Source organism: Heterodontus francisci, chromosome 29 (genome assembly GCF_036365525.1).
Source record: "Heterodontus francisci isolate sHetFra1 chromosome 29, sHetFra1.hap1, whole genome shotgun sequence".
NCBI classification, from domain to species: Eukaryota; Metazoa; Chordata; class Chondrichthyes; order Heterodontiformes; family Heterodontidae; genus Heterodontus; species Heterodontus francisci.
This window is the reverse complement of record NC_090399.1, coordinates 58163950-58236038: the sequence shown is the minus strand read 5'-3', so window position 1 is coordinate 58236038 and position 72089 is coordinate 58163950. Positions and strand designations below refer to the sequence as shown.

At 46.0% G+C, this 72089-nt stretch overlaps 1 protein-coding gene across 11 annotated transcripts; it reads right to left on the bottom strand.

Moving 5' to 3' along the window:
• Nucleotides 1-25269: 25269 nt before the first annotated feature.
• On the bottom strand, nt 25270-71529 carry LOC137346340 (class I histocompatibility antigen, F10 alpha chain-like). Of its 11 annotated transcripts, none has more exons than XR_010968709.1 (9): nt 71121-71513; nt 56960-57220; nt 49657-49929; nt 48842-49117; nt 40786-40911; nt 39834-39869; nt 39440-39487; nt 33948-34055; nt 25270-25458 (listed from the first exon to the last, which is right to left on the bottom strand). XR_010968709.1 is itself a non-coding variant. In XM_068009846.1 (8 exons), exons 1-7 carry the CDS (start codon nt 71374-71376, stop codon nt 39441-39443), a joined length of 1275 nt encoding a protein of 424 aa, XP_067865947.1. In that variant the 5' UTR covers nt 71377-71497; the 3' UTR covers nt 36218-37566; nt 39440. The 11 variants fall into 11 exon arrangements, 6 of the variants coding, with proteins under 6 accessions (XP_067865952.1, XP_067865947.1, XP_067865949.1 ...); XR_010968708.1 differs by having other exon boundaries at nt 33993-34055; XR_010968711.1 differs by lacking the exons at nt 39834-39869; nt 40786-40911 and adding an exon at nt 45108-45209 and having other exon boundaries at nt 33993-34055; nt 71121-71529.
• Nucleotides 71530-72089: the final 560 nt, after the last annotated feature.

Sequence of the window (72089 nt, the reverse complement as noted above, 5' to 3'; positions counted from 1 at the left end):
CGGACTGGCGTTTCTGTGGCCATAGATGTGAATCCAGAATGGTATGTTTCCTCCCTGGTGTCAGGGTCAAAGAGGTCACTGTGCGGCTGCAGGACATTCCAATGGGGGAGGGTGAACAGCCCGATGTCATGGTCCACATCAGTACCAATACACAGTGGCGCAGTGGTTAGCACCGCAGCCTCACAGCTCCAGCGACCCGGGTTCAATTCTGGGTACTGCCTGTGTGGAGTTTGCAAGTTCTCCCTGTGTCTGCGTGGGTTTCCTCCGGGTGCTCCGGTTTCCTCCCACAGCCAAAAGACTTGCAGGTTGATAGGTGAATTGGCCATTATAAATTGCCCCTAGTAGAGGTAGGTGGTAGGGAAATATAGGAACAGGTGGGGATGTGGTAGGAATATGGGATTAGTGTAGGATTAATATAAATGGGTGGTTGATCGTCGGCACAGACTCGGTGGGCCGAAGGGCCTGTTTCAGTGCTGTATCTCTAAACATAGGTAGAAAGAGGGATGAGGTCCTGAAAGCAGATATCAGAGAGCTAGGAAAGAGATCAAAAACTAGGACTTAAAAGGTAGTAGTTTCAAGATTACTCCTGGTGCCATGTGCTAGTGATTAAAGCATAGCTACCTGACCTGAAGCCGACCAGACCCGATGACATGTGTTGGGATCAGGTCAGGTCTCTCTTCTGGGTCCGGCATTCGGGCTCGGGTCGGGTCGGGCTGGACGCAGATACAGTGTTACCTTGCTCAGGGAGGGAACTTCTGCATGATTCTGCAGAATTTGCAGAATCACAACATTTGGACAAGGTATGTTTGATATAATTAAGTTTATTACGGTAGTTGGGTCGGGTCGGGTTGGGTCGGGCGCGGAGAAAACAATCCAAGGACTCGGGCCCGGGTTGGGTTCGGGTTGGATGTGATCGGGTCAGGCTCGGGTCGGGTTTCAATTTCATACCCGAGCAGGCCTTTACTAGTGAGTACGGAAATCGGAGGATAGTGCAAATGATCGCATAGCTGGAGAGATGGTGCAGGAGGGAGGACTTTAGATTTCTGAGGCATTGGGACCGGTTCTGGAGCAGGTGGGACCTGCACAAGGAGGACAGGTTACACATTAGCAGGGCCAGAACCAATATCCTCGCAGAGTGATTTGCTAATGCTGTTGGGGAGGGTTTAAACTAGCTTGGCTGGGGGATGTGAACCCGAGAGGAATTTCAGATAGAGAAACAAAGCTGCTAATGATAGGAAGAAAAGTAGTGCATGAAATTGGAAGGCAGCAGAAACAAAGGCCAGCATCATGTAGAGCCAAAATACAGAAACATGTCAAAAAGGCACTCGATCTGAATGTGCATATTATTCACAACAAGGTAGATGAATTGATGGCACAAAGAGAATTGAATGATCTAATTACCTTTACAGAGACATGGCTGCAGGATGACCAAAGCTGGGAACTGAATATTCAAAGGTATTTGACATTTGGGAAGGATAGGCAAAAAGGGAAAGGAGGTGGGTAGCGTTGTTAATAAAGGATGAGATCAGTACATTAGTAAGAGAGGATCTTGGATCAGAAGTTCAAGATGTGGAATCAGTTTAGGTGGAGCTAAGAAACAGCTGGGGGCAGCAAACATTGGTGGGATTTGTTTAGATGCCACCAAACGTAGTAACGTAGGACACAGTACAAATCGGGAAATTAGAGGTGCATGTAACAAGAGTAATACAGTAATCATGGGGTCTGCAATATATATATAGACTCAGTAAACTGAATGCCGTGGAGGACGAATATCTGGAAAATATACAAGATGTTTTTCTAGAACAGTATGTTGAGGAACCAACTAGAGTTTGGGCTATTTTAGATCTAGTATTATACAATGAGAAAGGGCTAATTAATAGTCTCATTGCAGAGGAGCCTTTAGGGAAGAATGACCATAATGTGATAGAATTTTACATTGTGATTGAAAATGATGTAGCTCAATCTGAATCTAAGGTTTTAAATCTAAACAAAGGAAACGATGATGATATGAGGGGCAAGTTGGGCTGTGGTAGATTGGGAAACTACATTAAAAAGTATGACTGTCGAAAGGCAATGGCTAGCATTTAAAGAATTAATACATGGTTTACAATAAATATGCATTCCTTTCAGGCACAAAAACCCAAGAGAAAAAGTGATGCAACTGTGACTAACGAGACTTTAAAGATTGTGTACGATTTATTTAGAGATACAGCACTGAAACAGGCCCTTCGGCCCACCGAGTCTGTGCCGACCATCAACCACCCATTTATACTAATCCGACATTAATCCCATATTCCTATTACATCCCCACCTGTCCCTATATTTCCCTACCACCTACCTCTACTAGGGGAAATTTATAATGGCCAATTTACCTATCAACCTGCAAGTCTTTGGCATGTGGGAGGAAACCGGAACACCCGGAGAAAACCCACACAGACACAGGGAGAACTTGCAAACTCTGCACAGGCAGTACCCAGAATTGAACCCGGGTCCCTGGAGCTGTGAATCTGCGGTGCTAACCACTGCGCCACTGTGCCGCTCAAAGGAGGGGGCTTATAAAGTTACCAAAAAGTAGAAATCCTGAGGATTTGGAGCATTTTAGAATTCAGCAAAGGAGGATTAAGATACTGATAAAGAAAGGGAGAATTCGTTGAGGAAGTGACAAAGTTGATTGATGAGGGAAGGGCTGTAGATGTCATATACATTGACTTCAGTAAGGCGTTTGATAAGGTTCCCCATGGTAGGCTGATGGAGAAAGTGAAGTCGCATGGGGTCCAGGGTGTACGAGCGAGATGGATAAAGAACTGGCTGGGCAACAGGAGACAGAGAGTAGCAGTGGAAGGGAGTTTCTCAAAATGGAGACGTGTGACCAGTGGTGTTCCACAGGGATCCGTGCTGGGACCACTGTTGTTTGTGATATACATAAATGATTTGGAGGAAAGTATAGGTGGTCTGTTTAGCAAGTTTGCAGATGACACTAAGATTGGTGGAGTAGCAGACAGTGAAGGGGACTGTCAGGGAATACAGCAGAATATAGATAGATTGGAGAGTTGGGCAGAGAAATGGCAGATGGAGTTCAATCCGGGCAAATGCGAGGTGATGCATTTTGGAAGATCCAATTCAAGAGTGAACTATACAGTAAATGGAAAAGTCCTGGGGAAAATTGATGTACAGAGAGATTTGGGTGTTCAGGTCCATTGTTCCCTGAAGGTGGCAACGCAGGTCAATAGAGTGGTCAAGAAGGCATACGGCATGCTTTCCTTCATCAGACGGGGTATTGAGTACAAGGGTTGGCAGGTCATGTTACAGTTGTATAGGACTTTGGTTCGGCCACATTTGGAATACTGCATGCAGTTCTGGTCGCCACATTACCAAAAGGATGTAGATGCTTTGGAGAGGGTGCAGAGGAGGTTCACCAGGATGTTGCCTGGTATGGAGGGAGCTAGCTATGAAGAGAGGTTGAGTAGATTAGGATTATTTTCATGAGAAAGACGGAGGTTGAGGGGGACCTGATTGAGGTGTATAAAATCATGAGAGGTATAGACAGGGTGGATAGCAAGAAGCTTTTTCCCAGAGTGGGGGATTCAATTACTAGGGGTCACGAGTTCAAAGTGAGAGGGGAAAAGTTTAGGGGGGATATGCGTGGAAAGTTCTTTAAGCAGAGGGTGGTGGGTGCCTGGAACGCGTTGCCAGCGGAGGTGGTAGACGCGGGCACGATAGACGTATTTTAAGATGCATCTAGACAGATACATAAATGGGCAGGAAGCAAAGAGATACAGACCCTTAGAAAATAGGCGACAGGTTCAGATAGAGGATCTGGATAGGCGCAGGCTTGGAGGGCCGAAGGGCCTGTTCCTGTGCTGTAAGTTTCTTTGTTCTTTGTTTGTAAACTGGCAAGAAGCATAAAAACAGACTGTAAAAGCTTCTATAAGTATGTAAAAAGGAAAAGATTAGCAGAGATAAATGCAGGCCCATTACAGGTAGAGACAGGAGAATTTATATTGGGAATAAGGAAATGGTAGAGAAACTAAACAAATACTTTGTAACTGTCTTCACGGAGGAAGGTACAAAAAAAAATCCTCCCAGAAATACTGGAGAACCAAGGGACTCGTGAGAATGGGAAACTGAAAGAAATTAATATTTGTAAAAAAAATAGTGCTGGAGAAAATCATCTTCTTCTTCTTTGGCCTCCTCGTCTCGAGAGACAATGGGTAAGCACCTGGAGGTGGTCAATGGTTTGTGAAGCAGCATCTGGAGTGGCTATAAAGGCCAATTCTAGAGTGACAGACACTTCACATGCCCTGCAGATAAAATTGGTTATCAGGGCTGTTACACAGTTGGCTCTCTCCTTGCGCTTCTGTCTTTTTTCCTGCCAACAGCTAAGTGTCTTCGACTTGCCAGTCTTTAGCCCTGCCTTTATGGCTGTCCACCAGCTCTGGCCATCACTGGCAACTGACTCCCACAACTTGTGGTCAATGTCACAGGATTTCATGTTGCATTTGCAGATGTCATTAAAGTGGAGACATGGGCGGCCGATGGGTCTGATACCAGTGACGAGATCGCTGTACATTGCGTCCTTGGGGATCCTGCCATCTTCCATGCAGCTCATATGGCCAAGCCATCTTAAGGGCCGCTGGCTCAGTAGGGTGTATATGCTGGGGATGTTGGCCGTCTCGAGGACTTCTGCCACCTGATGCCAAGGATTCCCCTCCGGAGGCAGCGAAGATGGAATGAATTGAGACGTCACTCTTGGCTGACATACGTTGTCCAGGCCTCGCTGCCGTAGAGAAAGGTACTGAGGACACAGGCTTGATACACTCGGCCTTTCGTGTTCCGTGTCAGTGAGCCACACCCTCTCGGCCAGTCTGGACATCGCAGCGGATGCCTTTCCCATACGCTTGTTGATTTCTGCATCTAGAGACAGGTTACTGGTGATAGTTGAGCCTAGGTAGGTGAACTCTTGAACCACTTCCAGAGCGTGGTCACCGATATTGATGGATGGAGCATTTCTGACATCCTGTCCCATGATGTTCATTTTCCTGAGGCTGATGGTAAGGCCAAATTTGTTGCAGGCAGCCGCAATCCTGTCAATGAGTCTCTGCAGACACTCTTCAGTGTGAGATGTTAATGCAGCAGCGTCAGAAAGAGACGTTCCCTGGTGAGGACGTTCCGTACTTTTGTCTTCGCTCTTAGACGGGCAAGGTTGAACAACCTGCCATCTGATCTTGTGTGGAGGAAAATTCCTTCTTCTGAAGACTCGAATGCATCTGAGAGCAGCAGGGAGAAGAGCATCCCAAACGGTGTAGGTGCGAGAACACAGCCCTGTTTCACGCCATTCAGGATAGGAAAGGGGTCTGATGAGGCACCGCTATGCTGATTTGTGCCTTTCAGATTGTCTTGTAATGAGGTGATGATACTTAGTAGCGTTGGTGGACATCCGATCTTTTCTAGTAGTCTGAAGAGACCACGTCTGCTGATGAGGTCAAAGGCTTTGGTGAGATCTATGAAAGCAACGTAGAGGGGCATCTGTTGTTCACGGCATTCCTCCTGCAGCTGGCGAAGGGAGAATAGCATGTCAATGGTAGATCTCTCTGCTCGAAAGCTGCACTGTGCCTCAGGGTAGACACGTTCAGCAAGCTTCTGGAGCCTGTTTAAAATGACACGAGCGAAGACTTTCCCCACTATGCTGAGCAGGGAGATTCCACGGTGGTTGTTGCAGTCACCGCGGTCACCCTTGTTCTTATAGAGGGTGATGATATTGGCATTGCGCATGTCCTGTGGTACTGCACCCTCGTCCCAGCACAGGCAAAGCAGTTCATGGAGTGCTGAGAGTATAGCAGGCTTGGCACTCTTGATTATTTCAGTGGTAATGCCGTCCTTCCCGGGTGCTTTTCCACTGGCTAGAGAGTCATTGGCATCACTGAGTTCCGATTTTGTTGGCTGTACATCCAGCTCATCCATGACTGGCAGAGACTGGGCTGCATTGAGGGAGGTCTCAGTGACAACATTTTCCCTGGAGTACAGTTCTAGGTAGTGCTCCACCCAGCGGTCCATTTGCTTGCGTTGGTCAGTGATCATGACCCTGATTTAGATTTGAGGGGGGGGGGCGAGCTTCTTGATGGTTGGCGCAAAAGCTCTCTTAATGCCATCATATATTCCTCTGATGTTTCCGGTGTCTGAGGCCAGCTGAATATGACTGCATAGGTGTTGCCAGTAGTCATTTGTGCAGCGCCTGGCTGTTCTTTGTGCAGTGCTTCTGGCTGCTTTAAGTGCTACGGATGTTTACTCGCTGGGGGCTTTCTTGTAGTTCAACAGTGCAATGCGCTTTGCGGCTATGACAGGTTCCAGCTCTTCAATGTGAGATTGAAACCAATCTGCATTCTGCTTCTCACGTTTGCCATAGATGGTCATTGCTGAGTCATGGATGGCGTCTCTGATGTGGGCCCACTTGGTCTCTGCATCCCATGTCGGAGTGTTTTTAAGGGCTTTTTCAAGTGAATTTAGAAACTTATGTAACAGCTGTGGATGAGAAATTCTGCTCGTGTTGATGCGCGGGCGGCCCTTCTGCTTGGAGTGATGCAGCTTCTTTGGTTTGAGTCTAACCTTGCTGCACACCAGGGAGTGGTCAGTGTCGCAGTCCGCACTGTGGAAGCTGCGGGTGATTTGAACGCTGTTTATAGAGGCTCGCCTTGTGATGATGAGCTCCAGCTGGTGCCAACGACGTGATCTTGGGTGCCTCCATAAAACCTGGTGACAGGGTTTAGTGTGAAAGAATGAGTTGGTGATGCAGAGGTTATGATAGGTACATAACTCAAGCAGTCTCTGTCCATTCTCATTCATCCTTCCAATGCCATAGCGCCCAAGGCAGGAGGGCCATGAGTCATGGTCGGCCCCAACCCTGGTGTTAAAGTCCCCCAGAGGAACAGATGGTAGTAAAATATAGTACTGGAGAAATTAATGGGACTGAAAGTTGTTCTGGACCTGATGATTTATATCCCAGAGTGTTGAAAGAGGTATTTGGCGAGATAATGGATGCATTGATGGTTATCTTTCAAAATGTAATAGATTCTGGAGCAGTTCCAGCAGATTGGAAGGTAGCAAATGTCACCCCACTATTTAAGAGAGGAAGGAGAGAAAACAGAAAACTACAGACCAGTTAGCCTGACATCAGATGTAGGGAAAAGGCTAGAATCTATTATAAAGGATGTGATAAATGGACACTTCGGGCTGAATTGCACTGCCATGCTGCTGCAATCTACCCTGCGGTGGCCCAACATAATATACCAGTCAGGTCTCCCCTCCCTCTCTCCACTGGCCCCCCAATCACGTGGAGGGGGTGGGCTCTCCAAGGCCCACAACAGCAACAGCTGCCTGTGCGCAGGCTCGGCGCTGTTTTTAAAGGACAGCCAGTCCTGCCAGTACATTGAAATTTTTAAAGGTCTACCCCCCCAATTACACTGAAAAATAAACTATCGCCCCTCTCCCCCCAATAATAATTAAATGTAATAGTTGTCTCTCTTCCGCACCCACCCCCCCACCCAACAACAAAACACTTACCTGTAAGTCTTGACCTTTGCCCCCCAAAACTGATCAAAGTACAGAGGTCACCCCTTCACCCCACTCCTCTATACTACTAATGCTGATCAGACACCTCCCCCAACCCATCCCCACTGCAGTAAAAATCCGAAGTACTTCCCCACCTCGGTGGCACCAGCTTTCCCTGGACAGGAAAGTGAAGGTGCATGAGTGCTGGCCACCGCTCAGAAGATCCTGTGCAGCAGCTAAGATTGTTGTGAATTCTACTTAAATTTATTCATTTACTTAATTTAAATATGTAAAGCCAGGTCCCATCACCCAGAGGTGGGGGGGCGCCATGGAGCCGGTACAATCTTCCAGCGTCCTCCGCCACAGACTCTGACGTCGGGACCTCAACTAAATCTAACCATTAGAAAATAATGGTAGGATTGGGCAGAGTCAACATGGATTTATGAAAGGGAAATCATGTTTGACAAACCTGTTGGAGTATTTTTGAGGATGTAATTAGCAGGAAAGTTTAGTTTAGTTTAGAGATACAGCACTGAAACAGGCCCTTCGGCCCATCGAGTCTGTGCTGACCATCAACCTCCCATTTATACTAATCCTACACTAATTCCATATTCCTACCACATCCCCACCTGTCCATATATTTCCCTCCCACCTACCTAAACTAGGGGCAATTTATATAATGGCCAATTTACCTATCATAAGGGGGAAACAGTGGATGTGGTGTATTTGGATTTTCAGAAGGCGTTCAATAAGTTCTCAAACATGAGGTAATATACTCGTAATTTTCTTATTTATTTCATGGGCTGTGGGCATCACCGGCCAGGCCAGCATTTATTGCCCAGCCCTAATTGCCCAAGAGAAGGTGGTGGTGAACCACCTTCTTGAAAAGCCACAGTCCTAGTGTGGTAGGTACACCCACAGTGCTGTTAGGAAGGGAGTTCCAGGATTTTGACCCAGCGGCAGTGAAGGAATGGCAATATAGTTCCAAGTCAGGATGGTGTGTGACTTGGAGGGGAACTTGAAGGTTGTGGTGTTCCCACACATCTGCTGCCCTTATCTTCTAGGTTGTAGGGGTCGTGGATTTGGAAGGTGCTGCCTGAGTGGCCTTGGTGCATTGCTGCAGTGCATCTTGTAGATGTACACACTGCTGCTACTGTGTGTCAGTAGTGGAGGGAGTGAATGTTTGTAGACGGGGTGCCAATCAAGCTGGCTGCTTTGTCCTGGATGGTGTCGAGCTTCTTGAATGTTGTTGGAGCTGCACCCAACCAGGCAAGTGGAGAGTGTTCCATCACACTTCTGACTTATGCCTTGTACATGGTGGACAGGCTTTGGGGAGTCAGGAGGTGAGCTACTTGCTGCGGGATTCCTAGCCTCTGACCTGCTCTTGTAGCCACGGTATTTATATGGCTACTCCAGTTCAGTTTCTGGTCAAGGGTAACCCCTAGGATGTTGATAATGGGGGATTCAGCAATCGTAATGCCATCGAAAGTCGAGAGGAGATGGTTAGACTCACTCTTGTTGGAGATGGTCATTGCCTGGCACTTGTGTGGCACGAATGTTGCTTGCCACTTATCAGCCCAAGCCTGGATATTGTCCAGGTCTTGCTGCATTTCTAAACAGACTGCTTCAGTATTTGAGGAGTTGCGAATGGTGCTGAACATTGTGCAATCATCAGCGAACATCCCCACTTCTAGACCTTATTTTTGAAGAAAGGTCATTGAAGAAGAAGCTGAAGATGGTTAGGCCGAGGACACTACCCTCAGGAACTCCTGCAGTGATGTCCTGGAGCTCAGATGATTGATCTCCAATGACCACAACCATCTTCCTTTCCGCTAGGTACGATTTCAACCAGTGGAGAGTTTTCCCCCTGATTCCCATTAACTGAAGTTTTGCTCGGGCTCCTTGATGCCATACTTGCTGCGGGAGAATGAATGGGAGTAGTGAGCGGAGAGAGAGAGAATGGGAGAGTGAGAGGAGAGAGAGAGAGAATGGGAGCAGTGAGCGGAGAGAGAGAGAATGGGAGAGTGAGAGGAGAGAGAGAGAATGGGGGCAGTGAGAGGAGAGAGAGAGAATGGGGGCAGTGAGAGGAGAGAGAGAGAGAATGGGAGCAGTGAGAGGAGAGACAGGGATTGGGAGCTGTGAGAGGAGAGAGAGAGAGAATGGGGGCAGTGAGAGGAGAGAGAGAGAGAATGGGGGCAGTGAGAGGAGAGAGAGAGAGAATGGGGGCAGTGAGAGGTGAGAGGAGAGAGAGAGAATGGGGGCAGTGAGAGGAGAGAGAGAGAATGGGGGCAGTGAGAGGAGAGAGAGAGAGAATGGGAGCAGTGAGAGGAGAGATAGGGATTGGGAGCTGTGAGAGGAGAGAGAGAGAGAATGGGGGCAGTGAGAGGAGAGAGAGAGAATGGGGGCAGTGAGAGGAGAGAGAGAGAATGGGGGCAGTGAGAGGAGAGAGAGAGAGAATGGGAGCAGTGAGAGGAGAGATAGGGATTGGGAGCTGTGAGAGGAGAGAGAGAGAGAATGGGGGCAGTGAGAGGAGAGAGAGAGAGAATGGGAGCAGTGAGAGGAGAGAGAGAGAATGGGAGCAGTGAGAGGAGAGAACGAGAATGAGACCTGTGAGAGGAGAGGGTGAATGGGACCATGGGACTTCAAGAAGGACAATATTCTCTCGAAGGTGCCTGTGTGCATAGCCAGATACTATCCAGAATTTGCCTTGAATTGTAATGAACAAGCTACTGACAACTTTGCTTAAGATCAGTTAATTTTAAAATGTAAATTTCCCATGGCCAATACTCAAGTGCTCAGGAGTTTCTAGTTCGCCTGTTACAGATAAAATTTACACAGAAAATTTCTGAGTACAATGAGTGATACACAGAGTCAGCAGTAGAGGAGATTGATAAAGTGAGCCTCAGAACAGTGATACCGAGACACACTGATCTATCTGTCCCTGGCGTTGCTGAGAATGTGTCTGGCCATGTTGTTGCTTCAAGCTCCATTCAGTTGGACCGTGCCGTACTATCTGTCTCTCGTGGCAACGTTTGTACAGAAAAACACCTTTGATCACTAGTCCATCAGGCAGTATTCCACACATAACATCCTTGAGGCCCTGCGGGAAAAGGAGATGGTGGACCCTGTCGGTTGGTTCTCTGTGCAGACTGTCAAATGCATTTCCAGATGGTGTCATTGCCAGAACTTCCAAACAAGCACATAGATATAGCAATCCTGGTGGTGAGAAGGGCCCTCCCTGTCAGTTCTGCATGGCCAGAGCCTGCCTGCCTGCCTCCGCACACTGCCCTTGAGGTGACTGCGGTGGGGAAGAGACCATCACCCACCTCTTTCTGGAATGTGCCTTTACAAAGCAGCTCTGGAAAGAGATGCAGTGGTTTTCCACAAAGTTGATCCTGAGCAGCTCTGTAATACAGGACTCAGTGCTCTATGGCTGTTCCCCAGGACACATACTGAGATAAACATCAGCTGCTGCTGGAGGACCATCAACTTGCTGAAAGATGCTCTTTGGTCTGCACAAAACCTACTGGTCTTCCAGTGCAAAGAGCTGTCAATAACCGAGTGTTGCAGACTGGCACAGTCCGAGGTCCGGGCCTATGTATTGAGGGATGTATTGGGGCAGCTGCCACAAAGGCCCAATGGGAAAATGCCACTATCTAAGGCCTTCTCACTATGGTAAGCCGAGAGGCTGGAACCCGTGGAAAACCCCTTGGGCTATATGCACCAGAGAATGATATCAAATGCAAATGTACCTGTAATGGCAAGTGTTGTGAATCACCTCATATACTGTATTGAAAGAAATTGGTCTGTATTGCATTTTATGCAATGTCAACTTTGACCTATATGTGTTGTACTTACAAATTTTGTGAACAGCATATTTTTGTGGTAAAAGAACCCGAAAGACACAAACCAAGGGTGATTGACAAAGGTGAGACTGAATACAGTGATACAGAGAGACACAAACAGAGAGTGATTGATAAAGGTGAGACTGAATACAGTGATACAGAGAGACACAAACCGAGGGTGATTGATAAAGGTGAGACTTGAATACAGTGATACAGAGAGACACAAACAGAGAGTGATTGATAAAGGTGAGACTTGAATACAGTGATACAGAGAGACACAAACAGAGAGTGATTGATAAAGGTGAGACTTGAATACAGTGATAGAGAGACACAAACAGAGAGTGATTGATAAAGGTGAGAGTGAATACAGTGATAGAGAGACACAAACAGAGAGTGATTGATAAAGGTGAGACTGAATACAGTGATACAGAGAGACACAAACAGAGAGTGATTGATAAAGGTGAGACTGAATACAGTGATACAGAGAGACACAAACAGAGAGTGATTGATAAAGGTGAGACTGAATACAGTGATACAGAGAGACACAAATAGAGAGTGATTGATAAAGGTGAGAGTGAATACAGTGATACAGAGACACAAACAGAGAGTGATTGATAAAGGTGAGACTTGAATACAGTGATACAGAGAGACACAAACAGAGAGTGATTGATAAAGGTGAGACTTGAACACAGTGATACAGAGAGACACAAACAGAGGGTGATTGATAAAGCTGCGACTTGAACACAGTGATACAGAGAGACACAAACAGAGGGTGATTGATAAAGGTGAGAGTGAATGCAGTGATACAGAGAGACACAAACAGAGGGTGATTGATAAAGGTGAGACTGAATACAGTGATACAGAGAGTCACAAACAGAGAGTGATTGATAAAGGTGAGACTGAATACAGTGATACAGAGAGACACAAACAGAGAGTGATTGATAAAGGTGAGACTGAATACAGTGATACAGAGAGACACAAACAGAGACTGATTGATAAAGGTGAGAGTGAATGCAGTGATACAGAGAGACACAAATAGAGGGTGATTGATAAAGGTGAGACTGAATACAGTGATACAGAGAGACACAAACAGAGAGTGATTGATAAAGGTGAGACTGAATACAGTGATACAGAGAGACACAAACAGAGGAGATTGATAAAGGTGAGAATGAATACAGTGATACAGAGTGACACAAACAGAGGGTGATTGATAAAGGTGAGACTGAATACAGTGATACAGAGAGACACAAACAGAGAGTGATTGATAAAGGTGAGAATGAATACAGTGATACAGAGAGACACAAACAGAGAGTGATTGATAAAGGTGAGAGTGAATACAGTGATACAGTGTGAGACACAAACAGAGAGTGATTGATAAAGGTGAGACTGAATACAGTGATACAGAGTGAGACGCACAAACAGAGGGTGATTGATAAAGGTAAGACTGAATACAGTGATACAGTGTGAGACACAAACAGAGGAGATTGATAAAGGTGAGAATGAATACAGTGATACAGAGTGAGACGCACAAACAGAGGGTGATTGATAAAGGTAAGACTGAATACAGTGATACAGTGTGAGACACAAACAGAGGAGATTGATAAAGGTGAGAATGAATACAGTGATACAGAGAGACACAAACAGAGAGTGATTGATAAAGGTGAGAATGAATACAGTGATACAGAGTGAGACGCACAAACAGAGGAGATTGATAAAGGTGAGACTGAATACAGTGATACAGAGAGACACAAACAGAGGAGATTGATAAAGGTGAGAATGAATACAGCGATACAGAGTGAGACGCACAAACAGAGGGTGATTGATAAAGGTAAGACTGAATACAGTGATACAGAGTGAGACGCACAAACAGAGGGTGATTGATAAAGGTGAGACAGAATACAGTGATACAGAGTGAGACACAAATAGAGGAGGTTGATAAATGTGTATATATTGTAAAGTGCAGGGACATGGAATGGGATGGGTTTATTCCATGTGACCTTGTACAGGGTAGGAAAGGAATCTGTGCTGTTTTGTGTAGAACAAATTGAGAATGAACAGGATCAGTAAAAGGAAATGATTCCACATGAGCCCAGAGTGGGACAGGCAGACACAGCCCGAATCTCACTGTATAAAGTAGTGGTCCTCAGACTGGGGCTCACTGGACCGCAGGATGTCTCTATTGCCTTTCCAGAGGGTTTGCTGCATAATCTCTGGCGTGGGACTGAGAGAGAAAAAACAGAAGGGGGAGAAAGGGAATGAACAATAAAAAGGCAAGCCGCCAGCTTTTTATGAATTAACAGTGGTTTGTGTTAGAACCTGACATTTACTTTCAATGGGAGTGAAGGTGGGAGGCCAGCTTCTGCTGTGATTCTCGGGTGCATTTAATTTTGACTCATGCAGTTAGCAAGTGCCATTATAATGCTAAAATAAAAGCAAAATACTGCAGATGCTGAAAATCTGAAATGAAAACAAAAATTGCTGGAAATTCTCAGCAGGTCTGGCAGCATCTGTGGAGAGAGAAGCAGAGTTAACGTTTCAGGTCAGTGACCTTTCATCAGAACACATAATGCTACCTGCCTGCTGAGCATTTCCACCATTTTATCTTGATATTAATCTCTTGTTGGTTTAATTCTTATAATCATGGAAATTCTGTCAGTTGGCCGAACTAAAATCTTCCACCATATATATAAATCCCTTGCATTGTTAAATAACACTGAAACTAGGCTGGGTTTGAACTGTTCTGTAAAATAATCCCAAGAATGTCACTTTCCAGTGAGTACTAGGTAATGGAATTAGAGGGAAAGGAACTCGTCTGTTTAAAGGATGTTTTAAAAAAAAAAGTAACCTGCTTTGAGTCTGTTAAACGTCTGAAATGGTGTGACTGCTGTTAATACTGATTTAGCCAACAGCTGTTTGTATTGGATATGAACTGATTGCGTGTGTAGACCATTAAGAAACAATATTTAATGACATTAAAAGCAGTTCAGTTGGCATCATTAGAATGTTAGCAGATCCGCACAGAATCACAGAATCGTTACAGCACAGAAGGAGGCCATTCGGCCCATCATGTCTGCACCAGCTCTCGGAGTGAGTAATTGGCTTAGTGCAGTTCCCACCCCCACCCCCGCCTTCTCTCCATAACCCTGTGCATTCTTCATTTTCAGGTAACTGACTAATTCCCTATTGAATGGCTTGTTTGAACCTGCCTCCACCACGCTATCAGGCAGTGCATTCCAGATCCCAACCACTCGCTGTGTGAAAAGGTTTTTCCTCATGTCACCATTGCTTCCTATGTCAATTATCTTAAATCTGTGCCCTCCCGTTCTCGATCCTTTCATGAATTTCTCCTTCTCTATTCTGTCCAGATCCCTCATGATTTTGAATACCTCTATCAAAACTCCTCTCAGCTTTCTCTTCTCCAAAGAAAACAGTCCAAATTTCTCCAGTCTATCCTCGTAAATGAAGTTTCTTATCCTTGGAACCATTCTTGTGAATCTTTTCTGGATTCTTTCCAATCCCTTCAAGTCTTTCCTTAAATGTGGCACCCAGAACTGGATGCAATACTCCAGCTGAGGCCAAACTAGTGTCTTATAGAAGTTCAACATAACCTCCTTGCTCTTGTACTCTATGCACCTATTAATAAAACCTAGGATACTGCATACATTATTGACCGCACTCTCAACCTATCCTGCCATCTTCAATGACTTATGCACATATACTCACAGGTCCCTCTGTTCCTGCACCACCCTTTAGAATTGTACCCTTTATTTTATATTGTCTCCATGTTCTTCCTACCAAAATGAATCATTTCATATTTCTCTGCATTGAACTTCTTCTGCCACTTGTCCACCCATTCCACCAGCTTGTCTATGTGCTTTTGAAGTTCTACACTATCCCCCTCATAGTTCACAATGTTTCCAAGTTTCGTATCATCCGCAAATTTTGAAATTGTGCCCTGTACACCAAGGTCAAAGTCATTAATATAGATTAGGAAGAGCAAAGGCCCTAACACTGACCCCTGGGGAACTCCACTACAAACCTTCCTCCAGCCCGTAAAACATCCATTAGTCACTACTCTCTGTTTCCTGTCACTCAGCCAATTTCGTATCCATGTTGCTACTGTCCCTTTTATTCCATGAGCTATGACTGAGCTCACAAGTCGGTTGTGTGTCACTGTATCAAATGTCTTTTGGATGTCCATGTACACCACATCAACAGCATTGCACTCATCAACCATCTCAGTTGCCCCTTCCAAAACTCCAGCAAGTTAGTTAAACATGATTTTCCCGAGACAGATCCATGCTGGCTTTTCTTAATTAACCCGCATCTGTCCATGTGACTATTAATTTTGTCCTGAATTATTGTTTCTATAAGTTTCCCCACCACCAATGTTAAACTGATTGGCCTGTAGTTGCTGGGCTTATCTTTACATCCTTTAACTTTGTTTTATCTAGTTATCTCATTACTGTCTATGTGTTAATTGCATATGAATTGTGTTTAATTATATGCAGGTGGAGGGCATTAATTAGGATTTCACTTGAGCACATGTAAAGAGACACTTACTGAAACTGTGGTTGAGTTAGGAGCTGTGTCCATGTAATGTTTGACTCTGTAAATAAATGTGAGATTGACTAAAGATTGGCTCCAGTGCTTTCCTTCACCAACTGGCTTCCTGGAATATAATATGGTAGCAGAGGATAGTTGCCTAAAGGTGAAGGTAGAAAAGCAAGAAAAAAAATGAGACAGAAGACTACAATCCTAATAGCCATTGTGAGAAATGACAGAAAGTGAGTGTAAATTATCTGGGTTTGATTACCCTCCAATGTTCTCAGAGTGAGCCATGTAACCAGTGGAAGCACGAAGTGGATTGGTGGACATGGGTTATGCCCCTACCAAACAGGAAACAAGGTATGGCCTTGACATTGTCAATTCTTACAAGAAGTAAAATCAGAAGAAAAGTATTTTGTGAGCGAAGTGCTCATCAGTTGAATACTGATGAAGGTTTGGATCTTCCATGAGAGTTCTTGGATGAAATCTACAAGAAATATCATCTATTAAATGCCTATGAGGCATGGTCAGAATTTGATAGATTTCAGAAGACAGATAGTTAGTCAATGGAAGAATATACCATGGATTCTAACAGACTGCATAAAGATTGAGGAAATTCAATTTAGAGATCCCTGGTTCAGTGCTAGCATTTAAATTGCTGGATTATACTAAGGTTGCATATGGATAGGCTCCTGGTTCGAAATGGTTTTTGGTTCTCAGAGAGAATCCTGTTGGATTAGATGTCTGCTGCCTTGAAAAAAATCCAGAGGAAACAGTCATTTGCTGCAGTCTTTGTCGAACAGATGGAATATTTTGCAGTGACACAAAGAATAGAAAACTCAATGATTGCCAGATTTGAAATGGTCCAGATATTGGATGCAGGCAGACAAAGGAAGAATGACAGACAGGTGGAATGAGTATGAAAGCTATTTACATTCAATTAATGAATAAAAAATCTGGAATTGAGAGCTAGTCTCAGTAATGGTGCTATGAAACTATCATTGATTATTGCAAAAAACCCATCTGGTTCACATATGTCCTCTACAGAATGAAATCTGTCATCCTTACCTGGTCTGGCCTACATGTGACCCACATGAGATTTGGCTACTACAGCAGAAGACAGAATTGGAATAGCAATAATAGGTGAATCCCAGGAATGCCAAGGAACAGTTAATAAGTGTTTCAGGTGTGACTCAAAGTGTTGTTATGTGATGAACTGCCCACAGCAAAGAGGCAGGGTCCTCGAAAGGGCATTTTTTTTTTTTATTCATTCATGGGATGTGGGCATCACTGGCAAGGCCAGCATTTGTTGCCAGTCCCTAATTGCCCTTGAACTGAATGGCTTTCGAGGCCATTTCAGAGGGCATTTTAAGAGTCAATCACATTCCTGTGCGTCACATGTAGGCTCTGCCTCTCAAGGATTGGCCTTCACAGCCATCAGCAAAGGTGCACCAAAAGAAGACACTCCACCTAAATAGATTGTTTGCTCCGTGTCCATCATGTTTGATCGATGGAGTTTCCGGCTGGAGTAAGCCACTTTATCAGTCCTGATACAATCTCCAGTGACATACCTCTGCTGCTGAATAAAGCACAAATGAAACTTGACACGGAACATAACAAGGCAGTGGATCTGGAGTTTATCCAATCAGGACATTATTGTATCCCCCTAACACAACCTAATGTTTCACATCAGAGTGTAAGACAAGAATTAATGGCATCAGGTGATAAGAATCAGAGAGGAAAACAAACAAATTGTCTTAAAGTTGCATAGACAATTTACACACTCCACTTGTCAATGGTTAAAAATCCTGTTAAAAGATGCTGGTGTGGTTGATGAAGGTTCTATGAGGTTAATAGAAGAGATTAGTGAGAATTGTGAAATCTGTAAAAAGTATCGAAGGACACTGCCGCGGCCTATTGCCAGCCTTCCATTGACAAGTGACTTTAACAAGGGAGTTGTCCTGGATCTAAAGGTGTGGGACAAAGACAGAAATATTTTTATTCTACATTTTATTGACCAGACAATTTGATTCCGTCTTTTAATAATAATTCATAGCAAGGACAAAAGGGTGATTATAGATACAATCATGGAGAAATGGATAGGGACTGGACTTGGGGCACTGACTGATAATGGAGGGGAATTTGCCAATGATGAGTTCAGACACATGTGTGAAAAGATAAACATTATGGTCATGAATTCGACTGCTGAAAGTCCTAGTCTAGAACTAGGGGTCACTGTTTTAAAATAAGGGGTCACCCATTTAAGACAAAGATGAGAATTTTTTTTTCTCTCAGAGGGTTGTGAGTCTTTGGAATTCTCCTCCTCAAAAAGCGATGGAAGCAGAGTCTTTTAATATTTTTAAGGCAGAGGTAGATAGATTCTTGATAAGCAAGGGGGGAAAGGTTATTGGGGGAAGGTGGGAATGTGGAGTTGAGCTTACAATCAGATCAGCCATGATCTTATTGAATGGCGGAATAGGCTCAAGGAGCCAGGTGGCCTACTCCTGCTCCTAATTTGTATGTTCGTATATCCTTTCAGCAATGGACTCTGTGAAAGGAATCACACGGCAATCAATGAAATGCTGCTTAAAATCCAGATGATCAAGCAAACTGCAAGTTGGCAACTGCTCTGGCATGGGCAGTTCATGCAAAGAATCCGTGTCAGATGGTTGGGGGATATAGTCCCTCTCAATTGGTCTATGGGCGAAATCTAAAATTGCTTTCTGTGCTGTGCGATAGTCCTCCAGCACGAGAAGGTACTACAGTTAGTTCCATTTTTGCTGCACACTTGACTTCTTTACATGCAGGGAGACGGGCTTTCATCAAGACTGAGTTCTCTGAGAAAATTTGAAGAGCTGTGAGGCATCAAGTAAGGCCATTTTAAACAGAATTTAATTCAGGAGGTTTGGTGTATTATGAAAGAGAGGGTCATAGGAAATGGAAATGCCCTGGTAATGTAATAGATCATGATGGGAAGACACTACTTATCAAACATTTCAATCAAACTGTTAAGCTTCATTCTTCATGATTAGTCAGAGTTGATTACAAAATCTCAGAATCTGAGCAGCTGATAGAAGGAAACAAGGCACCTTGTACCTCAAATGCTCATGTGTTTTGTGAGAAGGTCCTGAGGAACAAAATACAGTGATCAAGGGCGGATACTGGTAACATGAGTGATCATGAAACACAGGACAGAGCTATTACATCCAAAGACCAATTGTCCACAGTGGGTCCATGAGTGATGTATATTCCAGAGGTTCTGAAGAAAGGTCACTGACCTGAAACGTTAACTCTACTTCTCTCTCCACAGATGCTGCCAGACCTGCTGAGTATTTCCAGTGTTTCTCATGTTTATATTCCAGAGGGGTCTGGAAAATGAAGGGATGTGACAATTGGGGGGCATGCAGGAAAAGCTACGGCCAAGTTTAAATATTGGTTGAATGTTCAGGATGGTGGTCAAGAAGTGAGGTCCATGGACTGGCAGAATTGGGTGAATGAATGGAGAGTAAGAAAGCGCAGTGCAAGTTCTAAATGGGTTCAAAGGTGACTCTAGTCAGAAAACAGTCATATACCAGAGAAGGAGCATGCTATAGTGTGAGATAGAGATCTCACAGCAATAGTCCCAAAAAACATCAACGTGCAAGTACAAGCTATATCTTGAATAGATTACACAATGAAATGAGGGCTACAGAACAGTCTTGAGCAGAACCAGAAGCAGAAAAAGGAATGAAACCAGACGGACCACCCGGCATCGACCTAGGCACCAGAAATGACAACAGCAAACCCAACCCTGTCGACCCTGCAAAGTCCTCCTTACTAACATCTGGGGGCATGTGCCAAAGTTGGGAGAGCTGTCCCACAAACTAGTCAAGCAACTGCCTGGCATAGTCATACTCACGGAATCATACCTTACAGACAATGTCCCAGACACTGCAATCACTATCCCTGGGTATGTCCTGTCCCACTTCAGGACAGACCCATCAGAGGTGGTGGCACAGTGGTATACAGTTGGGAGGGAGTTGCCCTGGGAGTCCTCAACATTGAATCCGGACCCCATGAAGTCTCATGGCATCAGGTCAAACATGGGCAAGGTAACCTCCTACTGATTACCACCTACCGCCCTCCCTCAGCTGATGACTCAGTACTACACCATGTTGAACACCACTTGGAGGAATCACTGAGGGTGGCAAGGGCACAGAATGTACTCTGGGTGGGGGACTTCAATGTTCATCACCAAGCGTGGCTCGGTAGCACCACTACTGACCGAGCTGGCCGAGTCCTAAAGGACATAGCTGCTAGACTGGGTCTGTGGCAGGTGGTGGGGGAACCAACACAAGGGAAAAACCTACTTGACCTCGTCCTCACCAATCTGCCTGCTGCAAATGCTTCTGTCCATGACTGTATTGGTAGGAGTGACCACCTCACAGTCCTTGTGGAGGTGAGGTCCCGCCTTCACATTGAGGATACTGTCCATCGTGTTGTGTGGCACTATCACCGTGCTAAATGGGATAGATTTTGAACAGATCTAGCAATGCAAAACTGGGCATCCATGAGGCGCTGTGGGCCATCAGCAGCAGCAGAATTGTACTCAACCACAATCTGTAACCTCATGGCCCGGCATATCCCCCACTCTACCATGACCATCAAGCCAGAAGACCAACCCTGGTTCAATGAAGAGTGCAGGAGGGCATGCCAGGAGCAGCACCAGGCATACCTCAAAATGAGGTGTCAACCTGGTGAAGCTACAACACAGGACTCTCTGCGTGCCAAACTGTGTAAGCAGCATGCGATAGACAGAGCTAAGTGATCCCATAACCAACGTATCAGATCTAAGCTCTGCAGTCCTGCTACATCCAGCTGTGAATGGTGGTGGACAATTAAACAACTAACTGGAGGAGGTGGCTCTTAAATATCCCCATCCTCAATGTTGGGGGAGCCCAGCACATCAGTGCGAAAGATAAGGCTGAAGCATTTGCAACAATCTTCAGCCAGAAGTGCCGATGATCCATCTCGGCCTCTTCCTGAAGTCCCCAGCATCACAGATGCCTGATTTCAGCCAATTCGATTCACTCCGCGTGATATCAAGAAAAGACTGAAGACACTGGATACTGCAAAAGCTACGGCCCTGATAAAATTCCGGCAATAGTACTGAAGATCTGTGCTCCAGAACTTGCCGCGCGCCCTAGCCAAGCTGTTCCAGTACAGCTACAACACTGGCATCTACCCTGCAATGTGGAAAATTGCCCAGGTATGTCCTGTACACAAAAAACAGGACAAATCCAACCCGGCCAATTACTGCCCCATCAGCCTACTCTCTATCATCAGTAATGTGATGGAAGGGGTCATCAACAGTGCCATCAAGCGGCACTTGCTAAGCAATAACCTGTCCAGTGACGCTCAATTTGGGTTGCGCCAGGGCTACTCAGCTCCTGACCTCATTAGAGCCTTGGTTCAAACATGGACAAAAGAGCTGAACTCAAAAGGTGAGGTGAGAGTGACTGCCCTTGACATCAAGGCAGCATTTGACCGAGTATGGCATCAAGGAGCCCGAGCAAAACTGAGGTCAATGGGAATCAGGGGGAAAACCCTCCGCTGGTTGGAGTCATACCTAGGGCAAAGGAAGATGGTTGTGGTTGTTGGAGGTCAATCATCTGAGCTCCAGGACATCACTGCTGGAGTTCCTCAGGGTAGTCTCCTAGGCCCAACCATCTTTAGCTGCTTCATCAATGATCTTCCTTCAATCATAAGGTCAGAAGTGGGGATGTTCGCTGATGATTACACAATGTTCAGCACCATTTGTGACTCCTCAGATACTGAAGCAGTCTGTGTAGAAATGCAGCAAGACCTGGACAATATCCAGGCTTGGGCTGATAAGTGGCAAGTAACATTCGCGAGTAACTCTCCTCCTGACTCCCCAAAGCCTGTCCACCATCTACAAGGCACAAGTCAGGAGTATGATGGAATACTCTCCACTTGTCTGGATGGGTGCAGCTCCAACAACACTGAAGAAGCTCGACACCATCCAGGACAAAGCAGCCCGCTTGATTGGCACCCCATCTACAAACATTCACTCCCTCCACCACCGACGCACAGTGGCAGCAGTGTGTACATTCTAGAAGATGCACTGCAGCAATGCACCAAGGCTCCTTGGACAGCACCTTCCAAACCCGCGACCTCTACCACCTAGAAGGACAAGGGCAGCACATACATAGGAACATCACCACCTGCAAGTTCGCGTCCAAGTCACACACCATCCTGACTTGGAACTATATCGCCGTTCCTTCACTATCGCTGGGCCAAAATCCTGGAACTCGCTTCCTTTCAGTGGGTGTACCTACCCCACATGGACTGCAGCGGTTGAAGAAGGCAGCTCATCACCACCTTCTCAAGGGCAATTAGGGATGGGCAATAAATGCTGGCCTGGCCAGCGTCGCCCACATCCCATGAATGAATAAAAAAAAAGAAACCCTCATGACCATCAAGTGTTAGTGGCTGCCAACTTTTCAGCGTGAAATGTTTCTGAAACTGACTAGAGGCAGCAGATACAGAAGGAAAACTATGGAAACTAAACAAATGCATCAATGGCCTGAATGATGCTTCCAGGGTGTGGTATCTTTCAGTGAGATCTGTTTTGCTGAAAATAGCTTCTGTTCAACTAAAAGTAGATCCGCAATGTTTTATTTGTATCCTAAAGGAACACTTTCAGGAATCTTCATGATACGTGTTAGTGATTTCTTATGGGGTGGTATTGGAGAATTTGAGAAATGTGTTCTTTCTCAGATTAGATTAGAATTTAAAATTGGGAGTCAGACCAGTGGGACTTTTAAATATATTGGTTTAGATATGAAGCAAAGTAGATCTGAAGTAACTTTAATCACAATCCTAATAGAGAGGTGTTACTCCCATCCTGGTTAATTGGTCATCAGAGAAAGATGATGTTATATCTGAAGAAGAGACAGAACAATTTCAAAGCTGATTTTTTTCCCAAAGATATGCTTTATTTATAAAATTTTTAAAAGTATACTGCAAAATTCAAATTGTATATTTCATCAAGTGCAATAAAGTTCAGTTTCTTTCAATGCGGTCCAGGAGGTGCCTCACAACTCTTGCCATACAGCCCGAGGGGTTTTACATGGGTTCCACCCTTGTTACACTTTGACAGTAGGACCTTACATAGTGGTCTTTCCCCATTGAGCCTTTGCTGCCCCAAGCTTTAATGCATCCCTCAACATGTAGTTCTATACCTTGGAATGTGCCAGTCTGCAACACTTGGTTGTGGACAACTCTTTGCACTGGAAGACCAGCATGTTTTGGGCAGATCAAAGTGAGTCTTTCATCTGGTTGATGATTATCTCAGTGTGCGTCCCTGGTAACAGCCTATAGAGCACAGAGTCCTGCATTATGGAGCTGCTCGGGATGAACCTCGACAAAATCCACTGCATCTCTTTGCAGACCTGCCTTGCAAATGCACATTCCAGAAGGAGGTGGGTGACAGTCTCTCCCCCACCACAGCCACCTCGAGGGCAGTGTGCAGAGGCGGTGAGACTCTGGCTATGCAGGAAGGATCTGATGGGGAGGGCCCTTGTCACCGCCAGCCAAGCTATGTCTTGGTGCTTGTTTGAATGTTCTGGCAATGAGGCATTCTGCCAAATGACTCTGACAGTCTGCTCGGGGAACCATCCGACAGGATCCACCATCTCCTTTTCCCGCAGGGCCTTGAGGACGTTCTGTGCGGACCAATGCCTGATGGACTTCTGGTCAAAGATGTTTTTCAGTACAAACATTTCCACAAGGGAGAGGTGGTACTGGACAGTCCAACTGAATGGAGCGTTCCACGGTAACGTAGCCAGACCCATCCTTCACAATACTGAGGACAGACAGATCAACAGCACATAGTGACAGCTTGTGTCTGCATACCCGAGGTCTACGCACAGCTTGATGCAGCCACAGACAAAGGTGGCCATCAGGATGAGGGTGATGGGGTGATGTTGGGTACGTTTCCCCTCCCCCCCTTTATCTAGAGGTTTGAACATCATGTCCCTGCGGACGTGGTCCATTTTCAATCTCCAGGTAAAGTAGAAGAAAGCTCTGGTGACCGCCATGACGCAGAAGTGGATATGGGCCGTCCTGTGCCATGTACAGCAACACTGAGAGCGCCTCACACCTGATGACCAGGTTCTTAGCCACAATATAGAGGGAGTGCCACTCCCACATGACCAGTTTCTGTTTCCCCATGGCTACTCACTCCTTCCGGTTTTTGTCCCCAGCCCCAGTCCCTCCGAGCCATATCCCCAGCACCTTCAGACAGTCTGACCTGACAGTGAAGGAGACAAAGGATCGATTGGCACAATTCCCAAAGAACTTGGCCTCTTTCTTGCCACAATTTACTTTGGCTCTAGAGGCCAGTTCAAAGTGGTCACAGATGCTCATCAGTGTGCGAACTGACAGCGGATCTGAGCAGAAGACGGCAACATCATCCATGCAAAGCTTGATCGGTCACTTGAACTGGTTGTGCACTCAGACTAGACCAGATTCTAGTTTTGATATGTTGGTGTTAAGTTCTATGATGAAACACCATAAAGTCAAAAAGGTTTGAAGGGCAAATAAAATGTTGAAAAAATAAATCTGGAGAAATGTGTACTTAAGTTCCCAACTTAGGTGACCCAAAGAACATGCAATAGTTATTTTTAGTGAGGCTTCACCTGCTAATCTTCCTGATAGGTATTAGAGTGCAGCTGGTTTCATGTTATTTCTAATGGGTGAAAATGGGAAATGTTGTCCTTTAGTTAGGGAGGCTAAGAAAATAAAGCAGGCCTATTAAAAGTACTTTAGTGCAGAAACACTGGCTTTTGTGAGGCAGTGGGATTCTATTTGACAAACATTTTAAGTAGGATTCTATACAATGGACATACTGGGAGATAGTCTACCCATTGAATGCCATGTAGATAATCGTTCCTTTTGGGATAATGTACACTCTATGAAACATGTGAGTGAGAAAAGGATATGGATTGACTTTACTGGCTTAAAACAAATGTTGGAGAGAAATGAAATCTCTAAAATTAAATGGGTAGCTGCAAGTCACCAACAATCTGAATTGTTTTACAAAAAGAAATGCTTGTACAAAGAACTTGTTAGGGGTCTTTGGGCCGAAGGGCCTGTTTCGGTGCTGTATCTCTCTCTCTCTCTCTTTGACTCTCCATGTCCTCGAGGAGGAGCATCTGGCAATATAACGCTCTGTACTGAATATGGAAATTGTTTCTGATTTTCTTTTGAAATGTTATTTGTGCATATTAACTCTTAAGATTTATTTAAAAAGAAAGAAGGGAATCTGTTAATTGTATATCAATTGTGTTTATTTATATGCAGGTGAAGGGCATTAATTGGAGTTTTATTTTAGCACATATAAAGTGACACTTACTGAAACTGTGTGGTCAAGTTAGGAGGTATATGCTTGTAATGTTTCACACTGTAAAGACTGAGTAAAGTTTGGGTCCCATATCATCCTTCATCAGTTGGTTTTCTGCAATAGAACAAGAGAGACAGACACTGCATTAAGATTGTACAGTAAGCACCAGTTATAAAGTTCCAGTTGAAGGCCATTGAAGGATCTGTTTTTTTTTAAATTCATTCATGAGGTGTGACAGTCACTGGCAAGGCCACAGCATTTATTTCCCATCCCTTATTGCCCATGAGAAGGTAGTAATGAGCTGCCTTCTTGAACCGCTGCTGCCCGTGTGGTGTAGGTACACCCACAGTGCTGTTAGGGAGGGAAACCAGGATTTTGTCCCAGCGACAGTGAAAGAACAGTGATATACTTTCAAGTCGCATGATGTGTGACTTGGAGGGGAATTTACAGGTGATGGTGTTCCCATATGTCTGCTGTCCTTGTCCTTGTAGGTGGTAAAGGTTGAGGATTTGGAGAATGCTGTTGAAGGAGGCTTGGTAAGTTGTTGCAATGGATCTTGTAGATGGTACACACTGCTACACTGTGCACTGGTGGTGGATGGGTGCAGATCAAGAGGTTGATTTTTCCTGGATGGTGTCGAGCTTCTTGAATGTTGTTGGAGCTGCACTCATCCAGGCAAGTGGAGAGTATTTCATCACACACCTGACTTAAGCTTTCCAAATATTGAGCAGAATTTGGGGAATTACTCACATCAGAATTCCCAGATGCTGACCTGCTCTTGTCGGTACAGTATATAGCTGCTTAAGCTAATTTTCTGGTCAATGGTAAACCCCACTGCCTTCCTCCAAATGTTGAACGTGGTATTTCAGTGACGGTAATGTTGTTGAATGTCAAAGGGAGATGGTTAGATTCTCTCTTGTTGGAGATGGTCATTGCCTGGCATTGTGTGGCATGAATATTACTTACCACTTATCAGCATAAGCCTGAAGGTTAAATGTTGTCCAGATCTTGCTACAGGTGGGCATGGACTGCTTCAGTATCTGAGGAGTGGCACACGGTACTGAACACTGTGCCATCCTCAGTGAATATGCAATATCCTTGGGAGAGATGATTGGCCTCCTAACCACAACCATCTTCCCTTTGTGCTGGGTATGATTCCAACCAGTGGAGAGTTTTCCCCCGATTCCCATTGACTTCCAATTTTGTGAGTGCTCCTTGATGTCATACTCAGTCAAAGGCTGCCTTGATGTCAAGGGCAGTCACTCTCACCTCACTTCTTGAATTCATCTCTTTTGTCCAAGTTTGATCCAAGCTGTAGTGAGGTCTGGAGCCGAGTGCCCTGGTGGAACCCAAACTGAGCATTGGTTAGCAGGTTGCTGCTGAGTAAGTGCCGCTTGACAGCGCTGTCGACAACACCTTCTCTCACTTTGCTGATGATTAGAGTAGACTGATGGGGCGGTAATTGTCTGGATTGAATTGGGCTGCTATATGTGGACAGGACACACCTGGGCAATGTTCCACATTGTCGAGTAGATGCCAGTGTTGTAGCTGTACTGGAACTGCTTGGCGAGGGGTGCAGCTAGTTCTGGAGCACGAATTTTCAGTACTACAACTTGGATGTTTTCAGGGCCCATAGCCTTTGCTGTATCCACAGTGCGCTGCTATTTCTCAGAGTCATAGAGTTATACAGCACAGAAACAGGCCCTTTGGCCCACTGTGGTCTGCGCCGGCCATCAAGCCTATCTATTCTAATCCCATTTTCCAGCACTTGGCCCGTAGCCTTGTATGCTATGGCATTTCAAGTGCACATCTAAATACTTCTTAAATGTTGTGAGGGTTCCTGCCTCTACCACCCCTTCAGGCAGTGTGTTCCAGATTCCAACCACCTGCTGGGTGAAATTTTTTTTCCTCAAATCCCCTCTAAACCTCCTCCCCTTAAATCTATGCCCCCTGGTTATTGACCCCTCTGCTAAGGGAAAAAGTTTCTTCCTATCTACCCAATCTATGCCCCTCATAATTTTGTATTCCTCTGTCAGATCTCCCGTCAGCCTTCTCTGCTCTAAGGAAAACAATCCTAGCCTATCCAGTCTCTCTTCATAGCTGAAATGCTCCAGCCCAGGCAATTTCCTCTGCACCCTCTGCAGTGCAATCACATCCTTCCTATAATGTGGCGACCAGAACTGTACACAATACTCCAGCTGTGGCCTAACTAGCATTTGAAACAGCTCCATCATAACCTCCCTGCTCTTATATTCTATGCCTTGGCTAATAAATGCAAGTATCTCATATACCTTCCTCGCCACCTTATCTACCTATCTTGATATCATGTGGAGTGAAACTGGCTGCAGACTGGCATCTATGATGCTGGGGTCCTCAGTAGGAGGCCAAGATGGATCATGCACTCCACACATATGGCTGGAGATGGTTGAAAATATTTCAAACTTGTCTTTTGCACTGACATCCTGGGCTCCCCCATCATTGAGGATGGGGTTGTTTGTGAAGCCTCCTCCTCCTGTTAGTTGTTTAATTGTTCTCCACCATTCCTGACTGGATGTGACAGGACTGCAGAGCCTGGATCTGATTCGTTGGTTGTGGGATCGATTAGCTCTCTCTATCCCATGCTGTTTCTTCTGCTTATCATACATGTAGTCCTGTGTTGTAGCTTCACCAGGTTGGCACCTCATTTTTAGGTATGCCTGGTGCTGCTCCTGGCATGCTCTCCTGCACTCCTCATAGGACCAGGATAGGTCCTCTGGCTTGATGCTAATGGTAGAGTGGAGGATATGAAAGGCCATGAGGTTACAGATTGTGGTTGAATATAATTCTGCTGCTGCTGATGGCCCACAGTGTCTCATGGATTCCCAGCTTTGAGCTGCCACACCTGTTTTGAATCTATCCCATTTATCATGGTGATAGTGCCATGCAACATGATGGAGGGTCTCCTCAGTGTGAAGATGGGACTTCATCTGCTCAAGAACTATGTGTAGCCACTCCTACCAAGACTGACATGGGCAGTTGGTGAGGTAAAGTATGTTTTTCCCTCTTGTTGGTTCTCTCATCACCTGCTGCAGGCCCAGTCTGGCAGATATGCCCTTCAGGACTTGGGCAGCTTGGTCAGTAATGGTGCTGCCAAACTGCTGTTGGTGATGGACATTGAAGTCCCCTACCCTGAGTACATTCTGTACCCTTGCTGCCCTCAGTGCTTCTTCCAAGTGATGTTTATCATGGATGAGTGATTCAACAGCTGAGGGGGAGCTGTCGGTGGTATTCAGCAGGAGGTTTCCTTGTTTATTTTTGACCTGATGACATGAGACATCATGGGGTCTGGAGTCGATGTTGAGGACTTCCAGGACAACTACCTCCCAACTGTATACCACTGTGCTGCCACCAATGGTGGTTCTGTCCTGTCGGTGGGACAGGACATACCCAGGGATGGTGATGGAGGAGTCTAGGACATTGGCTGTAAGGTATGATTCTGTGAGTATGACTATGTCAGGCTCTTGTTTGACTGGTCTGTGGCGCAGCTCTCCCAATTTCGGCACAAGTCCCCAGATGTTAGCGACGAGAGCTTTGCAGGGTTGACTGGGCAGGGTGGAGCCTTTGTTTTTTTCGCTGTCTAGGTCAATGCCGGGTGGTCTGTCTATTTTTATTCTTTGACTTTTCTGTCATGGTTTGATACAATTGAGTGGCTTGCTAGGCCATTTCAGAGGGCAGTTAAGAGTCAACCAAATTACAGTCAGTCTGAAGTCACATGTAGGTCAGACCAGGTAAGGACAGCAGTGAACCAGATGGGTTTTTATGACAATCTGGTAACTTGATGATTCCAATTTCTGAGACATACTTTTTATTTTATTTTATTTATGAAATTATTGAATTTAAACTGCACCCGCTTTAATTGAGGGATTTGAACTCATGCCTATGGAGTATTAGTCTGAGCTTCTGGATTAGTTGTCCAGTAACATTACTACTATACTATTGATCCGTTGAGACAGAAGATGAGCCATGATCATAGTGAATGGTGGGGAAGGCTCGATGGGCCTTATCATCGACTCCTCCTATTTCTTCTGTGCTTAGAATCCTATTTTTACAACATATCTGCAAATGAGTCAGTAAAACAAATATGAATAAATTAATCCATGATAATCTTATTCAACATCAGGAATAACAACTTTTTCCACATTACGTGACATTTAAAAGAATATAAGAAATAGGAGCAGCAGTAGACCATACGGTTCGTCAAGCCTGCTCCACTTTTCAATTTGATCATGGCTGATCTTCTGCCTCAATTCCACTTTCCATCCCATTCCCCATATCCCTTGATTCCCTGAGTGACCTGTCTCTCTCAGCCTTAAATATATTCAACGATGGAGCATCCACAACCCTCTGGGGTAGAGAATTCCAAAGATTCACAACGCTTGGAGTGAAGTAATTTCTCCTCATCTCATTCCTAAATGATCGGTCCTGTATCCTGACACTGTGCCCCCGGATTCTAGATTCCCTGATCAGTGGAAACAATCTCTCAGTATCTACCCTATCCAGCACCTCCAGAATGCTGTATGTTTCAATGAGATCACCTCTCATTCTTCTAAACTCCAGAGAACATGAACCCAATTTACTCAGCCTCTTATCATAGGACAATTCTCTCATCCTAGGAACCAATCTAGTGAACCTTTAAAGTACAGCCTCCAATGCAAATAGATCTTTCCTTCAGTATAGTGATTGGAACTGCACAAAGCATTCCAGATGTGGTCTCACCAAAGCCCTGTGCAATTGTGGCAAGATTTCCTTATTCCTGGACTCCAATTCCCTTGCATTTGCCTTCCTAATTGCTTGCTGTACCTACATGTTAACTTTCTATGAGTACACCTAAGCACTGCTGAACACCAATGTTTGGAAGTTTCACACCTTTTAAAAAATAATCTGCTTTTCTATTTTTTCACACTAGGTCACAACAGGATGCATCTGTCCTTAGCTCAGCATTTCAAGGCATCAACAGTTTAGCTAATATTTACATATCCTTTCACACCTTATGTGACAATTTGCATACTGCAATTTATTCTTACACATCTTGTTAAATACTTGTTATTAAAAATGGAGAAGAGAAAGTTTATCCCATGTATACTCTTCACCTTGAAGAGAAGGAATCCTATCCAACTCCTCACATTTAGACAATTAGTTTTTAATTAATGCAGCCAATTTAAAACTCGAATATTTTGTCAAACATTTCATTAAGCATCACAAATAACATACATCATGATTATTAGTACAATGATTACAATTCTCTGAGCACAAATTATAATCATAGACCAAATCCCTCTCCATGGGTGCTGACTGACATTATACCCTACTTTGCACCATTTATTATTGCCTAACATTACTGTGCCCCTTTCCATGGTAGCATTAGTTTATATGACAGTGACTACAAACATCAGTTATATTACAGCTTGGTGGCATAGTGACATTCAGACACATTTTATCTGTCTCACTCTAGACAAGGACAAACTGTACCGATTAACTAATGGTACAAGGACTAGGGGACACAGATTGAAGGTTTTGGGCAAGAGAAGCGGGGGAATATGAGAAAGAACTTGTTACACAGCGGGTGGTAATGATCTCGAACTCGCTGCCCACAAGGGTGGTGGAATCGGAGGCAATCAATGACTTCAAAAGGAAATTAGATGGCCAATTGAAGGAAATATATCTTCAGGAGATTGAGTGGGGGAGTAGGACTCATTAGGTAGCTCCGTGGAGAACTGGCATGGACTTGATGGGCCGAATGGCCTCCTTCTGTGCTGGATATGACTCTATGACTCTCCATACGATCTCTGTAGTAGTAGGTAGCCTCTCAAGGTAGGTAACCAGACCTAGAACAATTAATACTCTAAGAAACACATTCCACCTGCCGGCAAGGTGTAGTATTTATTCCTTGACAGTTTTGAGCTGATTGATGTGATACTATTTGATATAACTCAGACATTTCTTACTTAAAAACTGAACTATATACATGGCAGGACTGGCCTGATCAGTGATAGGGTATAGTCCTGCCGTTTTTGTTCTAACAAAATGGTCCTTTTTACCATAATTTAGGACCATTACAGAGTCTCCAATTTGATACTCAAATGGATGATCCTATTTGTCAAAGTACTTTTAGACCTGATTCTTGGATTCTCCCAAATTCCATGCTACGAATTGATTCATCTGATCAATGTAATGGATCATCTGGTTCAACCACTCAGTGGTACAACTGCTTTAAAGCAAAGGACCTGCTGTGGGCACCAGTAGGTGTCCAGGCATACACATCAGACATCCTGTCATTACCCGATAGGGGTAAATTCATGTAGTACGACACTGTCTAGATCACATCACCAGTAAATACATTGGTAACATGCTCACCCATTGAAAGGGGTGATCTGCACAGAACTTTTTAAACATTGTTTGAAGTCCTATTCTCTCTTTCCACTACTCCAGATCATTGAGGATGGTGACATATGGGCAATTTGTATTTAATCCTCATCAATTTCTGTCGTTCAGTAAAAACGTTTCCTGTAAGATGTGATCCTTGATCACTAGCTACCTGTATGTGCACTCCCCACCTGCAGATCACCTCAATCAATGATATTTTAGCCTCAACCAAAGCACGATTATTATGGTAAGGAAAAGCCTCTGTCCATTTGATCAACTTGTCTAATATAAGTAGCACATGTTACTGGTTAACTGGAGGAGTTGGCAATGAACTGATAACATCGAGCTGAAGGTGCATCCAGGGTCCTGCAGGAGGTCATAGAGTCATTACAACACAGATTGAAGCCATTTGGCCCATTGTGTCCATGCCAGCTCCCTATACAGAGTCAGTCCCATTCCCTCGCCCTACCCCCGTAGGCCGGAAAGTTTCTTTCTCTCAAGTGTCGATCCAATTTCCTTTTGAAATCATTGATCGGCCCTGCTTCCATCACCCTCGTAGGCAGTAAGTTACAGGTCATTACCACTCGCTGCATATAAAAATTCTTCTTCATATTTCCCCTGCATCTTTTGTCCAAAACCTTAAATCTGTGTCCCCTCGTCCTTGCACCATCAGCCAATGGGAACAGATTTTCTTTGTCTACCTTATCTAAATCTGACATAAATGTGTACCTCTCTGTTAAATCTCCCCTCAACTTCCTTTGCTCCAAGAAGAATAACCCCAGTTTCTCCAACCTAACCATGTAACTAAAATCCTGCAGCTGGAATTTTACACCCCCTGCAGGAGCGGTCTGGAGGTGGAGGAGGGAGGTTGTAAAACTGAGTGGGAGGTGGGGGGGTGCCGTTCCCGTCGCCTTCCAGCACTCGCTGCAGTTTCACGTGCGGTGGTGGCGGCAAGAAACGGCCCACCCGCCTCAGGCCAATTAAAGCCCTTAAGTAGCCAATTAACAGCCACTTCAGGGCCTCCTCCCATCACTGCTAGTCCATTACCAGCAGCATGTGGGCAGCTCAAGACCTTAAGAGGCCACTCGGCAAAACCTAGCAGCCACCACTGCAGCACATTCCTCCCCTCCGCCCCCACAACTGACTCCGCTTGCCTTGACAGGGCCCGGCCGATTGTCCCCGGTGAGGCCCCGCACACTTAGCTTCATTCTAAGGCCAGCATCCATGCTGCACCTCGCGCTGGGTGCAGTACCAGTCGTGCCACCGCTCCTGGTGGCACTGCTGGGACTGAGAGCTGACAGCCCGCTGATTGGCAGCTCCTGGAGGTTGGAGTTCCTGCCTCAGAGGGGTTGAACTCCTGCCCGAGGACAATTAACGGCCAGGGGCACGTAAAATCTCTGCATGGCTTCCAGGTGGGATGGAGGCGGGCTCGCCCCCGAATTCTTGGCCATTGGGTGGGGCCTCCAGCCCAACGTACAATTCCAGCCTGCATCCCTGGAACCATTCTGGTAAATCTCCTCCGCACCCTCTCAAAGACTCTCACAACCTTCCTAAAGTGTGATGTTCAGAACTGGATGCAATACTTTAGTTGTGGCCTAACCAGAGCTTCAAAATGGTAAAGCATAATTTCTATTCAATTATTTATCTATTTATGCAGTACAAGTTCCCACATGCTCTGCTAATTATTCTCTCAACATGTTCTGCCACCTTCAAAGGTCTACGCACATGAATACCCTGGTCCCTCTGTTCCTTCAAACTGTGTTGTTAAGTCTCTATTGCTTCTTCCTATTTCTTCTGCCAAAATGCAACATCTCACATTGCTCTGTAGTAAATTCCATCTGCTACTTGTACAGGAAAGTGCAGTTGGTGTTTGTAGGAGGATTGTACTGTGCTTACAGGTAATGTTACTTGTCTTATCTGGCTCCCATACAGTTTGAGCTATTTTCTGGACAGTTAATATCCACAAAGAAATGTGCTCCCAGGACGACTGTGAAACAGCTCAAAGAGCTCCTCCCCCACCCCCCTTCTCACATCATATCACATTCATTTCTCATCAGTTCATAACAGGATGCACCTGTCCTGAGCTTTGCATTTTGTAGGCATCAACAGTTTAGCTTTATATTTGACACAGATCCTTTTGCACCTCGCATGACCATTTGCATACTGTAATTTATTTTTACACACGTATTATTGCTGCATACTTGTAATTAAAAATCGAGAAGAGAAAGCTTATTCCGTGCCCTTACAGTGCCTCATCTCCAGGCCGATCCTCCAATGTCATCCAACCATCTGTGCTCAGACTGTTTCAACTGGAACAAAGGAGACAAGAGGAGATTTCATTGAGGGATTTTCAAATGATGAAGGGTTTTGATCAAGTGAATCGGGAAATACGATTTCCTCTGTTTTAGGGGCCATTGAAGAGGGGGCAATAATTTAAATGCTCATTGAGTGAGGAGAGAAGATAGGAGACATTCCTTCTGAGTTGTTTGGAACATGGAATGCCCTACAAACAGGGAGTGGGTGATGGAAAGAGCTTTGCATCTTTTAAAGGGAAATTGGATCAATATTTGAAGGAGTGAAAGAGACTGGTTGGTCAGATTGCAGAGCTCACAGAGGCTGTCTATAGTGTGTGAGTCAGAGTTTGGAGAGTAAGGTCACTGAGTCTGTCATCCCTACCACTTCCACCTTCGGGATTCTGACATTGATTTCTATTGTTAAATATATAAATTGACCCCGTCTCCCCTTGTGCTGGACCTCCACATCCAGACATCCTGTCCCCACATCAGCATCAAGCAGCAAACCTGCTCCAGCTCCAGCTCCACTTCACCATTGCTTGGGGTTAATGACACTGAAACTGGTTAGTGCCAAGTCCATACAGTCATCTCCCACTGATGTCAGCTGTGGGTTCACCTTGGGACTGAACAGGACAGGCTCAGGATGGGGAGGCTCCTGTTGTCTTGATGGTTCAGAGTGGGACAGGATGCTTATGGCCACTCACCAACCTGTCCCTGATATCCCAGTCCACACCATCAGGTGAAGCCTTGTTAACAGCTTCTATTGAGACCTCCCAGGATGAAGACAAATGGTCCTCTTTGGGCACCAGCGCCTCTGAGGTGTCTGTGCACAGACACAATGGGCTGAATGGCCTCCTTCTGTGCTGTAATTGTTCTGTGGGTCTATGGTGCCAGAGTCAGGCTGGTTCACCCAGGCAGCACCAGCTACTGTCGGTGAGTCCATCACCCGAGGCATCTGCCATCCCCTCTGGTGCCACTAACCCAGCCCTGGGACATTGGTCTCCAGTTGGCACTGGCTCATTTGGGGACATCACCCTCTGAGGACTCAACCATGCTGAGGATCGTCGATGTTGTGGGTGATTTCCACCTTGGTGAGGGCAGTCGCAGGTCTCTGTTCACTTTTTATAGATCAGTGTCTCCCCCACCATCACTGTGGAGCCACCTTCAACCTCTCCCTCTAACTGCTGAGGGACAGCCAGATTGCGAGGGCACCCTCTCCCAGGGAGGGTACATGTGTCTCAGTGCCACTTCCCCCAAGTGGCAGGGGTTCACATCTCGAAGGTTTAACCAATGACTTGTATTCATCAGTTTATAGCTGCCTTGATCCCTGCTCCCAGGACTCCCTATCAACCTTCCCTGTCGGCTCAGCCTGTGGAAGCTTCCTGGAATTGGGAGCCAGAGTCGGAACACAACCAGCATCTGCTGAGGCCTTTTCATGAGAGAGAGAGAGAGTCAGAGACCAGGAGCAGGTTGGTATCTGCCATCCCACACTGCTGCCACAGAGGGATTGGGCCAGTAGTTAACAGGGACGTCTCCAAAGGCCATTCCTAATTTACTGCTGGGTTGGAGAGAGCTCTTGGCTGTGGCTTTCTGTTCCTTCAAGGAATATTATACCTACATTCCCTCCGTTCAGGGGCAGTGCCAGGAGCCAGTGGACAGTCAGTTCCTCAGGGAGCCAGTAATTGTCCAGTCTTTGGTTGGCAGGGTAAGTGAGAACACTGTCCGGTCAATGCAAATACAGGCAAACGGCAGACTGTGGTAGTGGGGCTAAGCTGCTCGTGATGGAGGTGGAATGAAAGGCTGGTCTGTCCAAAGACACAGGGAACTGTCTCAAACTGTTCATAGTGTAACCAGTCCACTGGCCTACTCTAAATAGTAGAGCAGGAGGGACAGGCAAGATTTCCCTGAGAGGCAGCAGAGAGGGAAGGAGGGTAATGGGAAAGCAATAACTGAGCTCTGGATAGACATGGAACTTTCATCCAGGTAGGATGGTGAAGGCCAGTGAGAATTACTGGCTGCTCTGGGAATTCCCTGTCTAGTATTGTACTGGTCATGGGGCAGGGGGAAGGGATGGTCAGGGTGATGGTTTCAAAGTCAACCCTGATCAAATGATTCTTAGTGATCCTGGTTCTTTGTGTCAGGGTCTGGGACTGGACAGAGTGAACACACAGATACAGTTTGTGGAACAAGTGTTTTTATTATTCAATAGGTACAAATGTAAACTTTAATCCAGTACGTAGAGTGGTACAGAGTGCAATCCCAAACATTTTACATTCCCCACCCTCGGTTCATACAACAGGCCAGTGACAGACTGGGTTCAGGGAAGTGAAGCTGTTCATTTCATTTAATAAACCACATTCCCGGGAAACACAGGATCCAACCTCAGGCACCAATGAAGACGGACAGTTAAAAAACAGAAACTTAAACTGATCAGAGAATTAAAACGTCGAACCTCCCAGAGGGAAGAGATAGAAACATAGTCAGTGATCTGTGATTGGTCAGTGGCCTGTCGATCCCTCCCTGTGCTCAGTGATCTGTGATTGGTCAGTGGCCTGTCGATCCCTCCCTATGCTCAGTGATTTGTGATTGGTCAGTGGCCTGTCGATCCCTCCCTGTGCTCAGTGATCTGTGATTGGTCGCCTGCCTACCGATCCCTCCCTGTGTTCAGTGATCTGTGATTAGTTACGGCCTGTCGATCCCTCCCTGTGCTCAGTGATCTGTGATTGGTCAGTGGCCTGTCGATCCCTCCCTGTGCTCAGTGATCTGTGATTGGTCGCCTGCCTGTCGATCCCTCCCTGTGCTCAGTGATCTGTGATTGGTCGCCTGCCTACCGATCCCTCCCTGTGTTCAGTGATCTGTGACCGGTCACCGGCCTGTCGATCCCTCCCTGTGCTCAGTGATTCGTCACCAGCCTGTCGATCCCTCCCTGTGCTCAGTGATCTGTGATTGGTCACCTGCCTGTCGATCCCTCCCTGTGCTCAGTGATCTGTGATTGGTCACCGGCCTGTCGATCCCTCCCTGTGCTCAGTGATCTGTGATTGGTCACGGCCTGTCGATCCCTCCCTGTGCTCAGTGATCTGTGATTGGTCACGGCCTGTTGATCCCTCCCTGTGCTCAGTGATCTATGATTGGTCACGGCCTGTCGATCCCTCCCTGTGCTCAGTGATCTGTGATTGGTCACTGGCCTGTCGATCCCTCCCTGTGCTCAGTGATCTGTGATTGGTCACGGCCTGTCGATCCCTTCCCTTTACTGGTTTAAATGAACATTTCTCAGATGCAGGAATGCAAGCAACAACAGCAATTAGAAACATCTCAATATTAAACTCCAAAATATTCAACTGGAGATTTCTACCAAATTACCAAGCAGAAAATAAACTCAGAATTCCAATAAATGATAGATGTATTGTTTCACTATATAAAACACAGCCAAATAAAGATAAAACATCCAGATTGTTTCTAAATGAATCCTCCCAGTGACACAGCCAGTCCAATCACTAGTTCGAGTAATCTTCAATTCGGAATCAACCTGGCAAATGAAAGATGGACAGAATCACATGGAGGCTTCACACCCAGTACAGGAGTTGGAACCCAGAAAGATCAATGTGGAAACTCTGTTCCTTAGACACTTACTCCATCCCTCTCCCTGGTCACTGTCAGACTGAACCAGATTGTTCACAACCTCAGTGTCCTATTTATTCCTGAGCTGAGCTTCCAACACCATAACCTCTCCATCACCAAGATCCCCTCTTGATCCAGCGCAGTAACACTAACCTACTCCATCTCTGCCTCAGCTCATCTGCTGCTGAAACTCTCATCAATACCTTCATTACCCCCAGACACTGCTGACCAACCTCTCATATTTCATCCTCCATAAACTTCAGGTCATCCAAAACTCTGCTGCCCGAATCCTAACTCACACCAAGTCCCATTCACCATCACCCCTGCATTCTCTATCCTACATAGGTTCCTGGTCCGGTAATGTCTCAAATGATTTTAAGGTTCTCATCCTCATTGTCAAATCCCTCCATATCTTCATAACCTCTGTAGCCCCCCAACTCAGAGATCTCTACGCACCTCCAATTCTGACCTCTTTCTTCCCCCCCTCCCCCCCAATCCCACTCCCTTTAACACATCATTGGCAGCTGTTCCAGGTGTCATGGGACAGGTTCCCTACAGTCACAGGTAAAGAGTGCAGTGATATGACTGAACCCAGACTGACCAGCCTGAACCCACAATCCATCCCCTGAAACTTCTCCAGGAGCACCATATCTCAGTGAAGATCGAGTGTCCCAGCACTGGATCACCAGGCTCACTGCACAATCTATCAGTCTAAGACCCAGGCTCCAAAATGAAGTCTAATCTCTGTCCCCACGTACACAGCACAACTATCTCCCCCTCTCCAGGTGACAGATCCCATCCTCCTGTATATTAAACAGCTGCAGTGTCTCACTAAGCAGCTGACAGCATCCGGAAGTTTGTTGCTCACCAGACCAGCTTTAGAAAGTTCCAGTTCTCCGTGTGATTCATGTCTTTGCTGCCTGGAATATTAACCTGCACAATCCAGTCACACTCCTGGAATCACCTGCTCCCTTCCCAACATATTGACCTCCCATTGGTCCAAAACAGTTGTACGTTTAATTCATTGGCTCAAGGGAACTGGATGCAGGTCAGGCACATTTAACAGAACAAGAGAATCCCAGGAGGTTCGTGTTACACCATCAGTGCAGGACCAGGGGTACAAAGTAACAAGACAAGTTCAGAACAAGTCAGCAGTACTTAGACTGGTCTCTGGATAGAGACGTGGACAGCAGTTAGACATGGGGGAGTGTGAGGAATCATAGCAGTCTGAGCAAGGAGGAGCCAGAGAGGCTGAATGGCCTCCCTGTGGTTTGTAATATACAAGTATATCTTTGTGATGGGGAAGAGCAGCAATGAATGGTGAAGAGCAGTAGGAGAATGAAAGGAGGTGACTCGAGGTTAAATTGAGGAGGACAGCTTCACTCTACCTGACCAGACCTGGGCCTGCTCGATACTGATGGTGGGTTAAAAAAACTGCTCCTTGTCACAAAACCAGCTGATATTGATGGAACTCCTGTGTATTAAACCAGAGTTGATCAATGGTAGGCCACTACTATCAGAGTTAGTCACTTTACCATTGGAGCTTGTGTCTCTTACAGACTGGCTCATGAAACTCAACTTACACTTTATTTATTTATTTTTATTTCTATTTAGAGATACAGCACTATGTGAGAAATTTATGTAAACAAGTAAAAACACTGCGAGCCAGTGGTGAAACTCAGTAAAGTCCCTTCCGATACCCTGAGCTCACAGTTACTGCTGTTTATAAACTGCTTTGATGCTAGTTTAGCTGCTGTTAAACTCCAGTGAGTGATTCATACCTCAGGCCAGGGCTGATGAGTTCGAGGATGATTCCACTCCTCTTACAGCTGTGAAAAAGAAAGATTTCAGTCACACAGTCACTTTACAACATGGTGAATGTTCCATATAGAGACAGAGAGAGAGACAGAGAGAGAGACAGAGAGAGAGACAGAGACAGAGACAGAGACAGAGACAGAGACAGAGACAGAGACAGAGACAGAGATAGAGAGAGACAGAGAGAGAGACAGAGAGAAACAGAGAGGTAAACACACACAGAGACAAAGTAATGGAGCTATACTGTCTTAACAGACCAGAAATGGCTGTTCAGCCAATCGAGTCCATGCCAGAAAGTTCTGCCTCGAAGACAAGGCAGCTAACAACTGAACCAGACTATTGTAATATTTGCACACTTACGATTTGCTGAGCTGTAACTGTGTTTATATTCTCCTCCTACAAAGATCAGAAACAGAACTTCAGTTAACAAAAGCTCCCCCACCCACCCCTCACCCACACAAACTTACTGTAGTCATGGGGGGAATGACCAGCTTAACCTGAGCTCGCTTACAGGAGACTCTGCTCCTCACTCAACCCTTTACTCTGCATTCAGCCCAGTCCCTTCATCCCCTGTACAGGCCCCCCAGTCCCCTCACTCCCTGTAGGGGACCTCAGTCCCCTGACTCCCCATATGGGCCCTCAGTCACCTCACACCCTGTACGGGACCTCAGTCCCCTCACCCCCTGTACGGGATCTCAGTCCCCTCACTCCCTGTAGGGGACCTCAGTCCCCTGACTCCCTATATGGGCCCTCAGTCACCTCACACCCTGTACGGGACCTCAGTCACCTCACTCCCTGTACGGGATCTCAGTCCCCTCACTCCCTGTACGGGACCTCAGTCCTCTCACTCCCTGTACGGGACCTCAGTCACCTCACTCCATGTAAGGGTCCCTCAGTCCCCTGACTCCCCATATAGGCCCTCAGTCACCTCACTCCCTGTACGGGACCTCAGTCCCCTGACTCCCGATATGGGCCCTCAGTCACCTCACTCCCTGTACAGGCCCCCAGTCCCCTCACTCCCTGTACAGGCCCTCAGTCACCTCACTCCCTGTACAGGCCCCCAGTCCCCTCACTCCATGTACGGGACCCCCAGTCCCCTCACTCCGTGTAAGAGTCCCTCAGTCCCAGCTCCCCATATGGGCCCTCGGTCCTCTCACTTCCTGTTCCTCAGCCCCCTCACGCTCTGTACATCACTGGACTGTGTGTGCATTTCCCACATGTGTAGGAAAGTCTCTAATGCTTTGATATTTGTGCTTTAACATTTTAAAACTGCTGATACCAGAGAGTGACAGACCCTGCCCTCACTTCCTACCTCTCCTTTTCAACGCAACTGCACCGATGACAACAGCAATCAGAGCGATGGCAGCAACAACAATTCCAACAATCAGTCTGATATTTGTTCCCTCTGAAGATCCTACAGTCACTGGGAGCATCCTGGCTGTGGGGGGGGGGGAGGGGGGAAATGAGGAGGAGATCAATGAATAACCACAATCGCTGCTCATTCAGAAGCAAGTGTACCAAAGCGGGGCCTGAGTTTGAATGAGATTCAAGTCTGTGATGTAATGGGCAGTCTCTGAGCAGAGCATGTTGTAGGTTAGAAAGGTTCAGCATGACTTGGATTACACTCCTGTGAAGCACTTTGGGATGTTTATCTACATTAAAGGAGATAAATAAATGCAGACATTGGAATTCCACATCATTCCAAAGACACTTCCAGTCACCCAAACAAGTGATTAATTCCCACATCAATCTCAGAATAGGCTTGTTGCAGCATAGTGATGGGAGGTAGGGAGTTTCTAGGGAAAGGAAAGAGGGGGTGCCATATTGATCAAAGATACTGTTACAGCACTGGAAAGGGGTGACATGCTGGAGGATTCAATGTCAGAATCTATTTGGGTAGAGTTAAGGAACAATAGAGGAGCTATTTCATTGCTGGGTGTAAACTATTGGTCACCCCAAATATAGGGAAGGAGGTCGAGAAGCAAATCTGCAGGTAGATTGCAGAAAGATGTAAGAACTTTAGAATGGTGATAATGGGGGAGTTCAATCATCCTAATATAGACTGGGATAGTAACAATGTAAAGGCAAAGGTCAGAAAGGAATTCCTGAAATGTATACAAGAGAACTTTATTGATCATTGTGTTTCCAGTTCAATGTGGAAGGAGGCAGTGTTGGATCTAGTTCTGGGGAATGAAGTAGGGCAAGTGGAGCATGTTTTAATTGGGGTGCATTTGGGAAACAGTGATCACAATATCATCAGGTTTACAGTAGTTATGGAAAATGACATGGAACAATTGAACATGAAATTACTCAACTGGAGGAGGGCTAATTTCAGTGAGTTGAAAAGCAGTCGATTGGTTTGATAAACATCACTAAAGAGGGTGCTGCTAATTTCACAGTAGAGGAAGAGGTAGTAGAGAAACTGAATAGAATAAAAATTGATAAAGAGGAGGTAGTTAAAAGGTTGGCAATGCTGAAAGTAGAAAAGTCACTGAGATTACTGAGGGAATTAAAGGTGGAGATATCGGAGGCTGTGGTCACAATCTTGCAATCCTCCTTCGGTAGTGGGATGGTGCCAGAGGACTGGAGAGGTGCAAATGTCAAATGTTACACACACACACACACACACACACACACACACACACACACACACACACACACACACACACACACACACACACACACACACACACCTGGGCAACTACTGTTAGCCTGACTTCAGTGGTGCGAGAATGTTGAGACAACAGGAATAGGAGTAGACCATTCAATCCTTAGAGCCTGTTCTGCCATTCAGTGATATTGAGGGTGATCTGTGTCCTAACTCCATATACCTCAATAGATTAGCTAGCAAAAAAATCTATTGACCTCAGATCTGAATTTAATTGAGCTAGCATTTACTGCTTTTTATGGAACAGAGTTACACACTTCTCCCACCATCTGTTTGAAGAAACGCTTCCTAACTTCTCTCCTGAATGGTCTGGGTCTGATTTCAATGTTATATCCCCTTTGTCCGAGACTCCACCACCAGCAGAAAAGTTTCTTTCCATCTACCTTACCCTCAATTCCTTCCAAAATCCTGAAAACCTCAATCGTCCTTTAACCTTCTCTATCCCAGGGAACACAAGCCTAGTCTGTGTAATCTCTCCTCATAATTAAACCTTTGTAGCCAAGTAACATTCTGTTGAATCTGTGCTGCACTCCTTCCAAGGCCAGTATATTTATACCTTTCTAAAGATGAGGTGCCCAGAACTGTACACAGTTCTCCAGGTCTGGTCCGAGACAAGGCTTTCCACCATTTAGAAAATACGCTGATCTACCCTTATTTCATCCAAAATGGATGACTTCACGTTTGCCTGCACGGAAATACATCTGCCACAATTTTGCCCACCCAAACAATCAATGTCTCTTGTAATTTTATGCTCCTGTCTACTCTGCTTGCTATGCCACTGAACCTGGTGTCATCAGTAAACTTGGATATGTGTCGCTCTATTGTGCTTTTTAAGACTTTAAATACTGAATGGTTGAGGCCCCAGCACAGATCCCCGTGAGATAACACTGGTCATTTCCTTCCAATTCATACATACCCATTATCCCTACAGTCTGTCTACTGCCAAATCAATTTCCTAATCAGCTCAATAATATGCTTTCAATTCCAAGAGCTTTAAGAAATCTCTTATGTGGAACCTTATCGAAAGTCTTCAGCAAGTCCACATAAACTATATCCATAGACATTCCCCTATCCACTACTTTAGTTACTTCCTCAAAAAAATTCAATTTGTTTCATTAGACATGACCTCCCCCTTACAAATCCACATTGGCTCTCTTCAATCAGCTCAAATTTCTCTAAGTACTCAGTCACTCTGTCTTAATGATAGATTCCATAACCTTCCCCACAACAGATGTTAGACTAACAGATTTATAATTTCTTGGTTTCTCTCTCACCTTTCTTTAATAATGAAGTTATGTATACAATTTTCCAATCGATAGGAATAATTCCTGCATCGAGGGAGCTTTGGAAGATTATGGCGAAATTATCTACAATTTCCTCACCTACTTTCTTTAAAACCCAGGGGTGAAACCAACAGGTCCTGGGCATTTCTCAGTCTCTACAGTCATTTTTCTAAATACTATTTTCCAGCTTACATTGTCATTGGTTCATTATTTGTTTCCCTGCAATGTCAGGTATATTATCCTTTCCCATTCCTATGAAGATTGAAGCCTGGAAAAAGTAAAGCAGTAACAGAGCAATGGAGAACATTCGGGAAGAGATAGTTCAGACAGAAACATATAAACTAGATATGTTCCTTTGAAGGGGAAAGGGCAGAGCATCCAAAGCTAATGTGCCCTGGATGACAAAGGAAGTAAAAGTTAAACTAAAGCAGAGAAAAAAGGAGGCTATGACAGATGTCACTAGCAAGATTCAGTTAATAACCAGGAAGATTATGAAAAGTACAGGAATGTACAAATACACCAATCACTACAGGTTAGCAAGGCTTTCTTTCCAGAGGAATAGAATTGAAAAGTACTGAAATTATGTTAAACCTGTATCAAACCGCGCGACGTCCCAGTTGCCATATTATAAAAAAAGAGATAGAAGCACTCAAGAGAGTGAAAGAAGATTTACAAGGACAATACAGGAAATACATGGGTATACATATCAGGAAAGGATGAACAGCTGGGTCTCTTTTCTCTTTAAAAACAAGGATGAATTGTGACTGAAAAGAGGTCTTTAAAATTTGACAGGATTTCACAGAGTGGATAGAGAGAGAAATTTTCCACTTGTTGGGAAGACCATAACAGGAGGAGATCAATAACAGATAGCTACCATGTGAACACAGAATTCGCTATCACAGGGAGTGATTGAAGCAAATAGTATCGATCTATTTAAGGAGAAACTAGACAAGCATATGAGGGAGAAGGGAATACAGAGTTACGATGATAGATTTTTTTTAGTTTAGAGATACAGCACTGAAACAGGCCCTTCGGCCCACCGAGTCTGTGCTGACCATCAACCACTCATTTATACTAATCCAACACTAATTCCATTTTCCTACCACATCCCCACCTGTCCCTATATTTCCCTCCCTATACTAGGAGCAATTGCTAATGGCCAATTCACCTGTCAACCTGCAAGTCTTTGGCATGTGGGAGGAAACCGGAGCACCCGGAGGAAACCCACGCAGACACAGGGAGAACTTGCAAACTCCACAGAGGCAGTACCCAGAATTGAACCCGGGCCGCTGGAGCTGTGAGGCTGCGGTGCTAACCACTGCGCCACTGTGCCGCCCTTTAAATGAGGAAAGATGGGAGGAGGCTTGAGTGGTGCATAAACACCAACATGGACTGGTTGGGCCGAATGGCCAGTTTCTCTACTATTTATCCTATGTAATCTTTCAATCTTCATTGGATATAGGAGCGCTATTGGAGAACTGGAGGGTTGCTAATGTTATACCACTATTAAAGAAAGGGGAGAGGGATAAACCAGGAAATCACAGGCCAGTCAGCTGATAATTGGTAGTGGGGAAGTTATTCAAATCCAGTATCAAGGACAAAATTAACTTTCAATTGGAAAGGCATGGGTTAATCAAGAAGAGCCAGCATGGGTTTGTTAAAGGCAAATTGTGTCTGACCAACTTGATTGAATTCTTTGATGAGGTAACGAAGAAGATTGATCAACATAGTTCAATAGATATAAAAACAAGAAATGCTGGAACCACTCAGTAGGTCTGGCAGCATCTGTGAAAAGAGAAGCAGAGTTAATGTTTCGGATCAGTGACCCGTCTTTGGAACTGACAAATAGTTCAATAGATGTTGCACATATGGACTTTTGGAAGGTGTTCAGTAAAATGCTGCACAGGAGGCTTATTAAGGAGATGTCAGCCCATGGAACCAAGGGGATATGAAACTGGCTCAGTGACTGGAAGCAAAGGATGTTGGTAGATGTTTTTCAGATTGGGAAGTGGGGGGCAGTGTTGTTTCCCAAGGGTCAGTTTTGGGTCCATTACTCTTGGCAACTTTTATAAATGGCTTAGGCTTAGGTGTAGGGAACAGCATTATAAAGTTTGCAAATGATAAAACTTTTGGCAAAGTAGTATGGAGTAATGAGGATAGGACGAACATGGAGAGACAATATAGAATAAAGGGTACAATTCAGAAGGGGGTGCAGGAGCAGAGGGACCTATGTGTATATGTGCAAAAGTCATTGAAGGTGGCAGGACAGGTTGAAAGAGAGGTTAATAAAGCATACAGTATCCTGTGCTTTATTAGTAGGGGGATAGAGTACAAGAGCAAGGAAGTTATGTTGAATTTATATAAGACACTAGTTTGGCCTCAGCTGGAGCATTGCATCCAGTTCTGGTGGCCGCACTTTAGGAAAGATGTGAAGGCATTGGAGAGATTACAGAAAGGGTTCACGAGAATGGTTCAGTTATGAAGATAGATTGGAGAAGTTAAGACTGTTTTCCTTGGAGAAGAGAAGGCTGAGAGGTGATTTGATAGAGGTATTCAAAATCATGAGGGGTCTGAACAGAGTAGAGAGAGAGAAACTGTTCCCACTCGTGAAAGGATCGAGAATGAGAGGGCACAGATTTCAAGTATTTGGTAAAGTTAAGCAAAAGTGACATGAGGAAAAGCTGTTTCATGCAGCGAGTGGTTATGGTTTAGAATGCACTGCCTGAGAACGTGGTGGAGGCAGGTTCAATTGAAGCATTCAAAAGGGAATTAGACAGTTATATGAAAAGGAAGAATGTGCAGGGTTACAGGGAGAAGGCAGCTGAATGGAACTGAGGAAATTGCTCTTTCAGAGAGCCAGTGTAGACAAGATGGACCAAATGGCCTTCTCCTGCACGGTAACGATTCTGTGATTCAATCATTCTAGGCTTCAGGGTGACAGGATGGTGAAATGGACAAAGACGTGGCAGGTGAAGTTCAATGTAGGGAAGTGTGAAGTGATGCACTTTGGAAGGACTAATGTTGAAAGAATGTAGACGATATTTTGAAAAGTGTAGATGAATAAAGAGACCTTGGTTTCCATATGCACAAATCCTTAAAGATGGCACAGCAAGTTGATAAGGTGGTTGTAAAAGTATATGGGTTACATGGATTTATAAATCGAGGTACAGAATATAAAAGTAAAGTGATCATGCTAGAACTTTATAAATCACTGGTTAGGCCTCGGTTGGAGTATTGTGGACAATTCCGGGCACCACACTTCCGAAAAGATGTAAAGGCCTTAGAAAGGGCACAGAGGAGGTTTATCAGGATGTTAACAGAGATAACAGACTATAGTTATGAGGAGAGGTTGGAAAAGTTAGGACTGTTCCCCTTGGAATAGAGAAGGTTAAGAGGTGACCTAATAGATTTTTTTCAAGATGATGAGCAGTTTTGCTAAGGTAGAGAGAGGAAAGTTATTCCCTCCGGTGAGTGGGTCAATAACCAGAGGTTATAGATTTAAAATCATTGGTAAAAGATAGAGAGGGGAAATGAGGATTTTATTTTACTCAGCTGTCGGGATCTGGAATGTTCTACCTGAAAAGAAGTGGAAGCTGATTCCAGAAACAATTTTAAACAGGGTGTTGTACAGATATTTGAGGATGATGAGCTGACACATTTAGGGACAAAAAGCAGACACATGGGACTAAGAATGACTACTCATCCCAAGAGCCAGCATAGGCTCGATGGGCCAAATGGCCTCCTACTGTGCTGTAGGGTTCTATGATTCAATGACACGAAGTTCCAACAAAATAAAACACTGCAGATGCTGGAAATCTGAAATAAAAACATAACATTCTAGAAATACTCAGCAGGTCAGGCAGCATCTATGACGTGAGCAACAGAGTTAATGTTTCAGGTCAATACCACTTTGTCAGAATGGAGGTCACTGATCTGAAAGGTTAACATTATTGCTCTCTGTACAGATGCTACCTGACCTGCTGAGTATTTCCAACATTGTCTGTTTTTATTGTATTATTCTAAAAGTCCTACCCTTTCCTTATTCACATTTGCAGTATGACCGCAATGATTTTTAAAGGGCCACATGGGCCTTTTTCTTCTGACATAATTGTAAAAGCTTTGTGTTAATCTTGATACCCTCATAAATGTCTGTTGATATTTCTGCTCTTACTGTATGTTCTTTCGCTCTCTCCCAGTCCCCTCGATCTATACTATGCTTTGCTTTATCCTTTAGTTTTAGGTTACCTTTCACTTCTTCTCGAGTAGACCTCTCGGCCCTTCTCGTTTCTGTATTAAGCTAAATTCTTTTCTGAACACCTCCCACTGTTCATCTGTAGTTTTACCCAATAACAGTTTTGTTCAGTTTGCGGTCATCAGTCTCTGTCTCATCCTATTAAAAGTTAGCCTTACCAAATTCGAGGATCTTCATAACAGTATTATGTTTTTCCTTTTCAAACATGTCAGGCTCGCAGTTAAGTAAATGTTCCCTTACCGTTAGATTAACTATGTCTGGCTCACTACTAGAGCTAGTGTGGCCTGCCTGTTTGTTGGTTCCAGAAAACTATGTTGAATGCAGTCAAGAAATTCACAAGCTTTCTGACTTGAGCTACTCTGTTCTTCCCAATCTATATGGGAATTAAAGTCTCCCATTAAAACATCTCTTCATTTACTACAAGTCTCTTTGATCTCTGAATTAACAGCTATGCAGTGGAAGAATGTATTATCAGGAAGCCTGTAGCCAACTCCCATTACAATTCTTATCACAGTCTCCATTGATTGCTTTCACTTACCTCGATCCTCTCTTGTTAATGTTGTAACAATCTGGGACAAACTTAATGTCAGGTTGAAAAACATGGGTTAATAAATTGAAAGCGAGCACAGAATTGTCAAAGGCAAACTTGTCAAACTTGATCAAGTTCTCTGATGAATAGACGGACAGTGTTGATGAGGGTAGTGTGCTGTATGTTGTGTATATGGGCTTTCAGAAGGCATTTGATAAAGTGCCACAAAATAGACTTACTAGTAAAATTGAAGCCAATGGGATTAGAGGGACAGTGTCAGAGTGGATATGGAATTGGATCAGGGACAGAAATCAGAGAGGAATGGTGAATGATTATTTTTCAGACTGGAAGGAAGTAGAAAGTGAAGGATTGGTATGAGGATCACATCTCTTTTTGATATATATTAATAATCTGGACTTGGGTATAAGGGCATAAATTCAAGGTGTGCAATGACACAAAACTCAGAAATGCAGTAACCAATGAAGAGGATTAGAACAGATTTCAGGAGGACATAGACAGACTGGTGAAATGGGCAGACATGTGACAAATGCAGTTTAATGCAGAGAAGTGTTAGGTGATTGATTTTGGAAGGCAGAATGAGGAGAGGTGATTCTAAACAGTCACTGTTCCTCTTACCCCAGTCTAGGATCTCCATTCCTTCTTTTTCGCTTTGCTCATACTGACAGGAATAGTTGGCACCATTCTCAGGTGCGATCTGAACCCATCTCCTGAGCTGGTAGGTGCCATCGTGGTTGGGTAGGATGCCAGTGGAACATGTGTCTGCAATCGGTGCGCCATTTCTCAAGAGGGTGACTTCGATATCGCGAGGGTAAAATCCTGTGACGAGGCAGCAGAGTTGTGTCGGTTTAGCAGCTGATGCCTTGTCCGCGGAAAGAAACACTTGAGGAGCAACTGAGAGTAAAACAGATCAGAGGCAGGTCAGTGTGAGAGACAGGGAATGGCAAATATCCCTTTAAATTGGGGATTAGACCCCTGACCCCAGGGAAAGGTACATACCCCTTTAAACTGGGGTTTAGACACCCTGACTCTCAGTCACCTCTTCTGACTCACCGACTCTCAGTCACCTCTTCTGACTCACCGACTCTCAGTCCCCCCTTTACTCACCAACACTCAGTCCCTTCCCCCTCACTCACCGACTCTCAGTCCCTCCTCCCTCGCTCACCGACTCTCAGTCCCCCCTCACTCACCAACTCTCAGTCCCCCCTCACTCGCTGAGTCTCAGTCCCCCCCTCACTCGCTGAGTCTCAGTCCCACCTTACTCGCTGACTCTCAGTCCCCCCTCACTCGCTGACTCTCAGTCCCCCCTCACTCGCTGACTCTCAGTCCCCCCCCCCACTAACTAACTCTCAGACCCCCCTCACTCACTGACTCTCAGTCCCACCTCATTCACTGACTCTCCCCCCTCCCCCCACCCCCATCCACTCACTCACCGTGTCTCAGTTCCTTTTCTCCAAGTTTCAGGTACTTCTTCAGCCATTCGATGCAGGTCCCCTCCAGGTAACCCTTCCTCTGCTGATTCCTGGCCTTGTCCTGGTCCCACTTGTTCTTGGTAATCAGTCCCCAGCTTACCGGTGTTACCCACACCATGTTATCCTTATCAAAGCTGATGTAATCCCGCCCGTCCCAGCCTTCCTGGTGGAACCCGTTGGTACTCCCGTCATCCCGCAGCTCACAGCCATACATCACCTGTACTGTGTGGATCCCTGTCAATCAAACACACACAGCCAATCAGAGCCAAATAACAGAGAGCCAACAGTTCTGACTGCCTTCCACAACTGTCAGTGAAACACACACAGCCAAACAGATCCAGGAGCAGAGTGAAGGGGAGGTGGGGGAAAGCCGGGAATGATTGGGAGTTGGTAAAGAGCTGGTCCTGTCTTTCAGCCCCACAACAAAGTGCATCACTCCACCCAATTCCCGGCTTCTGTTTACTATATAGTGGAGAGACCATTACGGTTGGAACGTCTGAAACAAAAATTGTGTTTGGAAAATATGTTTGAGATTTTTGAAGAAGTAACTGATAAGATGAATAAGGGGTACCAATGGATGTAGTGTATTTGAATTTTCAAAAAGCATTCAATGAGGTGCCATCCAAGAGCTTTTTTCCACTAAATTAGGACTCAAGGCTTTGAGGATTAGTTAAAGGACAGAAAACAGAGAGTAGGAATAAACGGGTCATCTCCGGGATGGCAGGCTGTAATGAGTTGGGTACCACAGGGATCAGTACTTGGGTCTCAGCTATTTAGGCCCAAGACACAAAAAGTTCCACAGAGGGATAGGGCAGGTTGAGTGAGTAGGCAAGAACATGTCAGATGAAATACAATGTGGTAGGGTGGCCATTTGGTCTGCATCCATTACTTTGGAAATGTCCAGCCTCTCGTCTTCATTGGCTAATATCAGTGTCATTTAAAATCAGAATTCTATTGGTCCTGTGAGTACCCGCAAAGATCCTATTGGACCTAACCATGTGCCTGTCTTTTAGACGCCCGAACGCTATATCTGTTGCTTGTACTGTGATGAAAGTGGAGCCATTGTCTTCTTCATCAAAATGCTCAAGCAAAAGACATTGTTCAACGCAGTATGGTCAAAAGAAAGTGATTTCATAGCAAAAAAAAAAATCAGGAAGGGAGAGGATCAAACACTCTGCATTTTGTACCAAGGTGATACCAATGTCAGCCACCAAGGAAAGGGAGATGTGGATCAACACATTTTGTTGGAAAAACACAAAGTGAGCACCCAATTTGCAAGTACATCATCATTGAGGTCTTTTTTTCAAATCATCTGCATCACCTCAAAACAATAAAGTAACTGCTGCTGAACTACAAATGTCTGCCACTCGGTGAAGAATCACCAGTCTTATAGAAATATCGACTGCAGTACAAGGTGACAAAGAAATCTCCTTCATACCAAGAGACCTGACATGTGGGGAAACAAAGGCAAAAACACTGAGCGAGAAGCTTCATGCAGAAGTACTTGGATTGCATTAAAGCAGATGATCTTTTTATTTTCTTTGGCAATTGATGCGTCAAACAAGGGTGAAACAAAATGTTTCCCCTTCGGTTTGGGATATTTTAATTTCGAGAAGGGGATCCCGCATTTACTGTTGGATTTTTATACTGATAGCCAGGAAACCTGGGAAGCAATCGCAACAGAAAAATGATCCAAACTCAGTGCCTTTGATCTCATCCCATGAAGACTTTCCGTGTATTCGGCTGACAACACAAGTGTTAATTCTGAAAAGCACAACAGTATTTACCAAGAAGTAAAAGGCTCTCAAACGGACATAGTTGCAGCCAACTGTTTGGCTCATATTTTGCATAATACAACAAGGTACATCATCTGAAACCTCGCTGTTGATACAAAAAACCATCATTCTCAAGGTATACGGTCACTTCCACACTTCTGCAATCAGAACAGAGCATTTAAGGGAGTTTTGTGACTTTGTTGGCGTGGAGGAGCGCAATCTGTTGAAGCACGTTGTGATCAGGTGGCTTTTTCTACTGCTGGCTATTGACAGATTGTGGAAATGCTGGAAAACTCGAACAAGATCATTTCAGAGTTTAGGTGAGCAAGAATGCCCCAAAATACGATGGAAATGCTTCAGGGATGAGGAGGTTGCTAATGACGTGGCTGAGCTTTACTTTCTCTTTCTCAGCATTGCTCAAACTATTCACTTTATCAAAGCTTTAGAGGTCAAGTCGTTCAGCATCCTCTTGGTGTATAAGCTGATTTAATTAAATTAAATCAATCAGATTAGAGAACATAGGAAATTGGAGCAAGAGTAGGCCATTCAGCCCCTTGAGCCTACTCCACCATTTAACTAGATCATGGCTGATTTTCTACCCTAAGGGCATCCTCCTGCACTATCCCCATACTCATTGATATCTTCAATATCTAGAGAACTATCAATCTCTCTCTTGAACACACTCAATGACTGAGCCTCCACAGCCCGCTGGGTTAGAGAATTCCTAAGATTTACTACCCTCTGAGTGAAGAAATTCATCCTCATCTCAGTCCTAAATGGCCTAATCCTTAATCTGAGACTGTGGCCGCTGGTTCGAGACTCCCCAGCCAGGGGAAACCTCCATCCTGCATCAACCTTGTCGAGACTTCGAAGAATTTTGTATGCTTCAGAGATCATTCTTCCAAACTCTAGTGCATCGAGGCCCAGTCTCCTCAATCTCTCCTCATAGGACAATCCCACCATCCCAGGAATCAGTTTAGTGAACCTTTGTTGCACTCCCTCGATGGCAAGTATATCCTTCCAGAGGCAAGGAGACCAAAACTATACTCGACACTCCAGGTACGGTCTCACCAAGGCTCTATAAAATTGCAGCAAGACATCTTTACTCCTGTACTCAAATCCTCTTGCAATATAGGCCAACATACCATTTGCCTTCCTAATTGCTTGCTGCACCTACAGTCATAGAGTTATACAGCACAGAAATAGGCCCTTTGGCCCATCGTGTTCGTACTGGCCATCAAGCACCTAACTATTCTAATCCCATTTTCCAGCACTTGGCCCATCGCCTTGTATACTGTGGCGTTTTTTTTTAAACACCTGCATGTTACTTTTTAGTGACTGATGAACAAGGAGACCCAGGTCCCTTTGGGCATCAACACTTCCCATTCTCTCACCATTTAAGAAATACTCTGCATTTCTGTTTTTCCTACCAAAGTGGATCCACATTATATTCCACCTGTCATGTTCTTGTCCATTCACTTAGCCTATCTAAATCCCCTTGAAGCCTCTTTGTATGCTCCTCACAACTCACATTGCCTCCTAGTTTTGTGTCATCAGCATAATTGGAAATATTACATTTGGTCCCTATATCCAAATCATTGATATAGATTGTGAATAGCTGGGATCCAAGCACTGATTCCTGCCATACCCCACTAGTCACAGCCTGCCAACCTGAAAATGGCCCATTTATTCCTACTCCATGTTTTCTGGTCATTAACCAATTCTCAGTCCATGCCAGTATATTACCCCCAATCCCATGTGCTCTAATTTTGCTTACTTACTCTTGTGTGGGACCTTATCGAATGCCTTCTGACAATCCAAATACACCACATCCTCCGGTTCCGCCTCATCTATCCTGCTAATTATATCCTCAAAATATTCCAACAGGTTTGTCAAACATAATTTTCCTTTCATAAATCCATGGTGACTCTGCCCAATCCTACCATTATTTTCTAAGTGACCAGTTATCACATCCTTTATAATAGATTCTAGCATTTCCCCTACTAATGTCGGGCTAACATGTCTGTAGTTACCTATTTTCTCTCTCCCTCCTTTCTTAAATAGTGAGGTTACTTTTTCTACCTTCGATATGATAACTACAATTACACAGGGTATTGTTGAGGTCACACCTGGAATATTGTGTGCAGTTTAAGGAAAGAACGTACTTGCCCGAGATGGAGTATAACAAAGGTTCTCTAGACTGATTCCAGTTAATTGGCCTATAAGAAGAAATTGAGTATGGTAGACCTATATTCCCTGGAATTTAGAAGAATGGGAAGTGATCTAATTGGAATATACAAGATTCTGAAGGGGCTTGACAGAGTAGACACTGAGAGGTTGATTCCCCTGTTCGGGGAATCTAGAATACGGGGTCACAGTCTCAGAATAAGGAGTTGGTCATTGTAGAATGAGTTGAAAAAAAAATGTCTTCATGCAGAAGGTTGTGAATCTTTGGAATTCTCCACCCTAAAGAACTGTGGATGCTCACTCATTGAGTAGATTCAAGACAAAGGTTGATAGATTTTTGGGTGCAAAGGGAATGAAGGGAGGGGAGGACGGTGCAGGAAGGTGGAATTGAGATAGAAGATCAGCCATGATCTTTTAAATGTTGGAAAAGGCTCAATAGTCTATTCCTGCTCCTATTTCTTACGTTCTTTTGAGACACAGCAGGGGTAGGGGAACAGAGAGAGACGAGTTGGGGGAGTAGAGAGACACAGGGGGCTGAAATTTATAGTCCCGTCACCATAATCGGCGGTGGGCGAAAGCAGGGCGGGCTGCACATTGCACAGCCCCCGCGATATTAAGTGCGGCGGCTCTTTTAAATAGCCGATTCGGACCGCCCACCACGATGACATGGAGAGGGCGGCTGTCCGTCCCCGGCAACAGCGTCAGCTACCTTTGTGCAGGCGCTGAGGCCATTTTTAAAGGGCTTCCAACCCTAGATTTCAATTTAAATATTTAAAGAGCGATTGATTTTTAAAAATTAAATAAATTGATCTTGCCCCTCTCCCACCAACCCCCCCCAATAACCATCGATTAAATTACCAGCCCTCTCCCCCTACAAAACAGTTACCTTGCGCACCTGACCTTCCCCCCACAATGTGCATCAACTTTACACTTCACCCCTTCCCCCCCATCCCCTGCACCAATGAGATAACTGTGACCCAACTCCCTCCTCTCCACACAGAGAAACACACCTGCTCCGCCCTCTCCACCAGTGTTCCGCCTTTAATCCCTGGACGGGGATCCGAAGGTGTGGGATTGCCGGCCACTGACACAAATATCACACCAGGACAGACGGCGGGAGTGTAAAGGGAATTTCTTTGTTTATTTAAATTAATTTATGTATTTAAATTGGGCTCCCGACGCCAAGCGGTGGGAGTGCCGCCATGAGGCCTCGTCACCGCCGGCAATATCGGGCCGGGCCTTCCCGGCATCATGGTCTGTGGTGAGCCTGTCCCTCAGGCATTTTCCGGACTCCCCACATCACGACCCCTGATGTCAGGGGGTCTGTAAAATTCTCCCCAGGGGAACAGAAAGACATGAGGAGTGAAGAGAGAGAGAGAGAGAGAAAAACAGGGTGTGGGAAGAAGAGAAAAACTAGGGAGGGTGGGGGAACAGTTAGAAATGGGACGGGAAATAGATATGGAGGGGAATAGTGAGACACAGGAGCGGAATAGATCGAGAGACACAGGAGGGGAATAGATAGAGAGACACAGGAGGGGAATAGATAGAGAGACACAGGAGGGGAAAAGAGAGACACAGGAGGGGAAAAGAGAGACATGGGGAGGGTTCAGAGAGAGACGGTGGGGGGGGGGGGGGGGGGTGGCGTGCGTGGTGGGATAGTGACACGGGAGTTGAGAAAAACCAGGGGAGTTGGGGGAATAGAAACATACATAGAAACATAGAAAATTGGAGCAGGAGTAGGACATTCGGCCCTTCGAGCCTTCTCCACCATTCATTATGATCATAGCTGATCGCAGTGGTTAGCACCGCAGCCTCACAGCTCCAGCGACCTGGGTTCAATTCTGGGTACTGCCTGTGTGAAGTTTGCAAGTTCTCCCTGTGTCTGCGTGGGTTTTCTCCGGGTGCTCCGGTTTCCTCCCACAGCCAATAGACTTGCAGGTTGATAGGTAAATTGGCCATTATAAATTGCCCCTAGTATAGGTAGGTGGTAGGGAAATATAGAGACAGGTGGGGGATGTAGTAGAAATATGTATAGGATTAGTATAAATGGGTGGTTAATGGTCGGCACAGACTTGGTGGGCCGAAGGGCCTGTTTCAGTGCTGTATATCTAAATCTAAATCTAAATCCAACTCAGTAACCTGGTCCCGCTTTCGCCCCATACCCTTTGATCCCTTTAGACCCAAGAGCTATATCTAACTCCTTCTTGAAAACATACTATGTTTTGGCCTCAACTGCTTTCTGTGGTAGTGAATTCCACAGGCTCACCATTCTCTGGGTGAAGAAAGTTCTCCACATCTCAGTCCTGAAAGGTTCAAGTCCTATTAGAATTTTATAGGTTTCTATGAGATTCTCCCTCACTCTTCTGAACTCCAGCGAATATAATCCTTAGCGAATTAATCTTTCCTCATACCTCAGTCCTGCCATCCCAGGAATCAGTCTGTTAAACCTTCGCTGCACTCCCTCTATAGCAAGAACATCCTTCCTCAGATAAGGAGACCAAAACTGCTCACAATATTTCAGGTGTGGCCTCACCAAGGCCCTGTATAATTGCAACAAGACATCCCTGCTTCTGTACTCGAATCCTCTCACTATGAAGGCATGGAGTGTCAAATAGATATGTGGGGGGAATAGAGAGATATGGGAGGGAGGAATAGAGAGACATGGGGGTAGAATAAAGACAGATGGAGGAATAGAGAGACATGGGAGGGGATATAGAGAGTTACTGGGGTGAAAATAGAGCAGCAAAGGGGTGAAATACAGAGACACGGGGGGCATAGAGAGAGAGAGAGACGGATGGGTGTATAGAGAAACATTGTGGGGGAGGCAGTTGAGAGACTGGGGTCTAATAGAAAGACACCATAGTGGAACAGAGAGACTTGGAGGGAATAGAGAGACATGATGGGGTTTGGGGGGGCGGGGGGGGGGGGTGGTGGAGGGGTTGGGGGTTGGGAATAGAGAGACACTGGGGTGGAGTAGAGAGGCACAGAGTGGTGTAGAGAGAGATGTGGGGGAGGAGGCAATTGAGAGATGGGGGTCCAATAGGGAGACACCTTGGTGGAAAAGAGAGACTTGGAGGGGAATAGAGAGAGATGGGGGAATAGAGAGACACGGAGAGAGGAATAGAGAGACAGGGTGGTGGAATAGACAAATATGGGAGGGGGAAATAGACACAACGGTGGGGAATAGAGAGACACAGTGAGGCTTGAATTTAGGAATATGAGACGGTAAATAGACATGAGGAAAATGTAGAGAGAAACAGTGGTGCGGGAATAGAGAGCATTGTGGGAGGGCAAGGTCTCACCACCCGTCTGGTTGGTCCGGTTTAAGGCGGTCTGAATATTGGTCTGTCCAATGTGCTCTGAGCTCCGCAGGATCTGTGTCTGCTGTTCCCAGTACTCAGGGCCCTGACTCTCCGCCATCCACTGCTGCCGAGAGATTACTTCCTGAAGATTGCTGTCGTAGTAATCAATCGTAGCATCGTCCACATAACCGACGGCCACAAACTCTGGCAGACCAGAAATCGGGGTCATTGCCGTGTAGAAATACCGGAGAGAGTGAGATCCTGAAACACAGAAAGACATCAGGCATGAACCCCAAAACACCAACCCAACAGAGAGAAAGAGAGAGAGACATCAGGGCATGAACACTAAAACATCAACACCACAGAGAGAGAGAGAGAGAGAGAGACATCAGGGCATCAACCCCAAATCACCAACCCCACAGAGCGAGTGAGACATCAGAGCATGAACCCCAAAACACAAACCCAACAGAGAGAGAGAGAGAGAGAGAGAGACATCAGGGCATCAACCCCAAAACACCAACCCCACAGAGCGAGAGAGAGAGAGAGAGACATCAGGGCATCAACCCCAAATCACCAACCCCACAGAGCGAGTGAGACATCAGAGCATGAACCCCAAAACACCAACCCCACAGAGAGAGAGAGAGAGACATCAGGGCATGAACCCCAAAACACCAACCCCACAGAGCGAGAGAGAGAGAGAGAGACATCAGGGCATCAACCCCAAATCACCAACCCCACAGAGCGAGTGAGACATCAGAGCATGAACCCCAAAACAACAACCCCACAGAGAGAGAGAGATCAGGGCATGAACCCCAAAACATCAACCCCACAGAGAGAGAAAGACATCAGGGCATGAACCCCAAAACATCAACCCCACAGAGAGAGAGAGAGAGAGAGACATCAGGGCATGAACCCCAAAACATCAACCCCACACAGAGAGAGAGAGACATCAGGGCATGAACCCCAAGACACCAACCCCACAGAGAGAGAGAGAGACATCAGGGCATGAACCCCAAAACAACAACCCCACAGAGAGAGAGAGAGAGATCAGGGCATGAACCCCAAAACAACAACCCCACAGAGAGAGAGAGATATGGGCATGAACCCCAAAACATCAACCCCACAGAGAGAGAAAGACATCAGGGCATGAACCCCAAAACACCAACCCCAGAGAGAGAGAGAGATCAGGGCATGAACCCCAAAACATCAACCCCACAGAGAGAGAAAGACATCAGGGCATGAACCCCAAAACATTAACCCCACAGAGAGAGAAAGACATCAGGGCATGAACCCCAAAACAACAACCCCACAGAGAGAGAGAGAGAGATCAGGGCATGAACCCCAAAACATTAACCCCACAGAGAGAGAAAGACATCAGGGCATGAACCCCAAATCACCAAACCCACAGAGAGAGAGAGACATCAGGGCATGAACCCCAAAACACCAACCCCACAAAGAGAGAGAGAGAAAGACATCAGGGCATGAACCCCAAAATACCAACCCCACAGAGAAAGAGAGACATCAGGGCATGAACCCCAAAACATCAACCCCACAGAGAGAGAGACATCAGGGCGTGAACCCCAAATCACCAACCCCACAGAGAAAGAGAGACATCAGGGCATGAACCCCAAAACATCAACCCCACAGAGAGAGAGACATCAGGGCATGAACCCCAAAACACCAACCGCACAGAGAGAGAAAGAGACATCAGGGCATGAACCCCAAAATACCAACCCCACAGAGAAAGAGAGACATCAGGGCATGAACCCCAAAACACCAACCCCACAGAGAGAGAGACATCAGGGCATGAACCCCAAAACACCAACCCCACAGAGAGAGAGACATCAGGGCATGAACCCCAAAACATCAACCCCGCAGAGAGAGAGAGAGAGAGACATCAGGGCATGAACCCCAAAACACCAACCCCAGAGAGAGAGACATCAGGGCATGAACCCCAAAACATCAACCCCACAGAGAGAGAGAGAGACATCAGGGCATGAACCCCAAAACACCAACCCCGCAGAGAGAGAGAGAGAGACATCAGGGCATGAACCCCAAAGCACCAACCCCAGAGAGAGAGAGAGAGACATCAGGGCATGAACCCCAAAACAACAACCCCACAGAGAGAGAGAGAGAGACATCAGGGCATGAACCCTAAAACACCAACCCCAGAGAGAGAAAGAGAGACATCAGGGCATGAACCCCAAAACAACAACCCCACAGAGAGAGAGAGAGACATCAGGGCATGAACCCTAAAACACCAACCCCAGAGAGAGAGATAGACATCAGGGCATGAACCCCAAAACATCAACCCCACAGAGAGAGAGAGAGAGACATCAGGGCATGAACCCCAAAACATCAACCCCACAGAGAGAGAGAGAGACATCAGGGCATGAACCCCAAATCAACAACCCCACAGAGAGAGAAAGAAATCAGGGCATGAACCCCAAAACATCAACCCCACAGAGAGAGAGAGACATCAGGGCATGAACCCTAAAACATCAACCCCACAGAGAGAGAAAGAAATCAGGGCATGAACCCCAAATCAACAACCCCACAGAGAGAGAGACATCAGGGCATGAACCCCAAAACATCAACCCCACAGAGAGAGAGAGACATCAGGGCACGAACCCCAAAACATCAACCCCACAGAGAGAGAGAGACATCAGGGCATGAACCCCAAAACACCAACCCCACAAAGAGAGAGAGAGAAAGACATCAGGGCATGAACCCCAAAATACCAACCCCACAGAGAAAGAGAGACATCAGGGCATGAACCCCAAATCACCAACCCCACAGAGAAAGAGAGACATCAGGGCATGAACCCCAAAACATCAACCCCACAGAGAAAGAAAGAAATCAGGGCATGAACCCCAAATCAACAACCCCACAGAGAGAGAGACATCAGGGCTGGAACCCCAAAACATCAACCTCACAGAGAGAGAGAGAGACATCAGGGCATGAACCCCAAATCAACAACCCCACAGAGAGAGAGACATCAGGGCATGAACCCCAAAACATCAACCCCACAGAGAGAGAAAGACATCAGGGCATGAACCCCAAATCAACAACCCCACAGAGAGAGAGACATCAGGGCATGAACCCCAAAACATCAACCCCACAGAGAGAGAGAGAGAGAGACATCAGGGCATGAACCCCAAAACATCAACCCCACAGAGAGAGAGAGAGACATCAGGGCATGAACCCCAAAACACCAACCCCAGAGAGAGAGAGAGAGACATCAGGGCATGAACCCCAAAACACCAACCCCACAGAGAGAGAGAGAGAGAGAGAGACATCAGGGCATGAACCCCAAAACACCAACCCCACAGAGAGAGAGAGAGAGAGACATCAGGGCATGAACCCCAAAACAACAACCCCACAGAGAGAGAGAGATCAGGGCATGAACCCCAAAACATCAACCCCACAGAGAGAGAAAGACATCAGGGCATGAACCCCAAAACATCAACCCCACACAGAGAGAGAGATCAGGGCATGAAACCCAAAACATCAACCCCACAGAGAGAGAGAGAGAGAGAGAGAGAGACATCAGGGCATGAACCCCAAAACACCAACCCCACAGAGAGAGAGAGAGACATCAGGGCATGAACCCCAAAACACCAACCCCACAGAGAGAGAGAGAGACATCAGGGCATGAACCCCAAAACAACAACCCCACAGAGAGAGAGAGAGAGAGAGAGAGAGATCAGGGCATGAACCCCAAAACAACAACCCCACAGAGAGAGAGAGAGAGAGAGATCAGGGCATGAACCCCAAAACATCAACCCCACAGAGAGAGAAAGACATCAGGGCATGAACCCCAAAACACCAACCCCAGAGAGAGAGAGAGAGACATCAGGGCATGAACCCCAAAACAACAACCCCACAGAGAGAGAGAGAGAGAGAGATCAGGGCATGAACCCCAAAACACCAACCCCACAGAGAGAGAGAGAGAGAGACATCAGGGCATGAACCCCAAAACAACAACCCCACAGAGAGAGAGAGATCAGGGCATGAACCCCAAAACATCAACCCCACAGAGAGAGAAAGACATCAGGGCATGAACCCCAAAACATCAACCCCACACAGAGAGAGAGATCAGGGCATGAAACCCAAAACATCAACCCCACAGAGAGAGAGAGAGAGAGAGAGAGAGACATCAGGGCATGAACCCCAAAACACCAACCTCACAGAGAGAGAGAGAGACATCAGGGCATGAACCCCAAAACACCAACCCCACAGAGAGAGAGAGAGACATCAGGGCATGAACCCCAAAACAACAACCCCACAGAGAGAGAGAGAGAGAGAGAGAGAGATCAGGGCATGAACCCCAAAACAACAACCCCACAGAGAGAGAGAGAGAGAGAGATCAGGGCATGAACCCCAAAACATCAACCCCACAGAGAGAGAAAGACATCAGGGCATGAACCCCAAAACACCAACCCCAGAGAGAGAGAGAGAGACATCAGGGCATGAACCCCAAAACAACAACCCCACAGAGAGAGAGAGAGAGAGAGATCAGGGCATGAACCCCAAAACATCAACCCCACAGAGAGAGAAAGACATCAGGGCATGAACCCCAAAACATTAACCCCACAGAGAGAGAAAGACATCAGGGCATGAACCCCAAATCACCAAACCCACAGAGAGAGAGAGACATCAGGGCATGAACCCCGAAACACCAACCCCACAAAGAGAGAGAGAGAAAGACATCAGGGCATGAACCCCAAAATACCAACCCCACAGAGAAAGAGAGACATCAGGGCATGAACCCCAAAACATCAACCCCACAGAGAGAGAGACATCAGGGCGTGAACCCCAAATCACCAACCCCACAGAGAAAGAGAGACATCAGGGCATGAACCCCAAAACATCAACCCCACAGAGAGAGAGACATCAGGGCATGAACCCCAAAACACCAACCCCACAGAGAGAGAAAGAGACATCAGGGCATGAACCCCAAAATACCAACCCCACAGAGAAAGAGAGACATCAGGGCATGAACCCCAAAACATCAACCCCACAGAGAGAGAGACATCAGGGCATGAACCCCAAAACACCAACCCCACAGAGAGAGAGAGAGACATCAGGGCATGAACCCCAAAACACCAACCCCAGAGAGAGAGAGAGAGACATCAGGGCATGAACCCCAAAACATCAACCCCACAGAGAGAGAGAGAGACATCAGGGCATGAACCCCAAAACACCAACCCCGCAGAGAGAGAGAGAGAGACATCAGGGCATGAACCCCAAAACACCAACCCCAGAGAGAGAGAGAGAGACATCAGGGCATGAACCCCAAAACAACAACCCCACAGAGAGAGAGAGAGACATCAGGGCATGAACCCTAAAACACCAACCCCAGAGAGAGAAAGAGAGACATCAGGGCATGAACCCCAAAACAACAACCCCACAGAGAGAGAGAGAGACATCAGGGCATGAACCCTAAAACACCAACCCCAGAGAGAGAGATAGACATCAGGGCATGAACCCCAAAACATCAACCCCACAGAGAGAGAGAGAGAGAGATCAGGGCATGAACCCTAAAACACCAACCCCAGAGAGAGAGATTGACATCAGGGCATGAACCCCAAAACATCAACCCCACAGAGAGAGAGAGAGAGACATCAGGGCATGAACCCCAAAACATCAACCCCACAGAGAGAGAGAGAGACATCAGGGCATGAACCCTAAAACACCAACCCCAGAGAGAGAGATAGACATCAGGGCATGAACCCCAAAACATCAACCCCACAGAGAGAGAGAGAGACATCAGGGCATGAACCCTAAAACACCAACCCCAGAGAGAGAGAGAGACATCAGGGCATGAACCCCAAAACAACAACCCCACAGAGAGAGAGAGAGAGAGATCAGGGCATGAACCCCAAAACATCAACCCCACAGAGAGAGAAAGACATCAGGGCATGAACCCCAAAACACCAACCCCACAGAGAGAGAGATAGACATCAGGGCATGAACCCCAAAACATCAACCCCACAGAGAGAGAGAGACATCAGGGCATGAACCCCAAAACACCAACCCCACAGAGAGAGAGATAGACATCAGGGCATGAACCCCAAAACATCAACCCCACAGAGAGAGAGACATCAGGGCATGAACCCCAAAACACCAACCCCACAGAGAGAGAGAGAGACATCAGGGCATGAACCCCAAAACACCAACCCCAGAGAGAGAGAGAGAGACATCAGGGCATGAACCCCAAAACATCAACCCCACAGAGAGAGAGAGAGACATCAGGGCATGAACCCCAAAACACCAACCCCGCAGAGAGAGAGAGAGAGACATCAGGGCATGAACCCCAAAACACCAACCCCAGAGAGAGAGAGAGAGACATCAGGGCATGAACCCCAAAACATCAACCCCACAGAGAGAGAGAGAGACATCAGGGCATGAACCCTAAAACACCAACCCCAGAGAGAGAAAGAGAGACATCAGGGCATGAACCCCAAAACAACAACCCCACAGAGAGAGAGAGAGACATCAGGGCATGAACCCTAAAACACCAACCCCAGAGAGAGAGATAGACATCAGGGCATGAACCCCAAAACATCAACCCCACAGAGAGAGAGAGAGATCAGGGCATGAACCCTAAAACACCAACCCCAGAGAGAGAGATAGACATCAGGGCATGAACCCCAAAACATCAACCCCACAGAGAGAGAGAGAGAGACATCAGGGCATGAACCCCAAAACATCAACCCCACAGAGAGAGAGAGAGACATCAGGGCATGAACCCTAAAACACCAACCCCAGAGAGAGAGATAGACATCAGGGCATGAACCCCAAAACATCAACCCCACAGAGAGAGAGAGAGACATCAGGGCATGAACCCTAAAACACCAACCCCAGAGAGAGAGAGAGACATCAGGGCATGAACCCCAAAACAACAACCCCACAGAGAGAGAGAGAGAGAGATCAGGGCATGAACCCCAAAACATCAACCCCACAGAGAGAGAAAGACATCAGGGCATGAACCCCAAAACACCAACCCCACAGAGAGAGAGATAGACATCAGGGCATGAACCCCAAAACATCAACCCCACAGAGAGAGAGAGACATCAGGGCATGAACCCCAAAACACCAACCCCACAGAGAGAGAGATAGACATCAGGGCATGAACCCCAAAACATCAACCCCACAGAGAGAGAGAGAGACATCAGGGCAGGAACCCCAAAATAACAACCCCAGAGAGAGAGAGAGAGATCAGGGCATGAACCCCAAAACACCAACCCCACAGAGAGAGAGAGAGACATCAGGGCATGAACCCCAAAACATCAACCCCACAGAAAGAGAGAGAGACATCAGGGCATGAACCCCAAATCACCAACCCCACAGAGAGAGAGAGAGATCAGGGCATGAACCCCAAAACACCAACCCCACAGAGAGAGACATCAGGGCATGAACCCCAAAACATCAACCCCACAGAGAGAGAGAGAGAGACATCAGGGCATGATCCCCAAAACACCAACCCCACAGAGAGAGAGAGAGACATCAGGGCATGAACCCCAAAACATCAACCCCACAGAGAGAGAGAGAGACACATCAGGGCATGAACCCCAAAACATCAACCCCACAGAGAGAGAGACATCAGGGCATGAACCCCAAAACATCAACCCCAGAGAGAGAGAGAGAGAGAGACATCAGGGCATGAACCCCAAAACATCAACCCCACAGAGAGAGAGAGAGACATCAGGGCACGAACCCCAAAACATCAACCCCACAGAGAGAGAGAGAGAGACATCAGGGCATGAACCCCAAAACATCAACCCCACAGAGAGAGAGAGAGACATCAGGGCATGAACCCTAAAACACCAACCCCAGAGAGAGAGATAGACATCAGGGCATGAACCCCAAAACATCAACCCCACAGAGAGAGAGAGAGAGACATCAGGGCATGAACCCCAAAACATCAACCCCACAGAGAGAGAGAGAGACATCAGGGCATGAACCCCAAAACATCAACCCCACAGAGAGAGAGAGAGAGACATCAGGGCATGAACCCTAAAACACCAACCCCACAGAGAGAGAGAGAGACATCAGGGCATGAACCCCAAAACAACAACCCCACAGAGAGAGAGAGAGATCAGGGCATGAACCCCAAAACATCAACCCCACAGAGAGAGAGAGAGAGACATCAGGGCATGAACCCCAAAACAACAACCCCACAGAGAGAGAGAGAGAGAGATCAGGGCATGAACCCCAAAACATCAACCCCACAGAGAGAGAGACATCAGGGCATGAACCCCAAAACACCAACCCCACAGAGAGAGAGAGAGACATCAGGGCATGAACCCCAAAACATAAACCCCGCAGAGAGAGAGAGAGACATCAGGGCATGAACCCCAAAACACCAACCCCAGAGAGAGAGAGACATCAGGGCATGAACCCCAAAACATCAACCCCACAGAGTGAGAGAGAGACATCAGGGCATGAACCCCAAAACACCAACCCCAGAGAGAGAGAGAGAGACATCAGGGCATGAACCCCAAAACAACAACCCCACAGAGAGAGAGAGACATCAGGGCATGAACCCTAAAACACCAACCCCAGAGAGAGAGATAGACATCAGGGCATGAACCCCAAAACATCAACCCCACAGAGAGAGAGAGAGAGAGACATCAGGGCATGAACCCCAAAACACCAACCCCAGAGAGAGAGAGAGAGACATCAGGGCATGAACCCCAAAACAACAACCCCACAGAGAGAGAGAGACATCAGGGCATGAACCCTAAAACACCAACCCCAGAGAGAGAGATAGACATCAGGGCATGAACCCCAAAACATCAACCCCACAGAGAGAGAGAGAGAGAGATCAGGGCATGAACCCTAAAACACCAACCCCAGAGAGAGAGATAGACATCAGGGCATGAACCCCAAAACATCAACCCCACAGAGAGAGAGAGAGAGAGATCAGGGCATGAACCCTAAAACACCAACCCCAGAGAGAGAGATAGACATCAGGGCATGAACCCCAAAACATCAACCCCACAGAGAGAGAGAGAGACATCAGGGCATGAACCCTAAAACACCAACCCCAGAGAGAGAGATAGACATCAGGGCATGAACCCCAAAACATCAACCCCACAGAGAGAGAGAGAGAGACATCAGGGCATGAACCCCAAAACATCAACCCCACAGAGAGAGAGAGAGACATCAGGGCATGAACCCTAAAACACCAACCCCAGAGAGAGAGAGAGACATCAGGGCATGAACCCCAAAACAACAACCCCACAGAGAGAGAGAGATAGAGATCAGGGCATGAACCCCAAAACATCAACCCCACAGAGAGAGAAAGACATCAGGGCATGAACCCCAAAACACCAACCCCACAGAGAGAGATAGACATCAGGGCATGAACCCCAAAACATCAACCCCACAGAGAGAGAGAGAGACATCAGGGCATGAACCCCAAAACAACAACCCCACAGAGAGAGAGAGAGAGATCAGGGCATGAACCCCAAAACATCAACCCCACAGAGAGAGAGAGAGACATCAGGGCATGAACCCCAAATCACCAACCCCACAGAGAGAGAGAGAGAGAGATCAGGGCATGAACCCCAAAACACCAACCCCACAGAGAGAGAGAGAGAGAGATCAGGGCATGAACCCCAAAACACCAACCCCACAGAGAGAGACATCAGGGCATGAACCCCAAAACATCAACCCCACAGAGAGAGAGAGAGAGACATCAGGGCATGAACCCCATAACACCAACCCCACAGAGAGAGAGAGAGACATCAGGGCATGAACCCCAAAACATCAACCCCACAGAGAGAGAGAGAGACACATCAGGGCATGAACCCCAAAACATCAACCCCACAGAGACAGAGAGACATCAGGGCATGAACCCCAAAACATCAACCCCAGAGAGAGAGAGAGAGAGAGACATCAGGGCATGAACCCCAAAACATCAACCCCACAGAGAGAGAGAGAGACATCAGGGCACGAACCCCAAAACATCAACCCCACAGAGAGAGAGAGAGAGACATCAGGACATGAACCCCAAAACATCAACCCCAGAGAGAGAGAGACATCAGGGCATGAACCCCAAAACATCAACCCCACAGAGAGAGAGAGAGACATCAGGGCATGAACCTCAAAACACCAACCCCAGAGAGAGAGAGAGAGAGAGAGAGACATCAGGGCATGAACCCCAAAACATCAAGGCCACAGAGAGCGACAGAGGGACATCAGGAGATGAACCCCAAATCCTCAACTGCGCGCACACACAGACACCCCATCTCCCACAGATATCAGAGCATAAAGCCTAAAACAGCAATGCCATACATATATAGAGAGTGACATCAGGGCAAGAAGCCCAAACACAAAACCCACAGTGACAGTATATGAACCCAAAGATGCATCCAAGCAACACAAAATAGAGCCCATATGAATAAACACCAACACAACACAGAGCCCCTGTAAATAAACCCCAACACAACACCGAGCCCCTGGAAATAAACACCAACACAACACAGAGCCCCTGTAAATAAACCCCAACACAACACAGAGCCCCTGGAAATAAACACCGACACAACACAACATAGAGGCCCTGTAAATAAACCCCAACACAACACAGAGCCCCTGGAAATAAACACCCACACAACACAACATAGAGCCCCTGTAAATAAACACCAACACAACACAGAGCCCCTGGAAATAAACACCAACACAACACAGAGCCCCTATAAATAAACACCAACACAACACAGAGCCCCTGTAAATAAACACCAACACAACACAGAGCCCCTGTAAATAAACCCCAATAAAACACAGAGCCCCTATAAATAAACCCCAACATAACACAGAGCCCCTGGAAATTAACATCAATACAACACAGAGCCCCTGTAAATAAACACCAACACAACACAGAGCCCCTGTAAATAAATCCCAATAAAACACAGAGCCCCTATAAATAAACACCAACACAAAACAGAGCCCCTGGAAATAAACCCCAACACAACACAGAGCCCCTATAAATAAACCCCAGCACTACACAGAGCCCCTGTAATTATACCCCAACACAACACAGAGCCCCTATAAATAAACCCCAACATAACACATAGCCCCTGGAAATTAACACCAATGCAACACAGAGCCCCTGTAAATAAACACCAACACAACACAGAGCCCCTGGAAATAAACCCCAATAAAACACAGAGCCCCTATAAATAAACACCAACACAAAACAGAGCCCCTGGAAATAAACCCCAACACAACACAGAGCCCTTATAAATAAACCCCAGCACAACACAGAGCCCCTATAAATAAACCCCAACATAACACAGAGCCCCTGGAAATTAACACCAATACAACACAGAGCCCCTGGAAATAAACCCCAACACAACACAGAGCCCCTGTAAATAAACACAACACAACACAGAGCCCCTGTAAATAAACACCAACACAACACAGAGCCCCTGTAAATAAACCCCAGCACAACACAGAGCCCCTATAAATAAACACCAACACAACACAGAGCCCCTGTAAATAAACCCCAGCACAACACAGAGCCCCTGTAAATAAACCCCAATAAAACACAGAGCCCCTGGAAATTAACACCAATACAACACAGAGCCCCTGTAAATTATCACAACACAACACAGAGCCCCTGTAAATAAACACAACACAACACAGAGCCCCTGTAAATAAACACCAACACAACACAGAGCCCCTGTAAATAAACCCCAGCACAACACAGAGCCCCTGTAAATGAACACCAATAAAACACAGAGCCCCTATAAATAAACCCCAACACAACACAGAGCCCCTATAAATAAACCCCAGCACAACACAGAGCCCCTGGAAATAAACACAACACAACACAGAGCCCCTGTAAATAAACACCAACACAAAACAGAGCCACTGGAAATAAACACCAACACAAAACAGAGCCCCTGGAAATAAACCCCAACACAACACAGAGCCCCTATAAATAAACACAACACAACACAGAGCCCCTGTAAATAAACACAACACAACACAGAGCCCCTGTAAATAAACACAACACAACACACAGCCCCTGTAAATAAACACAACACAACACGGAGCCCCTGTAAATAAACACCAACACAACACAGAGCCCCTGTAAATAAACCCCAGCACAACACAGAGCCCCTGTAAATAAACCCCAACACAACACAGAGCCTCTGTAAATAAACACCAACACAACACAGAGCCCCTGTAAATAAACCCCAGCACAACACAGAGCCCCTGTAAATAAGCCCCAACACAACACAGAGCCTCTGTAAATAAATCCCAACACAACACAGAGCCCCTGTAAATAAACACCAACATAACAAAGAGCCCCAGGAAATAAACACCAACACAACACAGAGCCCCTGGAAATAAACCCCAACACAACACAGAGCCCCTATAAATAAACCCCAGCACAACACAGAGCCCCTATAAATAAACCCCAACATAACACAGAGCCCCTGGAAATAAACACCAACACAACACAGAGCCCCTGGAAATGAACACCAACACAACACAGAGCCCCTATAAATAAACACCAACACAACACAGAGCCCCTGGAAATGAACACCAACACAACACAGAGCCCCTATAAATAAACCCCAACACAACACAGAGCCCCTGTAAATAAACACCAACACAACACATGGTCCCTGTAACTAAACCTCAACACAACAGAGCATCCTGTAAATAAAACCCAATATAACTCAGAGCCTCTGTAAATAAACCAGTACACATCACAGAGGGCCTGTAAATAAACCCCAACACAACACAACACAACACAATACAGAGCCCCTGTTATCCATAGGGGTGGATTTATGCTCCAGCTGAACAGAGCTTTGGCTAGAGCACATCTGGAGAGCTGTGTTTAGTTCTGAACACTGCACCTCTGGAATGATCTATTGGGCTTGGAGTGGGTACAGGGCAGATTGTTTGGGTTCAGGACAAATTGCTTAGATTTGGCTCATATTCTCTCGAGTTTAGAAGATTAAAGGGTGAATTATTGAAGTGATTAAAATGTTACAAGAATTTGATAGAATAGATACAGCAAAACTACTTCCTGATTGGGGGAATGACGAATATGGGGATATAGTCTTCACATTGGAGCTATGCCGTTCAGGGGTGATGTCAAGAAAGACTTCTTCACACAAAGGCCAGTGGAAATTTGGAAATCGCTCGATCAAAAGGCTCTGGATGCTGGGGATCAATTGGAGTTTTCAAAATGAGAGATATTTGTTCACTAAGGGTATCAAGGGATAATGGAGCAAAGCTGGGAAACAACAAGAACTTGTATTTATATAGTGCCTGTGACATTACACAATATCCCAAAGTGCTTCACAGGGGCATTACAAAACAAAATATGACAGAGGGCCACATAAGGAGATATTAGAACAGCGGATCAAAAGCTTGGTTAAAGAGGTAGGTTTTCAGGTGTGTCTTAAAGGAGGAAAGTGAGTGAGAGAGGTGGAGAGGTGTAGGGAGGGAATTCCAGAGCCTGAGGCCTTGTCAATCAAAGGTAAGGGCACCAATGGTGGAACGTTTAAAATCAGGGATGTTCCAGAGGCCAGAATTAGAGCAGTACAGATATCTCAGAGGGTTGTGGAACCGGAGGGTGTTACAGAGGTTGGAAGGGACGAGGCCATGGAGGGATTTGAAAATATGGATGAGAATTTTCAAATTGATATTTGTTTAACTGGGTGCGAGTGTAGGTCAGTGAGCACAGGGGTGATGGGTGAATGGGATTTGGTGCAAGTTAGGAAATGGGCAGCAAGGTTTTGGATGACCGCAAGGTTACAGAGGGTAGAATGTGAGAGGCAAGTCAGGAGTGTGTTAGAATAGTGACGTCTGAAAGTAACAAAGACATGGATGAGGTTTCAGCAGCAGAAGAGCTGAGAGAGGGTGATATTACAGAGGTGGAAATGGTAAATGAAGTTGAGGTACAAATCAATTATGATCAAATACAAATGCTGTTGCTATCGTTCTCTCTCTCTATCTCCATTCTGCAGTCCCATGTCCCTCACTCCCCCTAAAGTCTCTCTCCATTCTCCAGTCCCAGTGCCCAGTCTAGCACTGAAACCCTCTCAGAGCCCATTACTCACTGACCAAGGGTTAATGCCCCAGTACCCAGCCTGGCACTGAGACCCTCTCAGTCCCCATTACTCACCTGCAGAGACTCCTCCACACAGGAGGACCAGTTCTATCACTCCAATCATTGTTGCTTCCCTCAACAGTCTGGGATGAACAGTTTGTGGGGAATCCTTTTCCCAAATACTGTCTCGGGCTCTGTGAGCTGTGTCCAGTTCAGACTGTGTGATTCCTCTGCCCCGTGTTCTGGGTCTGTGAGCTGTGTCCAGTTCAGACTGTGTGATTCCTCTGCCCCGTGTTCTGGGTCTGTGAGCTGTGCCCAGTGCTGATTGCATTAAATCAGAAGATGTTGTTGGTTATTCAGACTGCTGCATACTGATTGGTTCGTTGGCATATTTGTGTCCAATCAGAATAAAACTACAGTAGTCTCTGGGCGAAAAAGATTTAGAAACCAGGAGCTGTGAATTGAAAAAGGGAAAGGTTTGCAGAGTGAGTCTACCTCCAAGGAAGACCAGTGACACTCCAATGTCAATAAGCAGGATGGCAAATCAGTGTGGAGGGGATATTGGAAACTGTAAGATAAACAATGGGTTAAGGGAGAAGGTAGCTGTAAAAGTAACCTAAAGGATACACAGGCAACATTAAAGGCTGCACCACAGACCAAGTCAACCCCAGATACAGGAAACCACAAATAGTGTCAACAGGAACTCGTGTTTGCTCAGGTTTAAAGTAGACATGTAGAAGTGTGGTGGAACGGCGAATGGTCCAGGAGGGGCTGGAAGATGCAACCGATTGAGATGTTCCTGCTGACAAGGGCAATACTGACTATCTTAGGGATGGACCCTGCCTAACTATTAGCACAGGCGGGTGGAGTAAGACAAGGAGCCCTGAAACATTCTAGAGCATCTTTAACATTTATATCTTGGGAGTAGGGGTGACAGGAGGAGAAGGGAAGTGAGCACCAGCCATGACAGACCCCAGATTTAAATCCTTATTCCTTGTTTGATTATCTCTCATTCTAAAGGAGAAGGTGGGAGTGTCGGTCCAC

What these genes read in the sequence shown, in the direction of transcription:
- LOC137346340 (XM_068009846.1), bottom strand. Translation starts at nt 71,376, where the DNA reads ATGCAATCAGCACTGGGCACAGCTCACAGACCCAGAACACGGGGCAGA. An exon ending in CCGGACCAACCAGACGGGTG is followed by an intron (nt 49,930 to 56,959) that starts GTGAGACCTTGC and finishes TTTGATTGACAG; the next exon opens with GGATCCACACAGTACAGGTG. An exon ending in AATGGAGATCCTAGACTGGG is followed by an intron (nt 40,912 to 48,841) that starts GTAAGAGGAACA and finishes CCCCCCCCACAG; the next exon opens with CCAGGATGCTCCCAGTGACT.